Raw genomic sequence first — 72,089 nt, 5'->3', positions numbered from 1 at the left:
CAGCCTGCGCGGGTCATTGTACTGAAGAACAACTCGTTTGTGGGGAACTGTTTTGTTTACTCCGTGGAGCAGAAGCTCACTCTTTGCTTACTGCTCCCAAGAAAGATGCCCAGCCCAGGGCCCCCGGAGGAGGATGTTAAAGAAAACAAAAACTCAATGACACTTGTTAAAAACGATAAGCCAGACTTTATTCAGGATGACCACAAGTGGGACTTTATAGCCAAGGAAGGATGTGGGGTTAGTGGATGGAAAATTACCAAGAGGAAACATCAGGGGTAAGAGGGCATCTGGCTAAACCTACCTCACAGGATTCTTGCTGAAGGCAGGCCAGGGTGATAAGACATCACCTGGGGCTGTGGAAGAGGAGGAACCTGACTGAGGGAGAGCAGATATTGAGCATGGGGTGTTGGAGGGGTGGGTCTGGTTAAGCTGACTTGGCAGGGGTTTTGCTAAAACTGGGTTTTATGAGGAAGTGGACAGATGGGCCTAGGAGAAGTTTCAGGAGTCTGACTGAAGTTTGCTCCAGCAAAGAATCTTTGCCAGGGTTGTAGGTCTGACTTTCCCCAGTGCCAGCCAACTGGTGGGGCTTCCTCAATGCCTCTAACCTTCGTCTATGAAGGAAATCATTACTGCAGAAAGAATTCAGACAGGTTTACAAACACCCAGATTTGGGTGGGGGAGGAGAAGCATCTCATGCAGTAAGGAGTCCTTATCTTGCTGAGAGAATTTGTAGTTAAGGAATAAAGGAAACCCAATGAAAAAAGAAATCCATCTTGGCTAAAGGAGGCAACTTGCATCTGACCACAACATCAATTGGATTTCCTCAAGGAGTCTAAAGGCACATTCTATTATCTCCTTTGTTAAGAGACCATCTAGGGGAAGAGGTGGGGTGTGTGTGTGTGTGTGTGTGTGTGTGTGTGTGGTTTAGTTATTTTTTTTAATTTTTTTTTTTTCAACATTTTTTTATTTATTTTTGGGACAGAGAGAGACAGAGCATGAACGGGGGAGGGGCAGAGAGAGGGGGAGACACAGAATCGGAAACAGGCTCCAGGCTCCGAGCCATCGGCCCAGAGCCCGACGCGGGGCTCGAACTCACGGACCGCGAGATCGTGACCTGGCTGAAGTCGGACGCTTAACTGACTGCGCCACCCAGGCGCCCCTAGTTATTTTTTAAGAGAAGGAGAGAAAGCAGGGTAGGGACAGAGAGAGGGGGTGACAGGGGACCTGAAGCAATCTCCGCACTGACAGCAGAGAGCCCGACATGGGGCTCGAACTCACAAACCGTGAGATCATGACCTGAGCCAAAGTTGAACACTTACCCGACTGAGCCACTTATGCAACCCAAGAGGTGAGGTTTTTAATCAGCCCCCACAGTCTTTCCAGAGATGGGTCTCTGCCCGGAGAGATCAAATGCCAAGGCTCAGGTATGCTGAGGATACAGGCTCAGGGAGGGAGGCCACCTTGGATTTCCACCTGCTGGGGCTTGCCTCTGAACAGACAGAACCCCACCTGGTTCCTATTAATCATATCTTTACGACAGAGGAGGTGAGTGGAGAGCTCTCGTTCTACGCTGACTTGGGAGAGAACCTGGGATGAAGGCTCCCAGCTTCACTCTTTACTGATGAGCACAAGTTTAGCACGACTGATACAAAGATCCTACCCTCTCCTCCTCCTCCTCTTTTCCTGTGGACTAGTCAGAAGAAGTCTATAAAACCGCAGTATTTTTAGCCTTTGAGTTGAGGCTGATCCACCCCTCCCCTCGCTCATTCCTTTGAAATGCAGAATCCTTTTTGTCCCCTGCCTGGCCTGGGCGCCTGGTTCGCCTGCCTGGTTCAGGCTCCTGGAGGGAAACAGGCTCAGAGCTGCCTCATCAGCAGGGTGTCCACACCACCTTGGTGGGAGTGCGGACTGGCAGACCTGCCAGTGGGAAGGGTTTAAAGGAACCAAAGTCCTGGGGTGCTTAGCTGTCATGATTTAAGTAGTCCGGCCGTGTGTTCATCCAAGCGGGTTGGCGGGTTCCAGTAGAGCAGTCACAGGGGAGATAGAGAGAGAGAGCGGGTCGGCAGGAGGGTGCTATTTCCAAGGAAGGACTGATTACTCAGGTTAAGTACAGAAATACCCTTTCTGTGATTAAAAAATGCCTTACAACACATTTCTAGTTACTGAGGAAGGAAGTGTATCTTTAAAAAAAATTATCCAGAAATATTTCGACATGAAAAAATGCACAGTACATTATAACTCACAAGTATGAACTCCTCTAACACACCGATTTAACATTAAGCCCTACTGAATTTTTTTTAATTTTAAGGAATAGAACCTTACAGGCATCAGTTGAAGCCCTCTTGTGTTCACTCTCCATTTCTCTGCCCCATGGGAGGGGCTATGCATCTTTCATTCTATCATAAATAGTTTCAAAGCTGTCAGAGAAATAGAAGCTTGTAAATTAGCGACTAGCATTAAAGCATTCCCTTTAACTTCTTCCTCTTCTTCAGGTCAGCAATGTCGTTATCTTCAACAGGACAATCACCATCAGTTGCAATAAAAATGTCTCCACTACCATAAATTGCAATACAACCTCCTAGATTGTTCTGGAAGGGGTCTGAAATGGCCTTAACAGTTACAACTGAGAAAACTAAGACCCCAACAGGCGACGTGTCTGTATAGTGACACCGCATACTCAGGTGCAGAAGCTGAGAAGGAATAGCGTGTCTCTCCCCAGAATCCCAGCACCCCTGGCACGGATCCTAACATAGGAGAGGCACTCCACAGCTACCTGTTGCATGACTCCCTCTGTTAGTGAACAAATGAGCAGCTAAATCCTGCCCACCGTGCATATATGGTTTGTGCCCTGAACTTCCGCCTAATCAATGAAAATCTGCTAGGGATTCATCTTGTTACTTAATATAATGAATGGAATGTTTCACAAAACTTCCTAAGTCTAGAAAAGCCTGCTTGGGTTCTTTAAAACACTTCAATTAGGCGGTAGGTTTTCATTTATTTGCAAGAGAAAGTGTTAGCTTTTTTGGTGAGAATCACTCACACACACACACACACACACACACACACACACACACATAACCCTAAAGAAAGAAAAAAAAAATTAGGGTTGCCTTGGTGGCTCCGTTGGTTAAATCACCAATTTTGGCTCAGGTCATGATCTCGCGGTGCTGCCAGCTCAAGAGCCTGGTGCCTGCTTCGGATTCTGTGTCTTCCTCTATCTCTGCCCCTCCCCCACTCACACTGTTTGTCTCTTTCTCTTTCTCTCTCAAAAATAATAAAAAGTAAACATTAAAAATTTTTTAGAAAAGAAAAAAAATTAGAACCTGCAATCAATGTTTAGCATAGTCCAATAAAATGCCCAGCTGCTAGTTGCCCTGGGGTAGTACATCCTATGTATTTATCTATTGTCTACTATGTGCCAGGAAATAAGAATGGATAAATCACAGCTTTACAGGAACATGGAAGAGTGAGTGCACATCTTTCGCCTAGTGTGGCATTTATGAGCTTACTGGCTAGGCTGAGAGGCATAGCTTCGGGCTGCAGGAGAGAGACTTAAAAAGCCCTATAGAGATGCCGGTTTATTGGTTGGGATTCAAAGCCAGGTTTCAGTAACACCCAGCTCTAACCCAGCCCAGGTTGCTTCCCAGAGTTCTCAAGGGACAGCATCAATTTCTCCCCAGGAATCCAGGCTGGGCAGAGAGATAACAAGACCACCTGGGGAGGCACCCTTTGCTGTGGCTCTTCGCTGGATGGTCATAATAAGATCCAATGCTGAGTGGGTGTCAGGCACTGTGTTACTCATTGACTCTTTGTAACAAACCTGCGAGGTAGGTACAGATGAGGAAACCAAGGTGCAGAAAGGTTAAATAACTTGCCTAAGCTCACACAGAAGGCAGTAGTGGAGCTGAGGTTCTTTCCCAGGCCAGGGACTCCACAGCTCATCTCTCTTGTTTTTTTGTTTTTTTTAATGAGTTATAACTTACAGTAAAATTCACTCTTGTTAGTAGTGTACAATTCTTTTTTTTTTGTAATTAAAAAAATTTTTTTTTAAGTTTTTTTCATTTTTTGAGAGAGAGAGAGAGAGAGAGAGAGAGACCGAGCATGAGTAGGGGAGGGGCACACAAAGAGGGAGACACAGAACCCAAAGCAGGCTCCAGGCTCTGAGCTGTCAGCACAGAGCCCGATGCAAGGGTCGAACTCATAAACCGTGAGATCATGACCTGAGCTGAAGTCAGATGCTCAACCGACTGAGCCACCCAGGCTCCCCAGTGGTGTACAACTCCATGAGCGCTGACAAATGCATACAGTTGCATGACCACCACCACATTAACAGATACAGCGGTTTCATTATCCTCAAAAATATTCTGAGCACCCGGGTGGCACAGTTGGTTAAGTGTCCGACTCCTGATTTTGGCTCAGGTCATGACGCCATGGTTTGTGAGTTCAAGCCCCGCATCAGGCTCTGTGCTGACAGTGCAGAGCCCACCTGGGATTCTCTCTCTCTCTCTCTCTCTCTCTCTCTCTTTGACCCTCCTCTGCCTGCACTCTAGCTCTCTCACTCTCTCAAAATAAATAAATAAACATTTTTTTAAAATTCCCTTGTGTCCTTTGGTAGTCAATCTCCTCCCTCCACCCACCTGTAGCCCTGGGCATCCAGGGATCCTTTTTCTGTCTGTTTTGCCTTTTCCAGAATGTCATATAAATGGAATCATGCAGCCTTTTGAGACTCGCTCCTTTCACTTAGCAAAATGCATTTGAGATCTATTCTTCTGTGGTTGCAGACATCTGTTGTTTATTCCTTTGTATTGATGAACACTGTTACATTGTATGGCTGTACCACTGTTTGTTTCCATTCACTAGTTGAAGGGCATTTGGGTGGTGCCCAGTTTGGGGGGATTATGGATAAGTGTGTGTAAACATCTTTGTACAGGTTCTCTGTGAACTAAAGTTTTTCTTTCTCTTTGGTCAATGCCTACGAATGGGCTCACGTAGGCCCGTTCTAACCAGGCTCCAAGGTGCTAAGGACCCTAGATGTGTTCACAGCCCCTCCGTTGGGGGTGAGGGCATAAAGTAAAAAAAATTTTTTTTAGTCTCAACCTTTCAGAAAACTTGGAAGAAATTGTTTTTGTTCTAGTCTTCACATTTTTTAATATAGAAGAAAATGATTTTATAATCATAACAATTAACGTCTCAAGCTAAAAACGTGACGTTTGATCTGTGACAAGTGCTAATACTCTTTTTACTATTTGTAATCTTAGTTCTCACACCCCAGCAAAACTCACCCTTCCCCTCTGACGATGCATACATTACTAGGTGTTTCCTACGTCACTCTGAAAGCAATGCTGGTCAGACTGGCGTGCAAATGGGAGATGTAAGTGAGGTTTTTCTTTCCCTCCTCTCTAGAAGTTTCCTCTTTCCTCTCAGGTTTATTTTTAACTCTGATCCATTAACTCTCCTCCACTTCCCTAGTCCCCTTCCTTCTTCTTACCCATCATTTCCTTTGGAAGAGGGATCTGAGTTCTCAAATGGAAGCCTCCTTGCTATATTTGGTTAAAATCCCTATATCGAGTCGAGGGCATCAGCTAAGCCATGTCACCTGACTTTGTGTCCTGATGTGTGGATGTAAGCGGTGTGGCAAGCTTCCCATTTCCAATGGCCCTGCTCTTCCCACTGTTACATGGTGAATCGCTGGCTCTTGCACAAGATGGGTTTTAGTGAATCCACAAAATGAAATGGAACTTAGCGAAAAGAATTTATCTGCCACACCTCTCTTACATAGGTAGAGGATCATTTTCTCCTTCTTTGGGCTGGATGTATTGAGAACTTCTCTCAGTTAATGCTGGACTGCTTACACATTCAACACAAGCATAAGCAAGGATAGAGAAAAGCCTCGTTGCTGTGGTCTGTTGGGCTCATTTTCAGAAGCCAAGTGTGATATCTTTTGAGGTTTCTGAGTGCCTGAGCCTGTGTTCTCCTGAAAGCAGCACCTGACAAGAATGCTTCTATGTGAGTTACCTATCTGAGAGTGAGATGGGGAAGGAGGAAGAGCCAATAAGAGGATGTGTTATTGAATTGGCCACCTTCTGAGAAGCTTTCTGAAATGCATCTCAGGAACATCCTGAGGTGAGGAAGAGAAAATGGGGAAACGTTTATGCTTCTGCTCTCAGCCCCCAGTGGGCAAGGGCAGTCCCACAGGCAGCAGAGTGTACCCCTACACTCGCCTGGCCTTTGTGGCAGTGTGGGGAAAGCCACTGATACCATCCCCACGTGGGCCAATTGGCTACACAATGTCATTTCAACAACTGCTGGCGTTAGTTGGGCTTCAGGCTCTTGCAGAGTGAACAGCAAAGCTCTCTGGAACCTCCTAGGACTTGGATCCAGCCTTTGTCTTCCTATAGCCATGGCTGTAAAACTCTAGCTGCCCCAGGTGAGCTGGCAAGAATGGTGGCTGTGGAATTTCTGTTTGGAAGAGGCCTGGGGGCAGCCACTGGTTGGGACTTGGTGGCAGATCTTGAAGCTGTGTTTGCATAGCAGACATTGAGTCTACTTAGACTGTATGTTAATTTGGGGGTGGTTGAAGGATAGTAGAGGCTCTTAGTTCCACCAAGGGTGAGGTCCTTTCAGCAAGTTCTGCCCATGGTAACCCAGAGTCCTCAATGCTTTCCATGCCTGATCTCTACCAAATTGTGCAGAGTCCTTGGCTGGGCGCTTTCCATTTCTCACCCCATGTGCCAATGTGGCCTGCCCACCCCCTCACTGGGGAGAAGGTGAAAGTGAGCAAAGAATCAATCCTCTCCCAGAACAGGAGCTGTAAATGAGGTCTTGGCTGCCAAGCCTTCAGGGAAATACCTTCAATCCCCAAAGTTTGTGACTCCCAGATTCCAGGCAGTGTGATCCAAGCACAACAGTGAGAGCGGGTGGATACGCAATGTCCTCTGGTGCCAAGTTTTCGGAGCAGGAGTCGTGGAGGTCACACTCAATCAGCCTTTAGACCTGAAGGAAAGGTGACCTCTTTAGTATGTGGTTTGTATTCCCTTATGCATGTCTTAGCTTGAAAAGCACTTGCAAGTGACCATGTATTCATAATCCTCGGCAATTAAACCTTGGTTTTGCTCCTGGGAAACATCACTATTTCCTCCCCAATTAGCTTTGACTTGGGGGAGGGGGCAGGGCAGAATGATGAAGCAAATTGTCTGGAATCCCCTTGCTTTGTGGCTTTGCTCACATGTCTTTGCCATGTCACTCTCCCTCCCTGTCCCTACTTCTGGCCATCCAGTACCTTGAAGCCCCCCTTCCTCCCAGTTGTCTGTCTGCTCCAGTTCCATCCATCTTTTGGTTAAAAGATGATCCAGCTCATCTTTGAAAACATAGCACTTTTTTGTTCAACTCACTTGGCCAAGCATCGCTTCTGCCTAATGCCAGCTCTAGTCTTGTAATTTATTTTTTCAGGTATTTATTTTTTTCTGCCTTATCTGTGTCTCCCTCACTCCCTGCAAGATTATGAGCTCCATGAATTTGCTTGCTTGCTTGCTTGCTTGCTTTATTTATTTATTTATTTGCTTATTTTTGATTTAATAAAGTTTTGTCTTTCAAAGTGTACAGTTGGGGGGACGTGTGTATGCGTCTTCACCAGCAGCTGGTGCATCTCTGTCCTTGGTATTTCTGGTGTAAATGACATGAGCTCTGTGCTTTGAAACCCATTCGGTAAGTCCTTTACTAAGGAGCTCCTAAAGGGCTGCCCTGGTCCCGGGAACCCTGAATCTCCAGTCTCTCCAAGACAACAGCTGGGGTTATAAGCTTATAGTTGGGAACTTCCTTAAGGAGTTGGTCATATGTCGTTTTGTCAGACAAGACCGGGTCATTGAGCTTGTCCCGAACTTTGCCTCTGGACCACTTCTTCCTTTTGGCCTTGCCCCCAGATTTGTTCACTGGGTCTTTGTCTTTCTTGGGCAACTTTCCAGCCTCTTTCTTCGTGTTGTCCCTGTAGCATAGTGAAGCTCGGAGAACAGCTGCCCTCACTGCAGGCTCACTAAGATGTCGGACAAAAAAGCCCCTTGAATTTGCTTTGCATTTCTCTGTAACCTGCACAGGGCCTCATCCAGTGCCTTGGACAGAGAGTAATCAATAAATGCTCCTTGAGTCAATAAGTGAATAGAAAAAAGACTCATGGAAATTTGGAGAAGGACACTCTGATGTCCTCTATCTCCACTTGAGAAATTAGCTGGTCCTGAGCCCTTTGGACCAATGCTTGCAGAGATTGCCTGCTAGCATCTTTGTTTCTTCCACAGACATTTATCATTAATGGTGTAGGCGCCAAAGAGAGACCCCCTTAATTCAAATCCCAGCTCCTTCCTCTAGGCTGTGTGACCTTGGACAAGTGACTCAAGCTCCCTGAGCTTCATTTTCCTAATTTGTAAAATGGGATAATGTTAGTGCTGGACTCTAAGGGTTGTTGTGCAGTTGAGATGAGGTAATGCATATTAAACCTTTGGCAGGGACCAAATGGTGAGTGCTCAGAAGAATAACATTTGGTGCCTGTCTGTAGGGAGCTCATTACCCGACAGAGAAATAAATGCATGCTAATGCCACTGTGTATCTTGAGTTGAGTGCCCAGAAGCCAACCTGGAGACACGAATTTGAGTGCAAGTAGTTTGTTTGGAAGAGATGCTACGAAGCCCAGGGAAGGGCCTGGGGAGGGGAGAGAGAGATAATCTATGGTACTTTAATGAACAGGTTGCCACTGTGGGCAACTGGGGCTCAGCTCTGCTGAGACCTCTGGGAGACAGACAACTCAGAGTTGCCCTTCCTCCTCCCAAGGGCAGGAAAGTTGGGGCGTTTTTCACCATCTCCTGTTACTCATTGCTTGAGGGTTGTTCCCAAAGGCCGACCTCTCCTGCACTTTCATCCTGCTCTCCACTAGCAGTCAAAACCCTCAGGCCAAGAATGAAAGGTGCCTACAGAAGACAGGCTGGAGACAGGGTCAGAGTCTCCACTGGACACCGTGTGGGGACTGTAGGTGGGGTATGGACCATGAACACACTTGCTGTGAGTTACTCCTGTCATCTGTGAGAGCTGGTGGAGACACATAATAATTACCCTTAAAGTTGTCTAAGGAGAGGATTGAGCTTTGGGGCAAATGCCTCTGAAGAGAACCCTGTGGCCTCTACAAGGGATGTGCTGTGGTGAATGGCTCTCAAATCCCAGCCGTGCCCTATCCTGGCTGCCCTGAAGGTCAGCTCCGGAAATGCAGAGATTGCTTGCTGCCTGAGGTCTTGGCGAGAAAGGCTTGGGCCTAATTGTCTCACCAGGAGTCTGCGGCCCTGCTGTCTTAGCAGTAAGCAGCCAGGGCAGGAGAGAGCTAGTTCAGGGATTCAAAGAGGCTAGTGCTGCTTCGGGCCCCTCCTCCTACTTCTTAAACCTAGGAGGAAAAGGGAACAAATGTAGAAAAAGCACAGTAAATTTGGGAAAGATTTGCAGTTTTGCCTTTCTATCTACATTCTTCATTACAGTCTGTCTTCTCCCTGCCACAACTGTCTCCAGAACCTATGGTCAGAAAAAAATGGGCTTGGGGGCACCTGGGTGGCTCAGTCAGGTGAGCTTCCGACTTCAGCTCAGGTCATGATCTCGCAGTTTGTGAGTTCCAGCCCTGCGTCAGGCTCTGTGCTGACAGCTCAGAGCCTGGAGCCTGCTTCGGATTGTATGCCTCCCTCTCTCTCTGTCCCTCCCCTGCTTGCACTCTGTCTCTCTCTCTCTCTCAAAAATAAATGAACATTAAAAGAAACAAAAAAGAGAAAAAAAACAGGCTTTTGAACAGAGCTGGAGAGAATTCAAGAAGTATTCCTTATTCCACAGGTACTTTGAGAGGGTCCCTTGGAGACTTGCTGCAAGTCTGGCTCATAGGCATAGCCAGACTAGGAGGTACAAGACAGGGTGACTTGGGGGTGTAGGACACCCCATACCCCCATATTTTAGCCCTCTTGGTCCATTTAAAGCTGTAATCATAATTCTATGCCTGCAATTTTGATTTTTTTATTTTTATTTTTATTTTTCAACGTTTTTTATTTATTTTTGGGACAGAGAGAGACAGAGCATGAACGGGGGAGGGGCAGAGAGAGAGGGAGACACAGAATCGGAAACAGGCTCCAGGCTCTGAGCCATCAGCCCAGAGCCTGACGCGGGGCTCGAACTCACGGACCGCGAGATCGTGACCTGGCTGAAGTCGGACGCTTAACCGACTGCGCCACCCAGGCGCCCCAATTTTGATTTTTTTAAATATTCATTGTTGTCTCTATCAGAGCATGAACTGGGGGGGGGCATGAGTAGAGTTCCCCCCAGAACCCATGTCCACTCAGAACCTGAGAATGTGACCATATTTGGAACTCGGTCTCTGCAGATGTAATTGGTCAAGATGAGGTCATGCGGAATGAGGGTAGGCCTTAAATCCAGTATGACTGGTGTCCTGTAAGAAGAAGGCCATTTGGACACAGAGGCACAGATATGCAGGGAAGGGGGCCACGGGTGGGTAGAGGCAGAGATTGCAGGGTGCGGCTGCAAGCCAAGGAATACCAAAGATGACTGACAACTGTCTGACACGGGAATAGGCAAGGAATGTATCTCTTCTAGCACCTTCGGAGGGAGCACAACACTGCTGTCACCTTGATTTCTGACTGGTGGCCTCCAGAACCGTGAGACAATCCCTTCCTGTTGTTTCGAGCCCCCCAGTCTGTGTCACTTGTTATGGCAGTGTTTAGTTCAAAGCATGTTGGTTGACTCAAGATGTTAAAGGGAGCTTCTTGAAGAGTATACATTACCAGAAGGTGTGGCCTTTCCAGCCTGGCTGCTATCACAGCTGTAGAAATTAGGGTATCAGATGCTGAGAGCAGGACCCAGGGGTTTGGGGTGCTGGGCAGTTGCCTCTTGGGAGGACTGGACAGTACTAGGGAAAGGAAACACTTAAGAGGGAGCTGAAAGGGAGCCAAGACTTCTTTCATCTGCTTCCCAGTTTGGGCTAGCGCTGGCCTGGTTTCAGGGCCCTCACATCTAATTATATGAGTTCAGAAAGGCTCAGACACTCTTTCTGGGTGTGGGGCAAATCCTCAAGAATCTAAGGTCCTGACCGTGGATTCCTCCAGCTGGACTCCCGAGGACAGGGTATCACCAGGGGTGGAGAAAAGGGGATGGTGGTTTGGAGTTGAAGTCAACTTTTGCAAATAGCCCATTGTTCTCTTTCATCCTTCTGTGAAAGAGGATCAGAAGTTCACTGCGTGGCTCTAAGGAAGTTCCTGGCAGCTCTGTTTATAATAGCAAGATTTTGGAAATGACCCAAGTGTCTGACAATGGATGATTGGTTACATAAAGCATGGTTTAGCCAGACGCTGGAATTCTATTCAGTCATTAAAAATGATGTCATGGATGACTGTTTATTGACATGATAAAAGGATATCATGTATGGAGAACATATATGCACATATGTAATATTTTACCCAAATGATATATGTATGACATATGTTTGCAGCATAGAAAAAGATCCACAGGAAATAAGACCAAGGTTTTAACTGGGGCTTTCGCTTGCTGGTAACATTGTGGGTGATTTTCTCCCTGACAATAGACACGTATCTATTTGTAATATAAAACTAAAGTTGTTTTAGTTTTAAAAAATGTTTCTCCAGTGTTGTGTAGATTGACCGTGAGCTTACTCTCCCCTTCTCCTCTATCAGAACTTACTTTTCTGTGTTTTTTGTTTTTTTGGTTTTTTTTGGCACAGGTTTGGGTTCTCTCTCTCACTGAGTCAACAGAGGGCCATGACAGCAGCACAGAGAAAGCCTCATTGCCAGGGCAGATGGACAGTCTTGCCGCAGATTCTGGCATCCCCTTGGGACTCGCCTCTTTGGTACTGAGATCAGCTGAGATCACCTGTGATGGTCCTTCCTCTTTGTTCCAGAGAGCGTGGACTTCCTGACCTCAACTCCTGCAGACCATTCAATGTTGCGGCAGCCTTTCATTCTCTCTGTTCAATCTTGTCTTGCTTGAAGTCCCCAATTTCAGTGTGTCTCTAAATATTGCTTTGAAAAAGGTTTAATGTTCTACTCTTGTTCAACTCACCCAGCACTTATTTTACTGATGACTTTGTGCCAGGCTTGATCACTAAGACAAGGGTCTACCCTTGAGAAGGGACTGTGGCTGATGGGGGCTCCTATGAGGTGCCAGACACTTTGCTGAGGACTTTATACGCATTCTCTCAATTTAATTGGTTAGCAACCCTTTGAGGAAGTACTAGCATTTTTGTGGCTACTACTTTATTCTAACTACTAATACTATTACGACTATAACCACTGTTACTACTGCCACAGCTTTTGCGGCTGCTCCTGTGACTTTACTCCAGTCCTACTTACTCTAAATACTACTACTACTTTATTCTTACTACAACTGCTACTATAGCTATGACTGCTGTTACCAATACCTGTTACCGCTACCATTCCTCCTCCTCCTCCTCCTCCTCCTCCTCCTCCTCCTCCTCCTCCTCCTCCTCTAAATACCTTCAAGTCCACAGCAGTTTCCATCAGACAGTGCCCAGCTAACCATATGTCATAGTTTACTTAACTATTCCTTATCTTGAACAAGCAGGTACTTTGAAGTATTTCCACGATTATAACAAGACACTGTTATTGTATACACATAGCTTGTGCTGACCTTTAAAAAAGCTCTCGCATGGGGCGCCTGGGTGGCGCAGTCGGTTAAGCGTCCGACTTCAGCCAGGTCACGATCTCGCGGTCCGTGAGTTCGAGCCCCGCGTCAGGCTCTGGGCTGATGGCTCGGAGCCTGGAGCCTGTTTCCGATTCTGTGTCTCCCTCTCTCTCTGCCCCTCCCCCGTTCATGCTCTGTCTCTCTCTGTCCCAAAAATAAATTTAAAATGTTGAAAAAAAAAAAAATTTAAAAAAGCTCTCGCATATACATACACAAACACGTTATGTGTGTGTAAGAAAAAAAGACTGGAAGAAAATACACTAAACGCTTGACAATTACACACAGGGAGTGGGACAGGGCATGGCAAGCTGAGTGACTTTTAAAAATAGACTGATTTTTAGAGCACTCTTAGTTTAACAGCAAAACTGCAGGGAAGGTGCAGGGATTCCCCATACACCCCCTGCCTCACCCCTCCGCAGCCTCTTCTACTACCAGCATCCTCCCCCAGAGTGGTACATTTGTTACAGTCGATGAACCCACGTTGGAAGGGTATCGTGGTTGCTTCCAAGTTTTGGCAAGGACGTCTTGGTTTGCTTCCAAGTTTTGAATTAAGCTGCTATAAACATCCGTGTGCAGGTTTTTGTGTGGACACGTTTTCAACTCATTTGGGTAAATACCAAAGGGCACAATTGCTGGGTTGTATGGTAAGAGTATAGTATAGTTTTGTAGGAAGCTGCCAAATTGTCTTCCAAAGTGGCTGTACCATTTGCATTCCCACCAGCAACAAATGAGTTCCCATTGCTCCAGGTCCCTGCCAGCATTTAGTGCAGTTAGCATTTTGGATCTGACCATTTTAATAGGTGTATAGTAAGTGGTATCTCATTATTGTTTTAATTTGTAATCCCCTAATGACATATGTTGTTGAACATCTTTTTATATGCGTATTTTCTACCTGTATATTGTCTTTGGTGACATATCTGTTCAGGTCTTTTGCCCATTTTTAAATCAGGTCGTTCATTTTCTTATTGTTGAGTTGTAAGAGTTCTTTGTGTATTTTGGACAACAGTCCTTTGTTAGATATGTCTTTTGCAAAAATTGTCTCCTAGTATGTGGCTTGTATTTTCATTTCCTTGAACATTTTCACTTTTTACTTTACATACTTCATTTTGCTTGATTTTTTTTCCCCAAAGGGTGTGCAGTGTTTTTTATGATACACAATTTTTTAAACATTGCCTTCCAATGCATTCAGAAGCATACAGATAAGCTAGGATTGGTCAGTAATACAACTGTTTTTAGAAGGATTCCTAGGCAAAATAAAACATTTCCCCTAACTGGGGAGCTAACGTTCTGTCCTGGCCCTGTGAGGAGAGAGTCATAGCATGGGGAGTATCTTACACTAAAGGTAATGAGCTTTTTAATAGCTTGTGTGCGGTTATGACTGTGCCATGTATTTCAGAGTTTAATGACTATATTATGCATTTATATGTCTGATAGGGACTTGGATAAACAGGAGAGTATCTGCCTCCCTGAAAAGAAATCCTAACAAATTGGATTCCCTTTAGCTAAAGGAAGAATCTGGAACCAGCAGTATCAGCTAGAGAGAGCAGAGAAAGGTTTAGAAAGATGGTACCCTGGAGGCCAGAAAAAGACATTCAGCAGAGGATAGACTTTTCTAGCTTACGGGCTTCTGTGGCCCTTATGGGAGGAGGCTCTGTATTTATGGTCAAAGGCCATGGGTCCCAGACCAACCCTACTGTAAACTGACTGTGGGACTCAATCAAGCTACTAAGCTTTTTGAGCCACACTTGCCTTATTTTGGAAAGTCCAGATGATACCAATAGTAACTATCTTACTGGGTTGTTATGGCGATTAAATGGTGCTTCACTTTCAAAGTGCTTTGTAAAGAACAAGGTGCTTGTTCTAACATGTGGTCCAAGCATTCCTTGGGTATTTAGACAGACTGTGTTTGAATGTCTATTGTGTGCCAAGCCCTGGGCATGCAAGAGGCATTAATGCCTGGTGCTTACAATCAAGAACCTGTCAGGCAACATGAAAAGTCAGGTATGTGAAAGAACCATTCCAATACTATTGCACTGGAATTTACACCATGTAACTTGCTCCTCAAAAATACAGGGTCACCTGTGTTGTTCATTATGACGACAATGTTCTCTTCATCTTCCAGTGTAGATGGCAGAGGGTGGGACCATGGTTTCTTTTACCTCCACAGCAACTTATATATTATAGTATATATATATATATATATATATATATATATATAGAGAGAGAGAGAGAGAGAGAGAGAGAGAGAGAGATTGAGAGAGCGCAAAAAATATCCATGTATGGAGGGCTCTCCCTGGACTAGGCTCTATTTTAAGACCTCTGAGGTATATATTTAGATATATCTTATGTATCTTTAAAACAACCCTAAGAGGTAAGTAATATTATAATTTCAATTTTACAGCGAGGAAACAGAGGCACTAGCAGTTAAATAAGGTGGCTCAGCCGTTGAGTGGTAGGCTCAGACTTTGAACCTTAATATATTGGGTTTCACAGTTCATACTCTTACCTACTTTGCTAGGATCTCTGCAAAGCTCTACTTTGCTGACTGGTTTCCAAACTCATCTCAGAGCCTAGCATAGAGAACTTTGCATTGAGTTTAAAAGGAAACATGAAGTGAGGTGTGTGGTGTGTAAGGGAGCTCAGAGGACTGAGCTTTGGGCTCTTGTCAGTCCCTGGGGGAATGTTCCTGTCATTGGGAACCACATGCATATTCCTGGTCCTGTTCTGTGAGAACTGAGAATGTTTTCTGGCTCCCATTAAGCAGCAGCCAGTTAAAGATCTTGTGGGTTCCCCACACAAGGACAGATCAGTCAGGAAGAAGACCCAGTGTGCTCAAAGTGTAGCACACACAGTAGAGTCCAGGAGCCAGGCAGATCAGGGTGGGGGTCATCTGGGATGCTGCTTGCACAGGGACCGAGTGACAGAGAGGAGATGAAAGTAGAAGCTGGGAAAGAGTGATGCTGGGAGGAATGATGAGGCAAATTAGTGGACAAATGTAGCCATGCATCAAAAGTTTGGGTCTTCATGGTTCTTGCTCTTTTAAATGAATGTAGTTAGCTAAATCAGTTAGAGTACAGAAAACATCACCTACAGAGGGATTGTCAACAGCAGGGAGAGATGCTACCACCCTTGGGCCTGAAGCAGCAAGGGGTAATAGCAGATACTGGAACCCCCTGGGAACTTTAGCTGTGGGGCATCCCCTGGAGGAGCTGTGGCCTTGGTAGAGGAACACAGCCCCTGCCGACCTGCAGTGTGGCAGGAAACGAACCAGGGGAATAACACTCCAACTTCTCTCTCTTACATTCTCTGATTTCCTGCTACTCACAGACATTTCACCCAACCAGATGCCAGAGAGCAAGAGGGCCAGTTCATGCTGTTTATAGTGATCAGCAATCCGAACACAGAGCAGAGAAAGATGGATCTGGAGGGACGACTGGAGACTATCCAGTGCATTCATCCATGGAAGTGCTTAGAAGATACTTTAAAAACAACCAAGAGGCTATCAATAGGGAAGTATCTAAATAAGCTGTGATATGTTTACACTAGGGAACACCATGCAGCAGTTGCAAAAATAGAATAGATCAATAAATATTGACATGGATGGATCACTGAGACATATCGTTGAATGGTGAAGCAAATTGCAGAAAGATGCCTGGAGGAGGATAGCAAGTTTATCACACACACACACACACACACACACACACACACACACACACGTCTATGAAATACCCCGAGCCTATTGTCTAATGTGTGTTGTGTGTATATGTATGTATATTCACATGAAGTCTGGAATGCTAATAGTGGTTTGCACTGGGGGGAGGGTGGGAGGAGGTTCAAATTGAGGGAGACAGTCAAAGGGGACTTCGGTAGTGGTAGACACTGTTTGTTGCCTAATAGTAGCCATCTCCCATCCCCCACCTCCCAACTCTTCCGTGCTAACAATTCAGGTTATGTTCAGGTATCAAAGGGCAGCATTTGCTTAGGGAAAGTAGGTCCGGGCATCGAATCATGATCTAAACCAAGTATAGTCATGTCACTCCTCTTGCCTGTGATTGGCCTACAGGTAGGCATGTGACTTAGTCGGCTGGTGACTTATAGGAAGTATTTGTTTGCTCTAATACCAGAGAGTGTAGTGGACAGAGTTCTGCCTCTCCCCTTCCTGTCTGTCTTGGGGTGATATTGTTTGAAAATGTGATGCTTGGAGCTGTGACAACCATCTTATGACCACGAGAGAAAGGCCAGGAGAACTGTGGAGACATCAGTCCAGCATCCTGACATCATCTTGCTGTTCCAAGGCAGATTACTATTTTACTTCAAACTTCTGGTTACTTGAGATATTAAAATGTCTTTATTGCTTACACCTGTGTTAGGGCATTCTGTTACAATTCAATACATCCTAACTAATTCAGTAGCTTCATCTGAAATAGTTTCAGTATTTTCTCAGGAGAATTTATTCCTTTGCTACTTGTGTACTTAAACCTTCTTTTATAAAGCTACCTCAGACCTTTTCACTTCATCTCCAGAAGTGGCCTGGTTCACCTCCTGCTGCAGGCTACCTAAGGCTCTCTCTACCCTTCAGGATCCTTGTTTCCCTCTGCCTCAGCACTGTGCTGAGCTGCTTTGATTGATGAGTCAGGTGGACAAGGCTTTGGGAATATATCTCCCCATCCCTCCTGGGGCTGCTGTATTTCCTCCCCACCTCAGGCTGGGGGATCCACTATCTGGGGCTGTCCTTCTCCAGGCATTCTCTGTAGGGCGGCTGCCCTTGCGTACCAAAGAGGTCTGGGGAGACTGGAGAGATGCAGAGTTGGACAGGCCAGGAGGTCCAGGCCTAAAGCAAACAGCACCAGCATCTGGGTGGGATTCCTGTGTCCTGCCCCTAGGCATGGCCTCTGAATATTGTAAAGAAGCTCCTTCTAGGTTCATCCAAGGGAGTCATGCAGCTCCTGAGATTTGTGAGGATGCTTTTAAATCATTAGTACTCATTGCTTCTACTGGAGGTCCTGTACACTGGATTTTATCTCCACAGCAAGAAGGGCTTGTGAAAATATCTTAAAGAGGAGGCTCAGTGGGTGGGGCAGGTTTGCTTTCCAGAAGGCCACCCTGGAGGCCAAAGACTGTTGGGAGGCCCAAGACTGTTGGGAGGCCCTTATGACAGGCTGAAGGAGAGAAGCTGAGGTTTTAGTTGGGGCCCAGGATGGAGTACAGGGGAGGGGAACTGGTGTGAGTTCCCCCCTTCCCTTCACCATGGACCATGCTCTACAAATGGTGACAAGGAAAGTTTTCTGCATTCTTCAAAGCAAGGCCAGAGAGATCTTTGGGATGCTGTTTCCAAGGGTATTTCAGGGAGGTCTCTCTAATAAGGGTTTCCTTTGTGGCATTGCGCCATTAGTCTCATGTGAATCATTTCATTGCAGCAGGGCCGGGCGGGGAAGGTTGGCCGGGATGGGAGGCCAGGACTTCCTTTGTTCCTTTGCCCCTCTGAGCTCCTCCGCCCCTCTCCACCTGCCCTCTTCCTGTTTGCTCTACCTCTCCAAACCTACAGAGGGCTTCACTCAGGTTTGCGGGGGCGGGGAGCCTAGACCTGTGGTTAAAGACTTGGAAAGGAGGAGGGAGAGGATAAGGAAAAGCAAACTTCTGCCTCAGATGCCGGCTGCTTTCTTATGCATGCTTCCCTCTTTCTCACTGTTTTCTGGAAAGGCTGAAAATAAACACTTTTGTAATACAGACTTGTAATTCACACTTCCCTGACAAGTTACTCAAACTGCAGCCACAGCTGCTTAAAGAGAGGGGGTTTGACGCAAGCCTTGTTAAGGAGGCACTTTCTAACTTAGAAGGTTCCACCTTTCAACGCAGTTCATCTGGCTCCTTCTAAGCTAGTCAGGGGACCCAGGAGGGAATCTGGGAATCCGGGGCCAGAGCTCATCACCAGCGTCTTCACCACGCATTCAGACTTTTGAAATTGCTGAGTCCTTGGGGCTGTTACTCAATTCACTTTTGCAAGTCCTGGAGTCATCGACAGCCTCACCTGGAAGAGATCGTAGAAATCTGTTAACCCACGAACTTCATCCTACAAACCAGAGAAGTGACTTCCCTGCTTAAAACGACCAGATTGGTTAGCGGAGCAGCTGGGAACAAAACCCCGAACTCTGGACTCCCAGTCCAAGTGCTTCCCAGTAGGCCATACTTTATCCATTTCTTGGGTTTTATTCCTTCCATTTAAGTTTTTATTATGGAAAATTTCAAACATACACAAAGTAGAGAGCAAGTAGACTAGCGCCCCCACCCAGCTGTGGTTTGGCTTTGGCAGCTTCAGTTATCCACGGTCAACTGCAGTGGGAAGCGGACGCTCCTCCCGATGAATCATCAGAAGGTCAATAGTAGTAGCCTAAGCTACCTCACCTGCCTCACTATGCCTATTTTATTAATTAAACTTTATCATAGGTATGTATGACTAGGGCTCAGTACTATCCACGGTTTTTGGCATCCACTGGGGGATGTGAAACATCTTCCCTGTGGATAAGGGGGGGATGACTGTACATGAATACCCACATACCCACTGCTCAGTTTCAATAATTGTCCTTGTTCTGATGTTCTTGCTTTATCTATCCCCCACCTTCTTTCTTTGCAACCAGACTTCACACCACTCTATTAATACAGCAATATGTATCTTTAACAGAAAGCTTTAAGAAGTAATGTAAACACAGAACTGTTATCACACTCACAAAACTAACAATATTTCTTGGTGTCATAATACCTAACTCGTCCATAATTTTCTCCAGTTGTGTCAAAAATATCCTTTTTGCAATTTATATCAGGATCCAAACAAATCCACATGTTGCATTTGTTGATTTTTTAAAAAGGGCTTTGAAACTGTAATAGTCCTTCTTCTCATACATCCCCTGTACCTTGTGTTTATTGAAAAAGCTGGGTCATCTGTCCTTTAGAATTTCCCACATTCTAAATTTGGCTGGTTGTGTCCTGCTGGTACCCTTTAACATATTACTTTATCCCACGTCCTGTAAATTGGTACTTAGAGGTAGAGCAGTGGTTCTCAATGAGGGGGGAGATCCCCAACTCCATTCACCTCAAGGACATTTGGCAATAGGTGGAAAATGTTTTGGTTGTCACAGCAGGGTGGTGCTATTATCATCTAGAGGGGAGAGGCCAGGGATGTTGCTAAACATCCTATACACATGAGAAAGAAGCATGTGTTCCAAAATGTGCGTTTTGAGAAACCCAGGTGAGAGACTTGATGAGATTTAAGTTCTTTTTTGTTCTTGTTTTTTTGGCAAGGATATTTCATAGGTGGTACTGTGTATTTCCTTTTGGATCACAGGAGGAAGATACCATGTCTCATGCTAAGGTGATGTTAAGGTTGATCAGTGGGTTCAGGAGGCATCAGCCTGACACAAAGTTAGCCAAATGGAGACATTTGGTGAGTGAACAAGCACTGTGGATAGATGAAAACCGGGAATATCTCTGGCAAACAGGGACATGTGTCATCCTATTCATTGACTTTTCAAGAGCTTTATTCATCTCCAATTGATTGGCTTTCACTCCCCACTTCCCACAATTTTTACAAAAGTTACATAGGCACATAAATTCAAGAGTCACATAATTCTCGTTGCTACAGCTATTCCCTCGTCCCTCCCAACTTTTCCTTCCCAAGAGGCAACTACTTTTAATATTTATCTTTGCATATCCTAATAATGGGCTTAAATTGTTACTTCTTGAGCAATTTAAGTTTTTGGCATTTTCTAGTGACTTCTCTCTAAAGAATACGATAATTTCTCTATTTTCTTTTTTTTTATTAATTTTTTTTCTTAATGTTTATTTATTATTGAGACACAGAGAGAGACAGAGCATGAGCAGGGGAGGGGCTGAGAGAGAGAGAGAGACACAAAATCTGAAGCAGGTTCCAGGCTCTGACATGGCGGCACAGAGCCCGAAGCAGGGCTCGAACTCACGAACCGCAAGGTCATGACCTGAGCCGAAGTAGGACGCTTAACTGACTGAGCCACCCAGGTGCCCCTAATTTCTCTATTTTATGATAATGCTTCCTAGTGGCCTGTTCAAGCACCTTTTCTAACCCTTCATGTTTGCAGAACAAATTCTAATTTTAGTTGTCTGCTTATGTGTGAAGGTGGGATGTTAAAACGCCAACCAGAAGCTCTGATGTCACAGGTGGGGCTTGTTACGAGCTTCACTATAGGTTATCTGGCTATGCTGTTTTTTAGGGAACGCCTAGTGTCAAAATGTTTGTCTTTCTTGAGCCTGCCCAGAAAAGAGTTTTCCAGTCTTCCGCCTGGAAGAGATAAGCCTGGTTGCCAGTGTTCCAGGAGCCAAGTGGGGCTAGAGCAGGGAAAGTCTCAGCCTTTAGTATGTAGACTTTCCTGTTTGTTTGTTTTTAAAATTCCCTTGCCATCTTTTGTGCCTGCTGTCCTCTAGTCCCCAGACTGTTAACTTCCTCCAGAGAATAAACCTAAGTCTAATGACAGGGTTATGGAGAACCAGTTACCTAGATGCATAGACTTGGGGAGGGAACCTAAGGATCAGATTGTTTTATTAAGATATAATTGTCACGAAATAAATAGCACTTATTTACAGTGTACAATTTTATAAGTATGTATACACCCATGAAATCATCATAGCCAAGATAATGGACATGTTAAGTACCCCTACTCTTTCCTCTTCATCCCCAGACAACTACTGATTTGCTCTCTGTTACTATAGATCACTTTGCATTTTCTATTCAAATTTTGTATAAATTCAATCCAACATGTGCTCTGTTTGTGTGTGTGGGGGGGAGAGATTCTGACTTTTTTCACTCGGTATAATTATTTTGAGATTCATCCATGTTGTTGAGTGTGTCAATAGCTCATTTCTTTTTATTGCTAAGTATCTCACTGTATTGATAGGCCACAATTTGTTTATTCATTCACTTGTTGATGAGCATTTGGATTGTGTCCAGTTTGGGTTTATTACAAATAAGGCTGCTATGCATGTTCATATGCAAGTTGTTGGTGTGGACATAGTTTTTCATTTTTCTTGGGTGGGCCACATGGTAGGTATATATATAATTTTTAATGAAACTGCTATGCTATTTTCCAAAGTGGCTGCACCATTTTACATTCCCAACAGCAATGAATGAGAACATTCTAATTGTTCAACATCCTTGCTCACACATGATTTGGTCAGTCATTTAAATTTCAGACATTCTAGGGGTGCCTGGGTGGCTCAGTCAGTTGAGCGTCTGACTTCAGCTCAGGTCATGATCTCACAGCTTGTGAGTTCAAGCCCCACATTGGGCCCCATGCTGAAAGCTCAGAGCCTGGAGCCTGCTTTGGATTCTGTGTCTCCCTCTCTCTCTGCCCCTCCCCCACTCACACTGTCTCTCTCTCTCTCTCTCTCTCTCTCTCAAAAATAAACATTAAAAAATTAAAAAAAAATAAATTTTAGATGTTCTAGTAAGTGTGTAGTGGTATGTTATTGTGGTTTAATTTGCATTTTTTAATGGCTAACGATGTTGAGTATCTTTGAATGTGCTCATTTGCCATCTGTATATCCTCTTTGGCGAATTGTCTATTCAAGTCTCTTGCCCATCTAAAATATTTGATTACCTTGTTTTCTTACTGAGTTTTAAGATTTCTTCACATATTTTAGATACAAATCCTTTTTGAAATGTGTGATTTGCATATATTTACTCCCAGTCTATTTAACAATGTCTTTCAAAGAGCAAATGTTCTTAATTTTGATGAAGTCCAATTTATCAATTTTTTTCTTTTATTATTTTGCTTTTGGTGTTATACCTAAGAAAGCTTTGCTTAACCCAAGGTAACAAAGACTTCTCCTGTTTTCTTCTAAAAGTTTTATATTTTGGGGTTTTATTTAGATTTAGGTCTGTGATACATTAAAATTTTTTTTAATGCTTACTTATTTTTGAGAGAGAGAGAGAGAGAGAGACAGAGTGTGAGCAGGGGCAGGAAGAGGGGTAGAGAGAGAGGGAGACACAGAACTTGGAGCAGGCTCCAGACTCTATGCTGTTAGCACAGAGCCTGCCTTAGGGCTGGAACTCACAAATTGTGAGATCATGACCTGAGCTGGAGTTGGACGCTTAACCGACTGAGCCACCCAGGTGCCTCTGTGATACATTTTTAGTTAATTTTTTCTATATGGTATGAGGAGTGGGTCCAAGTTCTGTTTTTTGTAGGTGGATATCTAACTGTTCGAGGGTCATTTGTGAAAAAGACTTTCTTTGATTTCCCCATCATATTGCCTTTGTACTTTTGCAAGTTTTTGTTTTTTGTATACTCTTTTCTATTTTATTGGTTTGCTTGTCTATCTTGAATTTAATACCACACAGTCTTGATTATTATAACTGTATACTAAGTTTTGAAGTTAGATAGTGTAAGTCCTCCACATTTCAAAGTAGAATTGGCTGTTCTAGGTCTTTTTGCATTTCCAAATGAATTATAGAATCGGCTTGTTAATTTAAAAAATATTTATATTGTTAACCTAAAGGTTAACAATATAATATAAAATGGAAAGGTGTAATGTATACATATATATGTATAACATAATGCATAATGTAAAAATCCTGCTGAAATTTTGACAGGATTTTATTGTATCTATAGATCGTGGAAAAAATGTACATCTTAGCAATACTGATTATTCCAATGCAAGAAAACAGTATATCTCTATTTAAGTATTCTTTCAATTTTCCCCATGATGTTTTTTAGTTTTCATTGCACATATTTTGTCTTATTTATCCCTAAGAATTTCATATTTTTAGATGGCATTGTAGATTGGTATTATATTTTAAATTCTATTTCTCTCTTTTTAAAATTTATTTATTTATTTTGTGAGAGAGAAAGAGTGAGAGCAAGTTGGGGAGGGGCAGAGAGAGAGAGGGAGAGAGAGAATACTAAGCAGGATTCTGCGCTGAGAGCACACAGCCCAATGCGGGGCTCCGTCTCAAAAACTGCGAGGTCGTGACCAGAGCTGAAATCAAGAGTCGGATATTAACTGACTGAACCACCCAAGTGCCCCATCAAACTCATTAATTATTAATTATAGTAGGTTTTCTTGTAGATTGCATAGGATTTTCTGCATAGACAATCTATGTCATCTGTAGAGATAGTTTTACTTCTTTCTTTCCAGTATGGATACCTTTGTTTCTTTTTCTTGCCTATTGCACTGGCTAGAACCTCCAGTTCAATGTTGAATATAAGTGGTGAAAGCAATCATCCTTTCCTTGTTCTGATGTTAGGGGGAAGGTAATCAGTCTTTCACCACTATCAACTATGTTGGTTTTTCATAGTTTTTTTTTTTTTTTATTTTTTTAATCAGGTTGCAGAAGTTCCCACCTATTCCTACTTTGAAATGAAATGAAAGTTACATTTTGTTAAATGCTTTCTTGTGTGTGTGCCTATTAAGATGGCTACATGGTTTTTCTTTTGTAACGTATTACTATCATGAATTAAATGGATTGATTTACAAATGTTAAATCAATCTTGCAATCCTGGGATAAAGCCTACTTGCTCATAATATATTACTCTTTTTATATATTGTTGGAATCAATTTGCTAAAATTTCATTTTAAGAAATTTGCATTCGTGTTCATAAGGAATGCTGGTGCATAGTTTTCTTTCCTTACAATGCCTTTGGCTGGCTTCATGTGTTTCCTTTCCTCCTCGTCAATTTGCTGGAAGAGTGTGTAGAATTAGTGATGTTTTTTATATTTTTGGTATTATGATTTCCTTCTGTTTACTTTGGGTTTAATTTGCTCTTCTTTTTCTGTTTTTTTTTTAAGTTGGAAGGAAGCTGAGGTTGTTGATTTGAGACTTCTTTTTATTTTCTCTAATTAAGTGTTTGGTGCTATAGATTTCCCTCTAAGTTCTGCTTCAGTTGTATCGCACAAATTCTGATGTATTGTATTTTCATTTCCCTTCAGTCCAAAATGCTTTTTCTCTTTTGATTTCTTCTTTGACACATGGTAAAGAAGCATATTGTTTAGTTTTCAAATATTTGGGATTTTTAAGCTATGTTTTCCTTATAGATTTCTATTTTAATTTCATTTTGGTCTCAGGACATACTTTGACTTAAGTCCTTTTAGAGTTGTTTTATGGCCCAGAATATGGACTGTTTTGGTATATGACCTGTATGCATTAAAGAAGAATGCATGTTCTGCCAATCTTGGGTGGAAATAGAAACTATCTCAAAACAGTAAGCTGGGATAGTCATAGAGCACATCCTCTTTATTTCCTGTCTCTCAGTGATGGCTTTACTTTGTTGCCTAATAGCCAACATCTTGAGAACAATTGTTTCATCTATCCTGTCTGTTTTATGAATTGTGTCAGGTGTGAGGGTAAATCTGGTCTTTGCTATTCCATTTTAGCCTAAGTGGACGTCTCTGTGGGCTGCTTTAGTCTGGCTTTCAACCAATATTAGGCCTACCTTAACCTTCACTTTGGAAGTACCTGGTTCTTACAGTTTCTAAACCTTTGGGGGAGTTCTAAGATGTCACTGTGCCATTTCCTGGCTGGCTCTGGAATCTCATAAATATCCTAGGAGATCTATTAAAGCAGAAAGCTGGGGCTTTCATAATCATGGCTGAGCTGGTCATTTTCTCATGAGGTTGCATTACCTGGAACAGAGCCTCAAACTCATACACCAACAAGGGCCCTGAAAGGAAGGGAAATGAAGGAAACAAATGTCATGCAAGACGCGGGGAGGTTGAGACACTGGCATAACCCACCTTGTTTAGAGGTCTCTGCTCTGGTCTCTTGTAGCCAAACAAGAAAGAAGGCCTAGCATCTTCAGCTCTTCCTCTAATTCAGAGAAGCTGGAAATTCAGAATTTTATGCAAAACTTTCTCTTTTGAAGATCTTGACAACTAATACAAATTTTTTAAAATGTTGCGAGCCAACTAAGGGCTAGATCTGCCTTGTCAGGCTGCTTGTTTGGTACCTTTGGATTTTCATGTCTGCTCTTCCTTTGCAGATTCCTGCTTCGTTATGCAGGCAACTTTCCCTGCGTCCTCATGTGCCTCTGCTCCCCAAACATCGGCTCACACATGATTCTGGTTTGCCATGCCATCTACTCTAACCCCATTCCACATGACCTTGACTTACTATCGAAATCTTCCCATTTCAGATTTCAGAAGGGAAAATTGTCCAGCTTTGGGCTTATTAACTGTGGTTGGAGGGGGTCGATTAGGATCGTATTTACTGACCTCTGGGACTGAGGGTAAGATAGGTTTCTATGGATAGTGAGAAAATGATTGACTTTCTGTGGAAACTAACTGAATCATACAATGGGAGAGCTGGAAATGACCTTAGAAAAGCTTGGTCAAACTCCATCATATTGCATATGAAGACACTGAAGCTTAGAGAAATGAAGTGACTTCTCCAAGTTCAAGGACTTTATTAGTCACCAGTGAAACTGAGTCTGGGATTTAATCACCTAGCCAACTTTTCTTTCTTCTATGTTTCATGAGAGCAGGAAATATATCAGTGTTCTTAGTGTAATGCATGATGCATGGTGGGTATTCAGTGAATATTTGTTATATAAAAAGATGTACTGAGTTGTTTTCTATAATGTCAGCATACTTAATTTATAAATTAGGATTAGATTTAGCTACGTATAACAGAAGTGTAGGATATCAACAATGTCTCCATGCCCTGATTTCCATTTCATCATCCTAAGTGCATAGCTTCCATCTTTAAATTTGTCTTACGGGGTTGCCTGGGTGCCTCAGTGGGTTGAGTGTCCAACTTTGGCCCAGGTCATTATCTCGTGGTTCATGAGTTTGAGCCCCACATCAGGCTCATTGCTGTCAACCTGTCAGTGCAGAGCCTGCTTTGGATCCTCTGTTCCCCTCTCTCTGCCCCTCCCCGCTTGTGCTTCCTCCCCCAAAATAAATAAATCTTAAAAAAATAATAATAAATTTGTCTTATGATTGGAGCTCTGGCTATGTACTTGAAATCTGGATGAAAGAATGTAGAATGGGTCCATGGCAACAAAGTTTCCTGGGAGTGCCACCTAACATCTGCTTAAATCTCATAGTTTGAAATAGAGACATGTGATCACACTAGGTTGCAAGGGAGGCTAGGAAAAGGAAGTTGGATAGATTGTCTTCTTGACTAAATCTGGGTTTTGTTAAAGAAATGGGAGGAATGGGTATTTGGTTGAGAACTAGAAGTGTCTGCCAGAATTGGAAGGAGTTCATAACTGATTGAAATGTGTTTCCTGTAGTTCTGATATGCACAGTAACCAGGACAAAAGTATGATGGCCTTTAAAGATACTTACCCAAGGAAGGGTGCCTGGGTGGCTCAGTCGGTTAAGCATCTGACTTCAGCTCAGGTCATGATCTCATGGTTCGTGAGTTCGAGCTGACATCAGGCTCTGTGCATACAGCTCAGAGCCTGGAGCCTGCTTCAGTTTCTGTGTCTCCCTCTCTCTCTGCCCTCCCCTGCTTGTTCTCTGTCTCTGTCTCTCTCTCTCAAAAATAAAAAAAAATAAATTAAATTAACAAATTAATTTAACAAATTTAAAAAAAAAAGATATTTACCCAAGGAGATGCAAACAGACAAAATACTGGTTTGGTTGAGATAATATTCTGGTTTTACTGTTTTAGAAAACATTGGTTCAGTTATAGTTCATATTAGTTTAATTGCATTTTATTGACTTTCATAGAAATATTTTTGAGTGACTCCACAGTTTAGAAAAAAAAATGTTTGGTTTCAGTTCATTTCAGTACTGGGTTTCACAAATTAGTGTGATCCCTTCCAATTTTTGGTTCGTAGTTTGGGTCACCTCCAGTTCCTGGCTATGATGTATCCACACTAGGAATTTTGCAATTATGGTGTAGAATAGCAGACATAGGCCAATGAACTTATTTCTACTTAGGCAGGAGTCTATTAATCCTGCTTTTCTTATGTAGGAACTAGTAATCCTAATGGTTTTGAATGATTCTAAATTTAGTCTAATTTCTAAATTCTAAATTTAATTCTAAATTCTGTGATTTGGCATGGCTAAAAGCCCCATTTGTGGTAGATGTACCAAAATGAACACATTAGCCTGTTTTATCCTTGGTCTGTAATATAAATGCACCCAATTTGAAACTTTTCTTTTCTTGCTCACAAGTTCTACATTACATGGTTTGAATTTTTTTTTTCTTTACCATGTTAGTTCTAGAATACTATTCTGGATTTTACTTTGTGCAGGGTCTCAGAAAATACTCTTAAAATTAGAGATTGTAAGTTCCATTTTTAAAATGGAGTATTAAGGAAATATGGTAAATTGCAGAAACAGAAGATGTGTTGGGAGTGTTAGAAATCCTGCTAATGGAAATACAGCTGATCAGGGCCTTGATCAGCTCAACATTGTCACATAGTTTAGTATTTTAATGAGAAAGAGATCTGACTTCATATGAAATAGCCCTACTTTTACATGTCAGCCCACTAATTAAAAAAATTAAAGTCAATGAATGGGCCACTGCTGTGCCAGCCAAACAAGATCTATCTATCTATCTATATCTATATAGATCTAGAGCATTCTTGAGCAAATGGTTTTTAGGGTCTGATTTAAAATTTTTTTTTTATAACGTTTATTTATTTTTGAGACAGAGAGAGACACAGCATGAACGGGGGAGGGGCAGAGAGAGAGGGAGACACAGAATCAGAAGCAGGCTCCAGGCTCTGAGCAGTCAGCACAGAGCCCGACGCGGGGCTCGAACTCATGGACCGCGAGATCGTGACCTGAGCTGAAGTTGGACGCTTAACCAACTGAGCCACCCAGGCGACCCGGGTCTGATTTAAATGTTCTGCATTTTTCCATGTCCTTATTCTCTTCTATGCGTCACTTGATGATTCCGTCTTTATTCTTTTGAATAAAAATGTTGATAAAATATTTGAAAGTGTCTTCCTACTTTCATTGGTATCATACCATTGCCTGAGATTCAAAATATATTCCCTAAGATACAAACTATATTATAGTCTTCTCATTGTCTAGGAAAGAATAATTCAGTGACAAGATGATTTTAATGAGGCCAGGAATCCAGTTTTCTGGCTATGACTATATGCTTCTCAGAGCAATTGGCCATTCCTATGAAATTAATCTGGTAAATTTGCACATATGACCGTTGGTTGTAAAGTGCTTGGAAAAAGCAAGAGGATCCAAATGGTGCATTACAATCCATCCCGCAAAACCAATCAAGTAGCAGATCTGTGTGTTTTGTGTTACTTATTTATTTTCCAAAATGCATTCAGTGAAGGCCAACTGTGTGCTAGACCTGTGGTAGGGTGGCAAGTGGAAGGTAGAGTGGGTGCATGCATTCTCTAGGTTTTACTTTTTTTTTTTTATTAAGGGAATTGAGAATTAAATGGAAGGAGGCCTTTGTCCTCTGGTCATATTCTGTGAGGGGTGGAAGCCTGAAGCCACAGCAGACACAGTTTCTTCATCAGAGAAAGCAGGTCTGAGAGAACAAAGCCAACATGCTGACAGGTGCATTATTTCTCACCTGGACACTGAACAGCTCCTTGACTTGTCTCCCTGCTTCTACCCTTGCTCTCTGAATACAGGAACTGGGGTGACCTTTAAAATAAAAGTTAAATGCCACTCCTTTGCCCAAAACCCTGCTTTGGGTCCCCATCTCATACCGAGTAAAAAAAACCAAGTAAATAAGGCTCCCACATGACCCGGCCCTTTTGCTTCTCTGCCCTCATCTCCCACAAATATCCACTTCATTCACTCTAATCCAACTCTTCCTTGAAAACGACTGGTAAGGCCTTTGCACTAGCTGTTCTCTGTCCCCAGGAAACCCTTTCTGAAAGACTAATGCTCTCCACTCCTCCAAACCATGCTCAAATCTTACCTTCTCACTGAAGTTTTACTTTGTTAGTCAAATATGATGCCTAACTTGACCCTGAGTTCTGAATCTTATCCATACAGATATCATCAGGGTCTTGACAAGATTCTGTCTTTCATTAAGATATATCCTAAATGCCTCTATGGCATGACCTTGCTGTAGCAGTTTGATCAGTCTAGTAAAAAAGATAATAAGGCTAATTGGGACTTAGGATGAGCTGGATAAAATTCAAGACTCCTTCCTTCTGTGAGCATTAGCCAGGATAATTCTCTCTCTCTCTCTCTCTCTCTCTCTCTCTCTCTCTCTCTCCCTCTTTAAGTAATCTCTATACCCAACATGGGGCTTGAACTCATAATCCTGAGATCAAGAGTTGCACATTCACTCCACTGACTGAGCCAGCCAGGCACCCCAACCAGGACAATTCTTAATTTCACTCAAACTCATTGGCCATATTACCCCAAACCCTATAAATCTATGAGATAAAAATAAAAATAATAATAGTAATAGTCATTACGATATAATAGCAATAATGGTAATTGTTATAATAATAAAATAGTATATTTTTAATGTGCCAGGTACTGTTATAAATCCCTTTTATATAGTCATTCATTTTATCCTCACAATAACTTTTGATGTTGATGTTTTAATATTCCATTTATTAGTGAGGAAATTGAGGCACAGAGATAGTAAGTAAACAACCCAAATTCCCACAGCTAATGAGTCACAGAGAAAAAAAAAACACAATTTCAAGTCAGGCGTTAGGATTCTGAGTCTATGGTGTTTTGGTTTTTAGATAATAAGGGACCCACTGGTTTGAGCCAAACATAGAATTTATTCCCTCCAGTCCCTGGGTAGGCCTTGCTTCAGGCCCAGCTCTACTCAAGTACTCAAGCTATCAGAATTTGGTGCTTTTCTTTCTTGCTTTGGCTCATTCTTAGGCAGCCTCTTTCCACAAGGTGACCCCAGAACCACTAGGCCCACATCATTATCAGCTTCAAGTTCATAAAAGATAGAGAATGTAGGTCCAATGGTTCCAACATAAGTCTCAGGACTGAGTCTCAGTAATGAATTCCTAACGCAACAGTTCACTGTAGTACCAGGATAGAATATGTTGATTGGCCAGATCTTGACATTGTGACAGTCAATTCACTTGTGGTGGATTTATGAAAACCACGTGGGCCAAGAGTGGTAAGGAGCTGTTCTGGTAAAGATTAATGGATGTTGTTAAGGCAGGGGGATGGGTAATGGGCAAGGAAATATATTGAGTGGCCACTGTAGATAGGTAGGTACTGGGCTTTGTTTGTTTATTATTTATTTGTTTGTTTTTTTTGTTTTGTTTTTTCACACATGAGGAACATAGAGGAACGTGAGGAACACGTGAGGTTCATAGAGGCAATTATTTGCCCAAGACCTTAGACCTAGAGAGTGTAGGTCACAACTTGGAAGTCCAAAGTTTGTGCCATGCTGCCATAAAAAGATAAACTAGAAGTGATCAGAAGGGCAGGTGGCAGGTTGGTACTTGGGGTCAGAAGCCTGGCTCTCTGTCTAGTCACACCATCACTTCTTCTTGCCTTTGAGTTCAGCCCCCTATGGCTCTAATTCCATGGACACTAGAACTGCTCTTGTAGAAGAAAGGACTTGGGGTGTGACTGGGATGTGTGGGGGAATGGAGCTTCCTTGAAATGGCAAACTCAGTGACCTGGAAGAGCCTTGCTTCTGCAGGCTAATCTGACTAAATTTAGGCTGTTAATCAGTCTCTGGCAATTATTTTTCACTCCAGAAATTCCCCAGTTTTATTTACATTGATAACTTAGCCTTTTCACAGACCACAGACCTTACTTTTGGATATTTAAAAACCCACCAGCCCCAAAAGCTTCTCAAAAAGCTACACTAGAAACTGAGGCATAGCCCAGGGCTGAGTGTCTACACCTTCAAAGACAAGGAGATGCTGGAGGCCAGAAGACTTCCTTCCTTCCCTCCTTCACCTCTTCCTTCCTTTCTTCCTGCCTTCCTGCCTTTCTGCCTTCCTACTTAAAAACGCTTCATTCTTAATTTGCTTGGCTTATAGTCATTAGCAGTTACTAAGCATCTATTAGAAGTCAAATATTTTATGAAAAGTTTAAAGGAAGAGAGGATGTTTTGGGAAAGATGGCTATAATTTACTTCCAAAGAGCTCAGCATAGACAGAGAATCTTGTTTGTGCTATTTGTTTTAAGTTCCAATTCCAAGGGTAGCAGTTCTTGCCAAGAACACGCAGTCCAGGGGAGGACTTAAGATGGTGGAGTAGGGGGACCCTGGACTTGCCTCCTCCCTCCAACACAGCTAGATCAACGTCAAATCATTTTGAACACCTAGGAAATCCATCTGAGGATTAAGAGAACAATCTGCATAATTTGAGAGACAACCTAGCAGGTACAAAGTGTGGAGAAGTGAATTGGGGGAGAGAAAAGCCAAGGTGCCACAGAGGGTAGGGAGCCCTTTTCAGGGAGAGGAGGAGAAAGGGGGAGAGAGAGCACTGTGTTGGGTTCACGCAAGAAAAACACTTCCCCAAAACCATTGACTGGGGAATCAGGAGGAATGGACTATCTCAAGTTTTTGTAAACAGCAAGCTCAAATTCTGAGGTTTTGGAAGTTAGTGCCATTTGCCAGAGTCGATCAGGGCTAGCGGTGGTGCTCCTGGGGAGAAGAGGGGTGGAGGCCCAGACAGTGGACAGTGTGGTGTGGGGATCCCCTGGGTCACGCTGAGAGAGATGTTCCCTTCCTGGAGTGCATTTGGAAGAGGGTATACTGCATCTCCAAGGACAAAAGACCCAGCTGGTGCCTTTGAGCAGCGGTTCAACAGCAAAGGACAAAGACATGTGCAGAGGGTGGATAACCTGGTTGCAGCTTCTCACAGTGCTTCACCATAAACTCCGGGCACTGGGCAGCCATATGACTGATTTTCTGGGACAGAATGGCAGCAGGCTCAGTGTTGCAAGCCTTTTTTGCATAGTGGGGAGTGGGTCAGTGCATTGCCCAGTTTTTCAAGATTTGGAGTTTTGAATCCCAGCTGCCCATCAGAGATAAAACACAGGAGAGCTGTGGTGCCTTGCTTGTCCAAAGCCCGGTCACAGACAGGTTGAGGGCAGGGATCTGATGGAAACCTGGGAGGTAGGAAGGGAGATTGTTCACTTGTCTGTGAAGGTTTCCTGACCAGCAGGTGGCCCGATCTTCCCACCCCAGGGAGGAGAGAGCTGGGTGAGGCCATCTTCCTGTGGCCCCCAAGAGAATGGTGGGACTTAATTGAACAACACAATGCCCCTAGTGGAGTCTGGAGCCACTAACACCAAACCCCACCCCCTGTACCCTACAGAAGCATCTTTACTTGGGCAGGTCTGACTGTGAGCCAATGCAGGGGGCCTCTCCCCCAGAGGACCAACACAGGTACCCTGCATACACCAAATCTACTGATCATAGAGTGCTCCAAAGCATCAGCTTCAGTTCTGGTGGAAATAGGACCAGGATTTAAATTTTTTTTCTTTTTTCTTTTCTTTCTTTCTTTCTTTCTTTCTTTCTTTCTTTCTTTCTTTCTTTTGTGGAATCAGGTTTATAGTTTTTGTTCTTTTGTTTGTCTTGTTTTTTGTTTGTTTGTTCCTTTTCCTTTTCTCTTTTTGGGATCAGGATTTTTTTTTAATCATGCTTATTTTAACAAACAAATGAAAGCACACCTAGTTAAAGGTCCAAACCCTCCCCACTGTAAGCAAGGAGGAGCTCTGCAGAGGACTGATATGGAGGAAACAGCAGCCAAATCATAATAGCAGAGTGCACACAGTATACACCAGGAGCACTTCCTGAAACAACATCAGGACAGTGTATGACTCCTTCTTAATATAGCATTACTCTTAGGAGCAGGAAACATAACAAGCTTTCATAACATGCAAAAGACAGAAACTTAGACAAAATGACAAGATGGAGGAATTTACCCCAAAAGAAAGATTGAGAAGAAACCACAACCAGGAATTTGCTCAAAACAGATATAAGCAATATATTTGAACAAGAATTTAGAGCAACAGTCATAATACTACTAGCTGGGAATGAAAAAAAGCATAGAAAACACCAGAGAAACCTTTGATGCAAAGATAAAAGACCTAAAAACTGGTCAGGCCAAAATAAAAAATGCTATAACTGAGATGCAAAACTGACTGATATAATCACAACAAGGATGGAAGAAGCAGAGGAACAAATAGGAGATATAGAAGACAAAATTATGGGGGCACCTGGGTGGCTCCGTTGGTTGAGCTTCCGACTTCAGCTCAGGTCATGATCTAATGGTTCATGGGTTCGAGCCCCGCGTTGGGCTCTGTGCTGACAGCTCAGATTCTGTGTCTCCCTCTCTCTCTGCCCCTCCCCTACTCACGCTCTGCCTCTCTGTCTCTCAAAAATGAATAAATGTTAAAAAAAACGAAGATAAAATTATGGAAACTAATGAAAAGAAGAGGGAAAGAAAACTATTAGATCACAAATATAAACTTAGGGAACTCAGTGGTTCTATAAAGTGCAATAATATCCATATCATTGGCATCTCAGAAGAAGAAGACTGGGAAAAAGGGGCAGCAGGTTTATTTGAACAAATTATAGCTAAGAACTTTCCTACTCTAGGGAAGGAAACAGGCATTCATGTCCAAGAGGCACAGAGAATTCCCTTCAAAATCAATGAAACTTGCAAAATACAAAAAGAATTCTGAAAGCAGCATAGGGACAAAAGATCCTTAACCTATAAGGGTAGACACATAATGTTGGCAGCAGACCTGTCCACAGAGACTTGGTAGGTCAGAGGGAATGGCATGATATATTCAATGTGCTAAATGGGAAAAATACACAGCCAAGAATACCTTATCCAGCAAGGCTGTCATTCATAATAGAAGGAGAGATAAAGAGTTTCCAAGACAAAAACTAAAGGAGTTTGTGAACACTAAACAAACTCTGCAATAATTATAAAAGGGGACCCTTTGAACAGGAAAGAGAGGCCAAAAGAAACAAAGACTGGAAAGGAACAGAGACAATCTACAGGGACAGCAACTTTACAGGTAATATAATGGCACTAAATTCATACCTATCAATAATTACTCTGAATGTAAATGGACTAAATGCTCCAATCAAAAGACATAGAGTATCATAATGGATTAAAAAAAAAACAAGACTTATTAATATGCTGTTAACAAGAAACTCAGATCCAAAGACACCTCCAGATTGATTAAAGAACCATTTAACAGGCTAATGTAAATCAAAAGAAAGCTGGAATAGCCATACTTATATCAGACAAACAAGACTTTAAACCCAAGAGTGTAATAAGACATGAAGAAGGGCACTATATCACAATAAAAGATCCTATCCGACAAGAAGATCTAACAATTGTAAATATTTATGCCTCCAACTTGAAAGCACCCAAATATATAGATCAATTCATCACAAACATAAAGAAACTCATTGATAATAAAACCATAATAGTAGGGACTTCAATACCCAACTTACAGCAATGGACAGATCATCTAAACAGAAAATCAACAAGGAAACAATGGCTTTGAATGACACACTGGACCAGATGGACTTACCAGGTATATTCAGAGCACTTCACCCTTAAAAACAGAATACACATTCTTTCTGAGTGCACATAGAATATTATCCAGAAGAGATCACATATTGGGTCACAAATCAGGCCTCAACCAGCACAAAAAGACTGAGATCATACCATGCATATTTTCAGACCACAGCATATAAAACTTGAAGTCAACCACAAGAAAAAATTTGGAAAGCCCCCAAATACATGGAGGCTAAAGAACACCCTACTAATGAATGAATGGGTCAACCAGGAAACTAAAGAAGGAATGAAAAAAATACATAGAAGCCAATAAAATGAAAACACAACAGTCCAAAACCATTGGGATGCAGAAAACACAGTCATAAGAGAGAAGTACATAGCAATACAGGGCCTCCTCAATAAGCAAGAAAAGTCTCAAATACACAACCTAAACTTACACCTAAAGGAGCTAGAAAAAGAGCAGCAAATAAAGCCCCAAACCAGCAGAAGAAGGGAAATAATAAAGATTAGAGCAGAAATAAATGATACAGAAAACAAAAAAACCCAGTAGAACAGATCAATGGCACTAGGAGCTGGTTCTTTGAAAGAATGAACACAGTTCATAAACCCCTAGCCAGACTTCTCAAAAAGAAAAGAAAAAGGACCTACATAAATAAAATCATGAATGAAAGAGGAGAGATCACAACCAACACTGTAGAAATACAAATAATAATAAGAGAATATTATGAGCAGTCATATACCTACAATTTGGGCAATCTGGAAGAAGTGGATGAATTCCTAGAAACATATAAAGTATGAAAATTGAAATAGGAAGAAATAGAAAATTTGAACAGACCCATAACCAGCAAAGAAATTGAAACAGTAATCAAAGATCTCCCAACAAACAAAAGTCCAGGGCTGGATGCCTTGCCAGAGGAATTCTACCAAACACTTAAAGAAGAATTAATACCTATTCTTCTGGAACTGTTTCAAAAAATAGAAATGGAAGGAAAACTTCCAAATTCATTCTATCAGGCCAGCATTACCTTGATTCCCAAGCCAGACAAAAACCCCCACTAAAAAGGAGAATTACAGACCAATATCCCTCACGATCATGGATGCAAAAATTCTCAAGATACTAGCAAATAGAATCCAAGAATACATTAAAAGAATTAATTATTCACCACGAACAAGTGGGACTTATCCCTGGGCTTCAGGCATGGTTCAATTATCTCCAAATCAATCAACGTGATATACCACATTAATAACAGAAAGGATAAAAAATATAGGATACTCTCAATAGATGCAGAAAAAACATTTGACAAAACACATCATCCTTTCTTGATAAAAAGCCATCAAGAAAGCAGGGAAAGAAGGAACATACCTCAACATCATAAAAACCACATACAAAAGACCCGCAGCTAATATCAGACATAACAGATAAAGGGTGAGTATCCAAAAGATACTATAGATCTTAAAAGAACTTATCAAACTCAGCACCCCCAAAGTAAATAATCCGGTTAAGAAATGGGCAGAAGACATGAACAGACATTTATCCAAAGAAGACATCCAGGTGGCTAACAGACACATGAAAAAATTCTCAACATCATTCATCAACAGGGAAATACAAAGCAAAACCACAATGAGATACCACCACATACCCGTCAGAATGGCTAAAATTAACAACTCAGGAAATGAGATGTTGGCAAAGATGTGGAGAAAGGGGAGCCCTCTTACACTGCTGGTGGGAATTTAAATTGGTGCAGCTACCTGGAAAACAGTATGGAGTTTCCTCAGAGAGTTAAAGATAGAACTACCCTACAACCCAGCAATTGCACTACTAGGTATTTATCCAAAGGATACAAAAATACTGATTTGAAGGGGGCATATGTACCCCAATGTTTATAGCAGCACTATCTACAATAGCCAAATTATGGAAAGAGCCCAAATGTCCATGGACTGATGAATGGATAAAGAAGAGGTGGTTTATATATACAATGGAGTATTACTCAGCAATCAAAAAGAATGAAATCGTGCCATTTGCAATGATGTTGGTGGAACTAAAATGTACTATGCTAAGTGAAATAAGTCAGTCAGAGAAAGACAAATACCATGTGTGGCATTTAAGAAATAAGACATGAACATAGTGGAAGGGGAGGAAAAATAAGATTAAAAAAGAAAGGGAGGTAAACCATAAGAGACTCTTAACTATAGAGAACAAACTAAGGGTTGCTGGAGGGGATGTGGGGTGGGGGGATGAGCCAAATGAGTGGTGGGTACTAAGGAGGCACTTGTGATGAGCACTGGGTGTTGTATGTAAGTGATGAAACACTAAATTCTACTCCTGAAACCAATACTACACTGTATATTAACTAACTTGAATTTAGATAAAATCCTAGAAGAAGAAAGAAAGAAAGAAAGAAAGAAAGAAAGAAAGAAAGAAAGAAAGAAAGAAAGAAAGAAAGAAAAGAAAAGAAAGACGAGCACACAGTCCAGGACGCAGCCAGGTTCATAACAATCAGGAAGTTCAGGCAGCTACTAAAGCATTAATAGTGAATGTCAAAAAGGGGTTATATTGGTGAAAGTACTAGCTAGTAGCCTGCATAATAAAAGTGGGCCTCAGTTTGATGAATTGAGTATATTTGAGATGTGTGTGTAGATGGGCTAAAATGTTTCAGAGCCATTTGCATAAATGGGAGAAGAATCGACTACAGCGTGCAGCCCGCATCCTTAGAGCAGGCAACAGGCACTTGATCCTTAAATGGTCTTATATCCAGCCACTGTTTTAGGAAGATGTCTGGTTACCATTAATGCCACCTGTGCAGGTAGCAGAATCTTGTTTCTGGAATGCTGTCTTGTCTTTCTCAGATGAATCTTTCATGTGAGGTGGTGGTCAAAGCACTTCAAAGGGTAGCAAGCTAACTTCACAGGGCTTATTGAACAGGGTTTATGAATGGCTTTGTGTTTACTTGTTATTAAGTTGTTTTTTAGTAAATGTGTGTATGTGTGGCAGAGTTTGGTTTGAGGTCTCCCATCAATGTAACGGGACGGGGAGGGTGTGGGGAAGCAGTGAATCCTCACCCACCTCTAACTTCTTCAGTGGCTACTGTTTCCACAAAAAAACAAGCAATGTTGTGTGTAACCAAATTGGCTTAGGTCAGTTTTCAATAATTCCCTCCCCTCAGAGAATTTGCATTTTAGCTGGAAAGATTAAGGACTGGAATAACAATTGGAAAAAACCACAACCAACCACAACGAAGGATACCTTATACTGTACACACAGCACAGGCAAGAACAGGATGACTTCGGAAAGGTCAGGAAAAGGAGAGCAGTTTTTTTTGTTTTTCTTTGTTTTTGTCAGCTTTCTTGAAGTATAATTTATATAACACCAGGGCGCCTGGGTGGCTCAGTCGGCTGAGCTTCGGACTTTGGCTCACGTTGCGATCTTGAGGTTTTTGAGTTTGAGCTCCACATCAGGCTCCTCGCTGTCGGCTGCCCGCTTCAGATCCTGCGTCCCTCTCTCTTTCTGCCCCTCCCTGTGTTTGCACTCTCTCAAAACAATAAAACATTTAAAAAAGTATCATTTACATAACATAAAATTTGCCCATCTCAGGTGCACAATTTAATGAGTTTTGATACACGTATACATACCTGCATAGCTACCATCAAAATCAAGGTATAGAACGTGTCCGTCACTCCCTAAAGTTCCTTCTTTCCCATTTGTAGTCCATCCCTTTCCCTCACCTCTCGGCCCCTGACCACCGCCGTCACCATAGTTCTGCCTGTTAAAAAGAATCCCTTATAATAGAGATGCAGTTTGTAGCCTTTTGAGACTGGCTTCTTTCACTGGCATAATGCATTTAGGATTCATCCATGTTGCAGTGTGTATCAGTAGTTCATTCCTTTTCATTGCTGAGTAGTGCTCCATGGTATGGACATACCACCATTTGTTTATCAGTTCACCAGATGGTGGCCATCTGGACTCGTTCCAGTTATGATTATCATGAGTGAAGCTGCTATCTATGCATATTCACATATATGTTTTTGTATGGACATATGCTTTCATTTCTCTTAGGGGTGGAATTGTTAGGCCGCATGGTGAGTGTATATTTAAGTTTATGAGAAATAGTCATACTGTTTTACATTTAAAAAAAATTTAAAAAAAAAATTTTTTTTAACGTTTATTTTTGAGACAGAGAGAGACAGAGCATGAACGGGGGAGGGTCAGAGAGAGAGGGAGACACAGAATCGGAAGCAGGCTCCAGGCTCTGAGCCATCAGCCCAGAGCCCGACGCGGGGCTCGAACTCACGGACTCACGGACCGTGAGATCGTGACCTGAGCTGAAGTCGGACGCTTAACCGACTGAGCCACCCAGGCGCCCCTGCATTTAAAAAATTTTTTAAAAACGCTTTCATTTCTCTTAGGGGTGGAATTGTTAGGCTGCATGGTGAGTGTATATTTAAGTTTATGAGAAATAGTCATACTGTTTTACATTTTTAAAAATTTTTAAAAACTTATTTTAATGGAAGTGTAGTTGGCCGACAATATTATATTAGTTTTAGGTGTGTAACAGTGATTTGACATTTATACACACATTGTGAAATGCTCACCATGATAAGTGTAGTTACCATCTGTCATCACACAACAGTTATTGCAATATTATTGACTATATTCCCAATGCAGTCCTTTTCATCCCTGTGACTTAGTTTATAACTGGGAGTTTGTACAGCATATTATTTTTTAAAGTATCTGTACTCCCACCAGCAAAGTATGATAGTTTGTTATTCCGCATCCTCACCAATATTTGGCTGTTTGATCTTAGTCATTTTAATGGGTGTGTAGTGATGTCTTCTTGTGGCTTTAATTTGAATCTCCCTAATGACTAATGATTATTAGCTCCTTTGCATGTATTTATTTTTCATTTGTGCTCTACTCCCCAGTGTTCGCCTTTAATTGGGAGATTCATATTTGTTGACACCCAGTTGACTGAAATATTTTTGAATTTGAATCCGTCAACAATCCCTTATATAGTATTCAACTAATCTTGTGATTACTTATTATTCTGAATGACCTCAAACCTCTGTTTTTCAGACTGCTGTCCCTCATACATCTCCCACCCTCTAACCCCCTTTATATACTACATACATGGTCTCCTCAGAAGCAGCCATGTTCTTCCATGGCCCTATGACTGTCTCAGAGGGGCACTTGATGGTTTGGGCCAATGATCTGTTTCCTGGGATTTTTAGACTAGAATGGAAATAGCCTAGTCTTTCTTCGGTGGTTGACGCTATAAGCTGTATAATTTGTGGCCTTTTTTTTTTTTTTTTTTTTTGCCTTGTGGGTTATAATGGACATCTATCATGTGTGGCTGCCCAAATCTTGTGAATATTTCCATATTTTGATGTGCCGTATTTTATGAATCTTGCCACCTCAAGGTAGGTTCCAAAAACCATGATCAAACAAACCAAATTGCACTTCCCAGCTTCCTCTGCAGAAAGGGCATACTTACAATGGTGGTGTAGATCATCCCGACCGGATAAACCTGTGTGGGACTTTAGGAATTATGTGAGTAAGTGGTTTGGCTAAGTGGGCTCCATCCTGATGGCACTGATGGATGGGGGAGCCAGAGTGGCTCTGGGGTTGGTAGCAGTTCCTATATCAGGTCAGGTCTTTTGCTGGGTTCTGGGAGTTGCTCTAGGAAGCTCAGTCTAAAGCCTGTTACTCCACACTCACAATGATTTTGTGAGCTCACCCTTACCTAGTACGTGGCACAGCTGGGCACTGACTCCACCTGAGTGGATGCTGTGACCAGTCAGAATAGAAGTGGCTGTGAGCAGCCAGTAAGATGTGGGTGCATGCCAGCTGAATGTCTGAGGGCAACTAGGCACTTTCAAACATCCATCCCTTTCTCCTGAAAGCATATAGATTTTGTTGCTTATAACAATGTGGAGAAAACTTGGAGAAAAACAGTCTTTAATGAGAGAGAAGCTTTAAGTCGGTTTACAGAAAGCAGCAGAGAAAAGGAGCAGAGACCATTGGGAGCGGTTTCTAACTCCCAAGGCCCCATCACTCTTCTCCAGCTCGGCTAATTCGTGAGATTCCCCTGCATCCTTCCTAAATCCCCTCCTCTGATTTAAACTGATTGAACTGTTTCCGACTCTTGCTAAGTTGGACATCCTAAAATCAACAACGGAGTGGAGGGCTTTGGTGGCTTCTTGGTGTATGCAAACAACAGAAATGTCATTAGATCTTGTGAATTCCAAACAGGAATGGAGAATGCTGATGCCTCATGGCCTTGGTGAAAAGTAGTTTGTTCCTGTGTCACTCCAAAATGCTATTTTTGGACTGATTTGTCCCTTTCCTATTGTAGAGAGGGCACTCCAATGGCCTATTCCACCCCAATCCCATCTTCTCCCCCTTCTAGGCCTCTGTTCACCAGGGCACAGAACAACAGGAAATAGGTGTCAGGGCAGAGAGAAGAGATTTTGTGTGGCTATGATGGCAAACTTCATGACATGGTGGCTCAGAGGAACAAGTGCCCTTGACTCGAAAGACTCCCCAAGAAAGGAGACCCTCCCACCTTTCTTTCCTTAAAGAGACTGAAAATTAGTAAATTCACCAAGAACCATGAAGCAGTTGGGGCTCAGTAGCTGCTGTGAAGTGACGACTCATTTAATAAAGGAACATGCTGCAGGCCGGCTCTTTGCTGCCTCTTAAGGACGGACCCTGAAGCAAGGATTTGAGTGCAAGTACATTATTGAGGAGATGGTTCCTGGAAAGGACTATAGGAGAGTGAGGGAGTGAGATGGGGGGCGGAAGGCAGCCAGCAAGTGTGCTTTATCAAGCAAGTTACCTGAATGTGTAAAGGGAGCTAGACCTTCTTCAGGAACAGTGGAGGCCAGTGCAGAACATGTACCTTCTACAGAAGCTCCCCAAGAGGCAAGGCTGCTGGGGCATTTATACACCAACTCCTGTCAGTCACTGCTTGAGGGCGCCGCTGGTGGCAGCGGCGGATATTACTGATCCGGTAGAGCAAGCTGCGGCAGGCAGAGGAAGCCTCGAGGCACAGAGACGTCAGTTGGCCGCTGCAGCTGGGCGGCTGCCCCGAAACGACGGGGCGGGCGGAGGGAAATGGGTGTGGCTTGCGGTTGTGCGCGAGCGCACTTGTTACACACCTTCGCCTGTCTGCGCGCCTGGGGGAGGTGCCGCCTCCCTAAGAGAGGTCTCCAGTGGCAGTGACGTGTTCGTAGCAGCTTCAGAGTGATTTGGGATTTGAGATCAGTGGCAGAAACGCCTGAATTCTTCGTACAATGATTGCTTAAAGCCTGTCTCTTCTGTTTGACTGTAAGTTTTATGAGGGCAGACCCCCGTGTTATCCTCACACTCTGGCATGGTACCTGGCACGTTGCTGGACCTCAGTACATTTTTATTGAATGGATGTTGCAAAACTGGAAACAATGTGAGGTATTGCTAGATGTGTAAAATTTAGGAAAATCTGAATGTGCACAACATAAAAAAAAAAAAAAAACAACTTCTAGTTTACAGCTCCAACATGTCATTGTTAGTTTAAGAATATATTACTGGGTGACAAGCAAGTTGATTTGCTCCTAAAATTATGAATTGGTATGTTTAGAGGTCTAACGATCTTGCAAAACATTGGATGATTTTTTTTTAACTCAAAAAAGTCTGAAGAGGGGGAAAGAAAAAGCCGATTTTTCAGCTGTTTGTTTTCTTTTCCCTCCCAACACTCTGAGGTTTCTATGTGCTATTAAAAAGGGGCCAAGAATCCCTGGCTTGGATTCCATCTTTCCTTGGGGCAGAAGTACCCCCTTTAGGCCTCCAGGGTCTTTCCAGTCTGCAGATTCTTCAAATATGGGCTGGCCAACCCAGAAATGATCTATTTTGTTGACCAACTCCAAGCACATGTGTTATTTGTGGAGGAATAGTTTTTGAAAGAAAGGCTGCACAGTTTGCATTTGAAAGAGAGATGGATATTTTCAGAAGCTACTATGGGAGGGAAGGGTGATATTTGTACTCACGGGGAGAGCCTTCAAGCTTGGTTTTTATGGGGAACCTCATCTATTCCTTCCTCCCTCCCTCCCTCCCTCCTTCCTTTCTCTCTCCCTTTCTTTCTTTAAAAAAAATGTTTTTAAATGTTTATTTATTTTTGAGAGAGAGAGAGAGAGAGAGAACATGAGCAGGGGAAGGGCAGAGAGAGAAGGGGAGACAGAAGATCCTAAGGGGGCTCTGCGCTGACAGCAGAGATCCTAACCTGGGGCTTGAACTCACAAACTGTGAGATCTTGATCTGAGCTGAAGTTGGACGCTTAATGGACTGAGCCACCCAGGCACCTCTCTGTCTCTCTCTCTCTGTCTCTGTCTCTCTCTCTCCCTCTCTCTCTCCCTCTCTCTCCCTCCCTCTCTCTCCCTCCCTCTCTCTCTCCCTCCCTCCCTCCCTCCCTCCCTCTCTCCCTCTCTCTCTCTCTCTCTCTCTCTCTCTCTCTCTCTCTCTCTCTCTCTCCTCTCTCTCTCTCTACCGGAGCTCGTTTTCTCTATTCTTTGGTTAAACGTTTTTATTAGATAGATTTTGCAATGGGGAGGGACAATTTTTGTTGTTGAAAGAACACCTGTGGCTAATGGAACCCAATAGGGCCCAGAGAATAAAATTTGGGAATTCAGTTTCCTCAAACTGCGTAGACATTTTACTACTCTTGTTTCATGTACTTTGAAATGTGGCATGTTTATATATGAAGCCACAGAGAACTGAGCTAATTATTAAGTGAGGTGTTCTAGGCAAGAAAAATGAGCTGGAACTAATATTAAAGCACCTGACCATAAATGCCCCTCTTCCGTAACAGAAGGCAACAATATGTTAATTAAACCCCTCCCTTCTATCCAGATGCTGCAACGCGCGCACACACGCACACACGCGCGCACACACACACACACACACACCCCTTGTCCATTGGGAACAATGGTTTGAATGATTATGTAGTCAATAGAGGTGAGAAGTGTTTGAAATTTAAAAAATGTTTCATGTGGTGGATCAGAAGCTGACCAGTAAAATATTGCAACATTTATACCGACCAACCCTGTGGTTATAGTTGCAACCATACATAATTATATCTCATTTTCATTTCATTTATTTTTCAAGAGCTCAGAGATTGCCTTTTCAGCTAAAAACAGGACAGGACATTTCACCGATAATAGGGGGAGGATGGAGGGAGCATGGTAATGGAGCTGGCCTGTAATAGGCAGTCAGGTTATAGGCTTTAGGCCCCGACAGCTGAGCGTAGAGCTGACCCTCGTTCAGGAACAAATATGATCCGTAGATTCTGTCTATGAGAACCCAGTGCTGTGTACCCTCAGTTGCTTACAGAGAAACACAATTAATTAAGCTCTGTAAACCTGAACACGTGCACAAAGATGAGAATCCAGCATGAAGACAGAAAGAAGTCTCCTTAGTCTGTCCGTGCAGGGCCCTTCCCAGTGGAACTCCAGTCTCCTTTTCCTGCTCACTACTCTTCCCCTCACATGAAACCATGTCTCAAGCAAACGTGCTCCCCACACCCAAGTATTAGTTGAAGAAAGCCCCTAGTCTCGAACTTTAGAATGATACTGTACAGATGCTGAATTTTGATTTATTAAAATAATGTATGAACCCATGTGACTTTTTTGCTCTCAATAAGTCAGCTTATTTCTAATTTAATTTTATATGGTAGGTTATACCAATTCTCATTAAGGAGTTGTGGGACTTTAAATGGAAAGCAATGGGGATGGGGAAAGGAGAAAGAATAGTAGCTGGGCAGAGACAATATCAATTGTCTCATTTTTACATAAAGGCTATGGTAAGACTAGTCTGTCCTGCAGCTGGGATGTATGTGCGGCCATGATGTGTGTGACTTCCAGGTCATGCCTTTAAAGGGAGGAAGCTTACCTTGAATTCCCACCACCCTCTGTCCCGCCACTAGTGACAGAGGTGTGGACCTACCAGGAGACATCCTAGATGGTGCACATAGGACTATGCCTATGACTGGAATAGCAACAAAATAAAAAGCCCTCATCCCAAAGGGTGCCATGGGGTCAGCCCTAGATTGTGTATATTCAGACTGTTACCTAAAAGAGAAATGACATTCTGTCTTGTTTAAACCATGATTGTTTTGGTTTTTTTCCTGAAGTAGCCAAACCTGCAGCTTAATTAATGTAGCACTGAAGCGTTTCATTCAAGACACCTCCTAGCCAAGGTGGTAAACTACAGGAGCTTTGCTGTGATAATCCGGACGGATCAAGTCCCAAATGCATTTTTCAAAAGTTGCTTCAGATTCTCCTTCTGTGTGAGAATACTCTTATCAGTACCTGGGGGGCTAATCTGAACCCTGAATTTAGGAAGTTAAATGAGCTCTGTGGGAACCATAGGTGTTGGGTGAGAGTGGGATAAACAAGCTATTAGAAAGAGGGAGACAAGAGGGCACCCAGGCCCGTGGGACTTGACTGTAGCCAGAACAAATGACCACGTATCTGGGGAAAGAGTAGTTCTCAAAGCAGGATTATTCAGCCATAGAGGAAGACAAATGCCAGTGGAATGGTCCTTGCTTTGCACAGGGGAGAGGAATTTCACTAAGCTCTCTTAGACTGTTTCTGGCCTCAGTAGAGCTGCAGGAGTGGGATGGAAAGGGGTTGTTCTCCTTGGCAAAACACCTCTGAGTGTTCGACCTGCACCAGGCTCTTCCCAGTGGTTAAGTGAGGCCACTTAACTTTTAATTCATCGAATCACCTTTGCTCTGATGCCCTGTTCGCCAGGTCATCTTCTGCCGCAATTCGGTTTCACACCTGGAGTTCCTACAGTGAAAATGCTGATCAAAGAGATTTTGAGTGTTTCTGGTCTTTGTGACGTGGATGGCTCACGGCAAATAAAAAAGTCGCTGCAGGTTAAGGTTTGACTTCCCAAGTAGCTAGCATGGAGAGTGAATAAGGTAGATGGCACCAACACAGGAGACTGGGGTGCACATGGAGTTGAGTTTCTCTCTACAACTTAATATACTTGCATTCTGGTGTCTGCCTCAAGCTTGGGTGCTTTTCAGTGGAATGAGAGAATTCAGCCCTGCTAACCTTTCAGTGAGTCTCTGGGATCACTGAGTAGGTGAAAACTCCACTGGGTGGTCCTGCCCTTATCCATTAGGAATCTTTTGGGTCAATGGTTGTTAGCTTTTTATTTATTTATTTTTTTAACGTTTATTTATTTTTTTTTTTTTGAGACAGAGAGAGACAGAGCATGAACAGGGGAGAGTCAGAGAGAGGGAGACACAGAATCTGAAACAGGCTCCAGGCTCTGAGCTGTCAGCACAGAGCCTGACGCAGGGCTCGAACTCACAGACTGAGAGATCATGACCTGAGCCGAAGTCGGATGCTTAACCGACTGAGCCACCCAGGCGCCCCAGCTTTTTATTTTTGATGAGCAAGACATTTGCTGGATGGGTCCACCCCATGCATATTCCCCGTGTTATATTCGACTCCAGAACTTTTGCCCTTACCCTGTGCCTTTTTTCTCTCCCACTCAGAACAGCACATCGGAGTGTAAGAATGCTTTCCCTACAAAGGAAATCTTGAATCCACTCTAGTTTGTAATGAGCGGCTTTGTCAGTTTCTCCTATTCCTTCTGCCATGCTTTGCCTGATTAAGTCGCAGCCTGGTTCGGGGAGGCTGTTGTTATAAACCACGAAGGACTTAATGCCACACTAGCCTGCTTTCTCCCTGCTGAGAACCAGGGATACTGCAGGATTTGATTAAGCATAACATTCTGGCTCTTCCTGAGAGTATGTGGAAGTGCCGGGTCTGCTGTCCACGTGGCTCCACTTTACACTGAGATTAAAGTCTCAGCATTTGCCCTTGAACTTTTCACCTTAATTTGCAATTTTAATATTATTTGTGACTAATTTTTTAAAGCTTTCATTATCCGGCCTAAAGTAAATATAGTCCATTTTATTTTGGAGAATGAAGAGCTATGTGTGTTCAGCTTGAAATAAATTAGAATGATGAGTTGGGAGTTTGGTTTAATGAAACGAGCAGTAGTTTCAGAGACAGATTTTTAGTTGTATTCTCAATAATTGTCTTTCTGAGCCTTGATTTCCTCATCTGTTAAAAAGGGATTTTTGCAGGCTTGTTGGACAGATTGAATGTAGTTTGTAAAGCACCAGTTAGGGCCTGGGACAGATGACATCAACAGAGGATGCCTTTCCTCACCTCTCCGTGGGGGTAGGGTGCCCCAGGGCAGCACAGGGCTCAGCCACAGATATCTGGGCTTGTAGTATCCCCAGGGAGCATCTGTAGGTAACTCTCTAGGCCAGGCTTTAGGAATTGCTGGTGGCAGTGGCAAGAATGAGGCCGGGGGAGCAAAGTGCATGGGCGTTTGTGTGTGACTGCCTGATTTTAGGAATTTTGAGGGAAGACACAGAATTTAGTTCTGTTTTTAGCTTGTTCTTGTGCAGCATCCTTGTGATATCTGAGACTTGGGTTCTGTGATGATAAATCAGCATAATCCTTGGTGCTTTTAAAGGAGATGGAGTGGGATCAATTGACAAGAAGTCATAGCTGGAAGGGGGGAAGGCAGGGGAATGATCATTGGTGCCAGTAGTGGGAGAGGCTCTAGGATGGTCCCCTTGTCCCTAAATGTCCTTAAATGCTTCTTCTCTCACATACTAATATGAAATGCTTGAAACACCACAGGATGTATTTTTTTCCCTCCCTCCTTCCTTCCCTCCTTTCCTTCCTTCCCTCCTTCTCTCTCTGCCCCTTCCTTCCTTCCTTCCTTCCTTCCTTCCTTCCTTCCTTCCTTCTTTCCTTCCTCCCTCCCTCCCTCCCTCCCTCCCACTCTCTCTCTCTTCCTTCCTTCCTTCCTTCCTTCCTTCCTTCCTTCCTTCCTTCCTTCCTTCCTTCTGTTTTCCCTTTAACTACACATTCAAGTAGTTTACCTAGGTCAATTTGCTTGTGACCTTGTTTGAGTCACTTTGTCCCTCTGGGCCTCTTAAAGTTCAGTATTATCTAATTAAGCTCCTCTAGTGCCAACCAGCAACACTATTTTGAATGTAGAAGATTATCATTCTGGGTGTCAGCTCCTGGATGGGCATCTTTAGCATTCACAGGGTGCTAAGTGCCCATCTGTGTGGGTGAGGTAAGGGTTGCAGGGGATGCTGAAGACAAAAGTGAGTCACTTCTCAGGCCTTGGGCTCACTGTGAGGTGCCTTTACGAGAATGGTGCAAAGAAATATCCCCTCAGTTTGAGGAGTGTCTTGCTGATTTTAGACCCAAGCTGATGAAAGCAAAGCCACCAGCCCTGGGATTGTCCTGTGAGTCCTGCCAATCTGTAGGACCCAAGGGCATGAGAGAAGTCAGTGATAAAGACAATTTTTATGTCTTTTTCATTTTAGGCGGTGTGGGAATTGGGGCCAGGAGTTCTGATTTAAAGGCCCAGGCTTACTGCTGATTAGTTGGGTGAACTTGACATCTCTGTGCTTTTCCTTCTTCTCTGTTAAGCTGGGTGGATTGTATGTGACTTGTTTTAGTTGAGGAGAGACTGCATATGCTGGCTCCCCTGCCCATTTGCTCACTCACTGTTCAGATGCCTTCTGGGTGCTGCTTATTATGTGCTGGGCGTCATTCTCAGAAGTGAGGTTACATTGCTGAGCAAAATAGACAAGGCTCTCATGTCCCTGTAATCCAGTGGGGAAGACAGACAGAAAACTAAGTAAATACATGAGAGAATTTTGGATTGTGATAAATGCCTTGAAGGCACTGTGCACATGATGGTATGTGAAAACAGTTTGCAATCTGTGAGTATTTGTGGCACTCCCGCCAATGGTTGCTTCTGATCACCATCCTGGCCATGATGCCTGCTTTGGAAATGTCTTCTTCACCCTTGGACCCATACACTGGAGCCACATGGGGATGCCTTGGGGATGGCATTTCTTCATTTCTGGGATAATTCATTTGTTTTTGTGGCCTCATCACTGCACTTCCCGATTTGTCTCGTGCTTCCTGTCAGGTGGTGCATCTCTCCAACACTCTTGGCTTGGGGAGGTGGAACCTGTATTCTGGGGTCTTCTTTGGCATGGTGAGCTGCTGTCATAGCAACTGTCTCCTGGACTTAACCGTCAGTTTCAGTGGGGTTTTTCCTTGGCTTTTCAGACTGTAGTTATTTCTTTCTTTTCTAATACCAGAGTTGATCTAACTTCCCTACTTCTAATCTTCAAGCTGGAGAAATTCCTGGCTTTTAAGGAAGTCTGACCTATACAGGTTTCAAGGCCTTATAAGAAAACGAGAGCAAAAGCAAACACAAAAGGGTACCCCTTGCCAGGGATAATGGAAAGTGCTACTCAGGGCCTGTGTGAGAAGCTCTTCTTTACTCTTGTCCTCACTGATCTTTCCAGACCTCCTGGAGGGTGTGCTGCAGGGGGCTCTGGTGGCCAGCTCCCCGTCCGCATGTGGTTGTATTAGTTTCCAAGTTCTACTACTCTTTGGGTTCTGACGCTGGATACAAAGGCCAGGTTTATAAGGTCAGGAGAATCAAAGACAGCCAGTGACTCACACACCTTCATGTGTCTCAGCCCTTGCCTGTTGGCCATTTCTGGACCAACTTGTAACCACTTTCCTGGAGCCAGTGCAGGTAAAGGAAAGGAACTTAGCAAACAGGGAAGGGGTGGGCGGCCTGCCTGAACCTGAACCCAAGCTGGGGCCTGTGATGTGGTCAGGCCACCATGTGCCAGCTTGGCAGGCCCCTCCAACCCTGGGAAGACAGGCCAGGGCACACATCACCGGCGCCTGGGAGAGCTCCTGGGTCTCCTTCAGGGTGGGGCTGCTGAGGAGGGAAAAACAGTAGCGTGTTGGTGAAACTCCTGTAAATATGCACTTGGCTCAATGATTTCATGTGCACCTTTCCTACTGGCAAGGATGGACTGCTGTTCTGGTTTTTGAAGATCTTGAGAAGACAGTTATGTTCATTTTTGTAATCTTCCTGTTCTAAGCTTCAAACTGTAGGTCATGACCCATCCAAGTGGATCATGAAACCAATTTACTGGATTACAAATAACATAGAAAAACGAGAAAAGAAAACAATATTACTGAATTCATGTTCATTTTTTAGGTGTAATATGGTATTGTGGTTGTGTAAGGGAATAGTTTTATTCTTTTTTTTTCAAAGTTTATATATTTTGAGAGAGAGAGGGAGAGAAAGTATGCACAAGCACAGGAGGGTCAGAGAGAGAGGGAGAGAGAGAGAATCCCAAGCAGGCTCTGCACCACCAGCAGAGAGCCTGACTTGGAGCTTGAACTCACAAACCATGAGATCGTGACCCAAGCTGAAATCAAGAGTTGGGTGCTTAACCGCCTGAGCCACCCAGTCACCCTGGGAATGGCTTTATTCTTTTTTTATTTTTTTAATTTTTTTTAATGTTTATTTATTTTTGAGACAGAGAGAGACAGAGCATGAATGGGGGAGGGGCAGAGAGAGAGGGAGACACAGAATCTGAAGCAGGCTCCAGGCTCTGAGCCATCAGCCCAGAGCCCGATGCGGGGCTTGAACTCACGGACCGCGAGATCATGACCTGAGCCGAAGTCAGACGCTTAACCGACTGAGCCACCCAGGCGCCCCAGGAATGGCTTTATTCTTAAGTGATGTGTGTTCAACTGTTTAAGTAAGAAGTGTCATGATATCTGTAATTTACTTTAAAATAGTTCAACCAAAAAATACATCTGAGCATATGTGCATGAGCATATATGTGCATGAGCAAGAGAAAGATAAATTAAAATGGTAAAATTTTAATTATTGGTAGGTCTAGGTCAATGGTTTTCAATGGGGGATGGATTTGCCTCTCAGGGGACATTTGGCAATATCTGGAGACATTTTTGGTTGTCAAAACTGGGGTGGGGGTGCTACTTGGAGCTAGTGGTTAGAGGCCAGAGATACTGTTGAACACCCTGCAATACACAGAACAGCCCCCACAACAAAGAATCATCTGGTCTGAGATGTCAGTGGTGCAGAGACTGGGAAACTTTGTTTTGGGGGAAGAGTGTTTTTGTTTCATTCTTGCAACTTTTCTATAGGTTTGAAAAATTTCACAAATAAATAAATGAAACAAAATAGACTAATAAAGAATCAAGTCTCAGAGCGCCTCCTAGGTCGTGCATAGTAATTATTGTTTGGTAAAACTCGTTTTCAGTCATAGATGGGTCTGTTATGTGTTTTGGGTTACAATAAAAAGTATTTCTTACGGGGATTGTGTTCAAAAGTTTGGAAAACACCACTTAACCCTATCCTTCTGGCTGCACTTGCTGTTGGGGAGATAGAGAAGCTTATCAAACTACCCACTTCCAACTTACCCACAACGATATTTTTCATCTTGTTATACGTCATTTTGTGTTTATAATGTGTCATGTGCATTTTATCTTGTTTAATTTTCACAAGACCCTTGGCGAAGTGGGTATTATTCCTGTCCTCATTTTACAGGCTAGCTGAGGCTCTGAGTTTAAACTGATGACCCATGGGCACACAGCTAGGCAGACCAGAGACGTAGGTCTCTCAGATTCCAAATCCAAACTCTTCACCATGATTCCATTCTGTCTCCAACCCTCTCGAACCTTCCAAACTCACTGGCGTTGGGTTTGGAAGTAAGGGGAGCCCTGTTCTCCTGGAGGATGGACCCTGTGTGTCAGCAAGCTGCTGTGTCCTTTCCTGTCTTCTAGCCCAGCTGCCCAGTCAGAGCACAGGAGTCTGAGCATTCTTCTCTGCCCTGGAGAAAGATGGTGCTCATCTTGAAGTGACGCATTATACAGATTCTGACAAGCAGGTGAAGGTGAGACAGGCAAATTGGCTGACTTCAATCGCACATCAACAAATAACAAGAAAAGTATAGCCAGATTAGCGGGTGACATGAGAAACGGATATTGTAAATGGTCTTCTAGTAACATGTGAAAATGTAAAAATCAATCTAAACATTTTATTGCCTCAAAAGAACTCAGGAGGACCTGAGGTTGGTCATCTGCTCTATTGATAGTAGTTTCTGGGGACAGGAAGTGAAGTGAAAAGTGAAGTGAAGTGAAGTGAAGTGAAGTGAAGTGAAGTAAAAGAAAGTAAAAATCTTTCCCTGGTAAGATTTTCCTTGGAGAAGTACTGGCAGGTGAGCCCGAGGCTGATGCCTGGGATGCTGACTGTTCACAGCTTAGGGGCCAAGGCTAACTGCTGCTTGTGGACCTGGTCACACACTGGGGCCTAACAATACACCTTCCTATCATTTCTTACATTTTGAAAACCAAGCTCAATAAAGTCCCTAGAGAAGAGTTATGACCCATAGATCACTTTGAATAGAGAGTTCTGACCTTTGTTAGCTTATTTGTTTAAAAAGGTTTTATCTTCAGTGTTTAGGGCACTGAGAAATTTGGTCTCCATGGTGAGTGTTGTGCCTTCTCACTGTAGCTCTTGCTTGATTTGGTAGGGAGCTCACGGCAGGTGGATGTGCAGGCTGGATGGAGAAACTCTGCTGTTGTAATACTGGGAATGAGATACCATGTTTGCACTTGACTATAAGGATGGTCCAGAGATGGGCTGTGTGGACCAGCAGAGGAGGGAAAAATGGGGAGTTAGTCCTCTGCTTATGGAAGGAAGACCTGAGACCGGTCCTTCGCAAGCCGGTCTTTGTCACTGTCACACTTGCTGCTCTGATCTTTGAGGCTTTTAGGCTCCGGCGTGCAGCCCCTTCTGCGGTCATTTGAGAGGAGGTAAAAGGGGTCTACTGTGGGCCAGATGCTCTGCCCTTGGCACCTGCTGGGGATACTCTAGCAGGTGATTCTATTGGTCCATGCAACTGTGGTCAACCCAGAATTTTAGGATTTAGCCCCAACAGATAGCTGGCATCCACTTCTACCTCTTTTGTGGCTATCTTGAGAAGTCAGTAATGATTAGCTTTATATTTTATTAATTTCACAATTTCCTATATTTGTTTCACTCTTAAGTCACCTGTAGCTGTGTGACATAGAAACCCTCACACATAGATGCCATTTGCACAGAACTCTTGAGATGAAGGTTGATCAGCAAATAGTTTTGTGCATGGATGTGCGAGAGTTTCATGGTGGGATCTTTCCTCTCACATTTTTTATTGTGATAAAATAGATGTAGCATAAAATCTACCATTTTAACATTTATAAGTGCACAATTCACGGACATTAAGGACATTTATATTGTTGTGCACCCATCACTGCCATCTACCTCCAGAACATTTCTGATCTTCCCCAGTTGTTTTCCCCACTTAAAAAAAAAACAACACCGAGTCATAAGATTCACCCTTTTCCAAGCGTACAATTCAGGGGGTTTGAGTTTACTCACAGGGTTGTGCAACCATCACCACTATCTAATTGCATAACGTTTTTATCTTTCATCACTTTTTTAAAAATTAAGTTTTTAATCTCAGTTCCAATATAGTTAGCATGCAGCGTTACATTAGTCTCAGATGTACAATATAGTGATTCCGCACTTCCATTCACTTCTCCGTGCTCATCACGACCAGTGCCCTCTTATCTGTCGTCACTTTCTAATTCTGGTTTTCCACACAGCATCATCCTCTCTGCCGTCAGGTGCCTTGATGTTGTCACATTTCTTAAGAGTGCTCTACTATCCTCCGTGGGATTTTCTCCTAAGCTACAGACACCTCTTCTGCAGGTTTTGATGCAAACATTTTCCTGATTGTGCCTGATGGTGTCAGATAACAACAACTATGACATGGTTACCCACCTACCTGGCTGCCAGCGATGGTGCGATGCATGCCCTTACGGGGTGGAGAGGGGGCGTGTGTGGAATCATTTGTGCCATTCTGAACTCCATGCTTTGGACAAAACCACATTATTCTTCCTACAATATCCATGTTATCTATACCTGTTTACATATTGTCTGCCTCTCTGAACCAGGAACCCCCTACTTCTGAAATGAGTATTTTATTGGTATTTGGATCCGTTGTACGTAGGGTCGCTTAAAGAATAAAATAAGTGCTCAATAAATATTTATTAACCAAACGATGATAGTAAGAGCCCACAAATTACAGCTGAGAGGGGGATATGCTTACAGCAACCTTCCTGAATGTTAATCTCCTTCCAGTGCTTATTTTTGGTGAAATTAAAGAGCGCTTAATTAGGAGTCATCTAGCTCAAGATGTAACCAAAGAAAGACAATCGGGGAAGTTGGAAACACATGATATGCTGTGAAAACATGGGGGGAAATAAAAAAGAATTGGGTTGTTAACGGCAATGGAAACAGAGGGCTTGTGGTTGTGATGAGGGCTAGGAATGACAGGGAAGGTTAGAGTTTTCTAGGTGACCAACCAAGACCCTGAGGCTCATTCCTGGCTTAGGTGTGAGTTCTGGGGCTTGGCAGGTGTAGGGACAACCATGGCTAGGACAATGCAGATCCTTAGGACTTGGTCCATCCAACAACCTCTGCATCCTAGCTCAGCTTTCTCCACCAGGAAGAGGATGTGCTGAAGTCTTGCCTGTCACAATGGGCAATGACATTTCTCATGATAAACTGGCTTTCACATTTTATGCAGTAATCTGGAGATGGGGTAGCAGGATTCAACTCAGCACTACCTGATGGTTTCTGTATCAGTGCTCGGCAATCATAGCTCCAGCAGCCATCAGTAGTCATTACCTATGGCAAGCTCCATCAAGGCCAGGCTGGAATCCAGGAGCCTCAGGGGTGGTGGCATGTTAGCTCCTTTCCCACTAATGTGTGCATCTGCAAATTGTCTTCTGGGTCTGTGCTGAGTGTCCCAGAGGCCGTGGGTGCTTATCCTTATCAGGGACAGCTTCCAATGTACAGCTAGTCTGCTGGCCAGCCCTATGCCTGAGTCTCTGCTTTTTGGATCACTTCTGGTTCTCTGCGACCTGCACCTAGAGTCTCTCTCAACAACTCTGGGGCCTCCCTGAGTTCTGAATTATGCATGCACCTGACCCAAAGAGCCTTGGTTTTCTAGACCAGGAGGCTTGTGTCCCTGTACTCCTACCAAATAGAACCCCGGGGTAGCAATGCTGGGCCTCATCTTCCAGAGTTTGCTCTGCCCCTTCACATTTGGTCACTTGAAATGCTGGGCTCTCTTCTGAGTGAAAGAATAGGAAAGAATAGTCTTATGTGTCCTGGCTGATTTCCTCAGTTCTTGCCTCAGTTCAAGCCTCAATGCTTGCCCCAATAGCCTACTTTTTCTTTCTCAGTAGAAGCCACTGGCATGTTTTCTGGTCAGGACAGTCTAGTTATGCCAGAAAGATGGATAAAATTCAGTTTCTAGATCGGTAAAACTGAGGACATAATCCTGGACCATGAAGGACTGTACAGATGGAGTTCCTCGTGAGGCCCATCTTGACATAGGCTTCTTTTCTTACCTAGCATAACTAAGCTTCTCAAGGAACAGTGGCCACATAACCTAGGCTTTTGGGGAAGCATGTAGCTTCTCCAGTTCCTCAGTGCTCAGTCATTACCTCTGCCTTGAACCTCCTATAATCTTGCCATTTGGGCCAGTCGCATTGGCACCCCCTGAGAAGTTGTTAGAGATGCAGAGTCTCAGGCCTTACCCCAAAACCAGCGAATCAAAATCCGCATGTTAATGCAAAGCCCAAGTGATTCAAGTTCACAAAGGACTTTGAGGAACACTTGTCCAAAGCACCCGTGACTTTGGTACTAGTAGTTGCTGCTATAGAAATTGTTATGTACAAATGCTAAGGAGGCTTATGTCTGTTGAGCACCTACTATGTGCTAGCACCTTTTTTCACTATCAGACCATAGTACCTGAGGTTGGATCTATACTTTGCTTGTAGCTCACTCATTTATTCAACTCTAATCAGTGATCCATGTGTGCCGGGCACTGTGCCAAGTGCCAGATACAGAGGTGAACGAGACATGGGCCCTGATCACAATCACAACGAGGCTGCATTAGCAGTGCAGTGCCCTGTACCTAACATGTGATCAGTGAGTGGTACCAAGTGGTAGGTTGGTGTGGGGCCCTTTTCCAGGTGGCCTGGATGCGAGTAGTGGGTAGGGTGGCACTTGAGATGTGGAACCCAGGTGAAAGGTGAATAACTCAGTGTTGCAGATGTTAAAAAGGAAGCAGGACTATGTGGCAACCCAGAAGCACAGGCATTTGAACTGTAGCTGATGTTAACATGAAATAGGAACCAAATAAGTTGTATTCTTTGGCCAGTAAATTCAGTAAGTTGGCATTTTTGGTTTGTTTATTTGTTCACCTGAGTCCAAGAGCCCGAAAACCATGGCCCATAGGCCAAGCCTGCCCCACTGCTTGTTTTGGTAAGTAAAGTTTTATTGGAAAATAACCAAGCTCGTTCATTTACCTATTATTCACGGCTGCTTTCGCACTACAATGGCAGAGTTGAGTAGTTGCAACAGACCATCCACAAAGCTGAAAATATTCACTATCCAAATCTTTACAGAAAAAGTTTGCTGAACCCTCCTCTTCTCCTTTAGCTAAAATAAAAATATTTTTAGTTACTTTTAAAAGTATACATATATTTAGACAAAAAAATGTTTACAATAATATAACAAAGTTATTTGTGATTCCTTATGGGGGAATTTGATTTGGAGGAATTTGGGATGCGGAATACTTAATTTTTCCTTAATATGCTTTAATACTCTGCATTTTTAATGGTCAGATGTTATTACTTTTATACTTAAAAAGAGTATTTTGTTATATTAGATTATTTTGTTACTTATTATATTTCATTGTTTTTAACTACAAAAGCTACACATATTTATTATAAGTATTTTAGAAAATACACAGAAGCAGCAAGTAAGTTAAAACCACCCATAGTTATACCAACCAGAAATTTGCTACTGTTTCTATTTTGGTACATATTTCTATATTCTCATAGCATTTCATTTAAATGTGTTACTATTTGGGGGCTTATTCTTCTAGTCTTTTGGCTAAGTATATATGAGTACATGCACACATATACACTTAGTGTACTCATTATTTTTGTGAACTATTTTTAAAACTTTAATAATACATTGTGAACATTTTTCTGGGTTGTTAAATAGTTAATTATCCAAAATTTTAAATGGTTGCATATTATTGTATCCTATAGTGATGTATGATGATATATTTAACTGATTCCCTATTGTTGGAAATTTATATTGTTTCCAGATTTTTACTCCTATAAACAAAGTTGTGGTGAACTTTCTTGTTTTTTTCCTATCTTTTGAAAGTTTCTTCTTTATTTTTATTTTATTTTTTTATTTTTATTTTTATTTTTTATTATTTTATTTTATTTTTTAAATTTACATCCAACTTAGCATATAGTACAACAATAAGGGGGTAGATTCCTTAATGCCCTTTACCCATTTAGCCCCTCCCCCCTCCCACAACCCCTCCAGTAACCCTCTGTTTGTTCTCCATATTTAAGAGTCTCTTAATGTTTTGTCCCCCTCCCTGCTTTTATATTCTTTTTGCTTCCCTTCCCTTGTGTTCATCTGTTCTGTATCTTAAAGTCCTCATAGGAGTGAAGTCATATGATACTTGTCTTTCTCTGACTGACTAATTTCGCTCAGCATAATACCCTCTAGTTCCATCCACATAGTTGCAAATGGCAGGATTTCATTCTTTTTGATTGCCAAGTAATACTCCATTGTGTGTGTGTGTGTGTGTGTGTGTGTGTGTGTGTGTGTGTATGTATGTATATATATATATCTCACCTCTTCTTTATCCATTCATCTAGGACATTTGGGCTCTTTATATACTTTGGCTATTGTTGATAGTGATGCTATAAACATTAGGGTGCATGTGGCCCTTCGAAACAGCATCCCTGTATCCCTTGGATAAATACCTAGTAGTGCAATTGCTGGGTCGTAGGGTAGTTCTATTTTTAATTTTTTGAGGAACCGCCATACTGTTTTTCCAGAGTAGCTGCACCAGCTTGCATTCCCACCACCAGGGCAAAAGAGATCCTCTTTCTCTGCATCCTTGCCAACATCTGTTGTTGCCTGAGTTGTTGATGTTAGCCATTCTGACAGGTGTGAGGTGGTATCTCAATGTGGTTTTGATTTGTATTTCCCTGATGATGAGTGATGTGGAGCATTTTTTTCATGTGTTGGTTGGCCATCTGGATGTCTTCTTTGGAGAAGTGTCTATTCATGTCTTTTGCCCATTTGTTCACTGGGTTATTTGTTTTTTGGGTATTGAGTTTGATAAGTTCTTTATAGATTGGGGGTACTAACCCTTTATCTGATGTGTCATTTGCAAATATCTTCTCCCATTGCGTTAGTTGCCTTTTAGATTGCTGGTTTTTTCCTTCACTGTGCAGAAGCTTTTTGTTTTGATGAGGTCCCAATAGTTTATTTTTGCTTTTGTTTCTCTTGCCTCTGGAGACATGTTGAGTAAGAAGTTGCTGCAGCCAAGGTCAAAGAGGTTTTTGCCTGCTTTCTCCTCGAGGATTTTGATGGTTTCCTGTCTTACATTTAGGTCTTTCATCCATTTTAAGTTTATTTTTATGTATGGGGTAAGAAAGTGGTCCAGGTTCATTTTTCTGCATGTCGCTGTCCAGTTTTCCCAGCACCATTTGCTGAAGAGACTGTGTTTATTCCACTGAATATTCATTCCTGCTTTGTCAAAGATTAGTTGGCCATACATTTTTGTGGGTCCATTTCTGAGTTCTCTATTCTGTTCCATTGATCTGAGTGTCTGTTTTTGTGCCAGAACCATACTGTCCTGATGGTTACAGCTTTGTAATACAGCTTAAAATTGGGGATTGTGATGCCTCCAGCTTTGGTTTTCTTTTTCAAGATTGCTTTGGCTATTTGGGGTCTTTTCTGGTTCCATACAAATTTTAGGATTGTTTATTCTAGCTCTGTAAAGAATGCTGGTGTTATTTTGATAGGGATTGCATTGAATATGTAGATTGCTTTGGGCAGTATTGACATTTTAACAATATTTTTCTTCCTATCCAGGAGCATAGAATCTTTTCTTTTTGTGTGTGTGTCTTCTTCAATTTCTTTCATAAGCTTTCTATAGTTTTCAGTATATAGATTTTTCACCTTTTTGGTTAGATTTATTCCCAGGTATTTTATGGTTTTTGGTGCAATTGTAAATGGGATCGGTTCTTTGATTTCTCTTTCTGTTGCTTCATTTTGAGTGTATAGGAATGCAACTGATTTCTGTGCATTGATTTTATATCCCGCAACTTTGCTGAATTCATGAATCAGTCCTGGCAGTTTTTTGCTGGAGTTTTTTGGGTTTTCCATATAGAATATCATGTCATCTGCAAAGAGTGAAAGTTTACCTCCTCCTGGCCAATTTGGATGCCTTTTATTTCCTTGTGTTGTCTGATTGCTGAGGCTAAGATTTCCAATACTATGTTGAATAACAGTGGCGAGAGTGGACATCCCTGTCTTGTTCCTGACCTTAAGGGGAAAGCTCTCCGTTTTTCCCCATTGAGGATGATATTAGCATTGGGTCTTTTGTATATGGCTTTTATGATCTCAAGGTAGGATCCTTCTATGCCTACTTTCTTGAGGATTTTTATCAAGAAAGGATACTGTATTTTGTCAAATGCTTTCTCTGCATTGAGAGGATCATACAGTTCTTCTCCCTTTTTTTTTTTTTATTGATGTGATGAATCACATTGATTGTTTTGCAGATATTGAACCAGCCCTGCATCCCAGGTATAAATCCCACTTGGTCGTTGTGAATAATTTTTTTAATGTATTGTTGGATCCAGTTGGCTAATATCTTGTTGAGAATTTTTGCATCCACGTTTATCAGGGAAATTGGTCTGTAGTTCTCCTTTTTAGTGGGGTCTTTGTCTGGTTTTGGAATCAAGGTAATGTTGGCTTCATAGAAAGAGTTTGGAAATTTTCCTTCCACTCCTATTTTTTTTGAACAGCTTCAAGAGAATAGGTGTTAACTCTTCCTTAAATGTTTAGTAGAATTCCCCTGGAAAGCCATCTGGCCCTAGACTATTTTTTTTTTTTTTTTGATATTTTTGAAAAATAATTCGATTTCCTTACTGGTTATGGGTTTGTCCAAATTTTCTATTTCTTCCCGTTTCAGTTTTGGTAGTGTATATGTTTCTGGGAACTTGTCCATTTCTTCCAGGTTGTCCATTTTACTGGCGTATAGTTGCTCATAATATTCTCTTATTATTGTTTTTATTTCTGCTGTGTTGGTTGTGATCTCTCCTCTTTCATTCTTGATTTTATTTATTTGGGTCCTTTCCATTTTCGTTTTGATCAAACTGGCTAGTGGTTTATCAATTTCGTTAATTCTTTCAAAGAACCATCTTCTAGTTTCATTGATATGTTCTACTGCTTTTTTTGGTTTTGATAACATTAATTTCTGCTCTAATCTTTATTATTTCCTGTCTTCTGCTGTTTTGGGGTTTTATTTGATGTTCTTTTTTCAGCTTTTTAAGGTGTAAGCTTAGGTTGTATACCTGAGACCTTTCTTCCTTCCTTAGGAAGCCCTAGATTGCTACATACTTTCCTCTTATGACCGCCTTTGTTGTGTCCCAGAGATTTTGGGTTGTCGTGTTATCATTTTCATTGGCTTCCATATACTTTTTAATTTCCTCTTTAATTTCTTGGTTAGCCCATTTACTCTTTAGTAGGGTGTTCTGTAGTCTCCAAGTATTTGTTACCTTTCCAAATTTTTTCTTGTGGTTGATTTCAAGTTTCATAGCATTGTGGTCTGAAAATATATACGGTACGATCTCGATCTTTTTGTTCTTGTTGAGGGCTGATTTGTGTCCCAGTATGTGGTCTATTCTGAATAACATTCCATGTGCACTGGAGAAGAATGTATATTCCACTGCTTTAGGATGAAAAGTTCTGAATATATGTTAGGTCCATCTGGTCCAGTGTGTCATTCAAAGACATTATTTCCTTGTTGATTTTCTGTTTAGATGATCTGTCCATTGTAAGTGGGGTGTTGAAGTCCCCTACTATTATGGTATTATTATCAATGAGTTTCTTTATGTTTGTGATGAATTGATTTACAGATTTGGGTGCTCCACATTTGGAACATAAATGTTTACAATTGTGAGGTCTTCTTGGTGGATAGACCCCTTAATTATGATATAATTCCCTTCTTCATCTCTTGTTACAGTCTTTATTTTATAGTCTAGGTTGTCTGATATAAGTATGACTACTCTAGCTTTCTTTTGTTTACCATTAGCATAATAGATGGTTCTCCATCCCCTTACTTTCAATCTGAAGGTGTCTTTAGGTCTAAAGTGGGTCTCTTATAAACATCATTTAGATGGATCTTGTTTTCTTATCCATTCTGTTATCCTATATCTTTTGATTGGAGCATTTAGTCTATTGATGTTTAGTGTGAGTACTGAAAGATATGAATTTATTGCCATTATGTTTCTTGTAGAGTTGGAGTTTCTGGTGGTGTTCTCTGGTCCTTTCTAGTCTTTGTTGCTTTTGGTATGTATGTATGTATGTATGTATGTATGTATGTGTGTATGTATGTATGTTTTTATTACTTATTTCATCTTTTCTCCCTTCAGAGTCCCCCTTAAAATTTCTCACAGGGCTGGTTTAGTGGTCATGAACTCCTTTAATTTTTGTTTGTCTGAGAAACTTTTAATCTCTCCTATTTTGAGTGACAGCGTTGCTGGATAAAGAATTCTGGGCTGCATATTTTTCCAATTCAGCACATTGAATGTATCCTCCCACTCCTTTCTGGCCTACCACGTTTCTGTGGATAGGTCTGTTGCAAACCTGAACTGTCTTCCCTTGTAGGTTAAGGACTGTTTTACCCTTTCTGCTTTCATGATTCTTTCCTTGCCTGAGTATTTTGTAAATTTGACTATGATATGCCTTGTTGATGGATGGTTTTTGTTGAATCTTATGGGAGTCCTCTGTGCTTCCTGGATGTTGATGTCTGTGTCTTTCCCCAGGTTAGGAAAGTTTTCTGCTATGATTTGCTCACATAACCCTTCTACCCTTTTTTCTCTCTCTTCATCTTCTGGGACCCCTATGATTCTGATGTTGTTCCTTTTTAATGAGTCACCGATTTCTCTAATTCTTGAAATGTGCTCTTTTGCCTTAGTCTCACTCTTTTTTCCTGCTTCATTATTCTTCCTAATTTGTCCTGTATATTAGTGATTCTCTGCTCTGCCTCATCCATCCTTGCTGCTGTGGCATCCATTGGACAATGCAGCTCAGTTATAGCCTTTTTTAATTTCGTCCTGAGTAACTTTTACTTCTTTTATCTTCACAGAAAGGGATTCTAATCTATTTTCGACTCCAGCTAGTATTCTTATTATTGTGATTCTACGTTTTGGTTCAGACATCTTGCTTGTATCTGTGTTAGTTAACTCCCTGGCTGTCATTTATTCCTGCTCTTTCTTTTGGGGTGAATTCCTTCGTTTTGTCATTTTGAGGGGAGAAAAGGAATTAGTGAGGTAAAAAATTTAAAAAAATTAAAATAAAAAAATATTAAAATTAAAAAATGAAAAACCACACACACACACACACACGCAAAAATCAAATAAATGATGCTAGATCCTAGGTGTGTTTGGGTCTGGGTGTTGAAAGGGGCTTGATAGATTAAAGAAAAAAGGAGAAAGAAAAAAAAAGAAGGAAATCATTTGAAAATTTGAAAAAAATGAATACACTGAAATAGAATAAAATGAAATAATGGAAGTAAAATAGAATTTGAAAAAATTTACACAAAAGTAAAAAATATAGAGAAAAAAATTAAGGAAAATATTTTTAATAAAAATTGAAAATGAAAATATATTTTTTCTCTTTATTCAAGAAAAAGAAAAGAAACGAAGAAGAGAAAACAAAAAAAGAGAAAAAAAGATAATTGAATAGATGGACCAGTGAACAGACTGAAATACAATTGAAATTACTTCGTTTTCCCATAGAAGTCAAACTATGAAGCGTTGTATAATCGGTAAAGTAAGCAGGTGGAGAGACTTGTGTTCCTGAAGCGCAATGTTGGCCCAGTTAGGTGGGGCTTAGTGTAATGGCTCCATTCTCCACTAGATGGCGTTGCTTAGCTTACTGGGATGGATTTTTGTGGTGTTTGTAGGTGTGTATGCACATGGGTGGGAGCCTTGAAAATGGCGTTACCCAGCTGCCCAGTCTCTAATAGCAGAACTCTGTTCCCCCCCCCCCCCGCCCAACAGCAATTGCGCACCCATCCTTTGTCTTCTGTTTCCATCGACTCCCCACTTTTACACTGTCCGTGACCAAGCTCCAGGCAGCACCTCCCTCCTGTTTTATCTCAGATGCAGCTGTGTTTCCTGACCGCTTACTTCGGAGGAACTGCGGCTTTGACTCGTTCTGCCCCTCTGTGGGAGGGTCTTAGCGAGCAATGGCTGGGTGCTGGCCGCACCCAGGAACGTTCGCGGGACCATGCTGCTGCTGACCCAGATATTGTGCCAGCCCGCCCCAGAAAAAGTTCACGCGATTGTGTAGCAGCAGCATTTCAGGGATTATGGAAAATCACAACACACATCTGGCACTAGGCTTCACCCCCAACAACCTTGTTCCAGCACCAGAGAATGTGGTTGTTCTCCTGGGTCCACTGGGGCTTTTGCCTTTTGGGGGGGTGCTGCATAACCTCTACAGATGTCCTCCCAGCAGGGGAACCGCCTCTACCTGTGTGGCCCAAAGACCCCTGGACTTCACTCTTCCCCTGGGGATTCATCCTTCTCACCAGAGCACCACCAGGTATTGAGCTGCAGAGTTTCAGACTCTCTGCTCCCCCTGTTTATAGCATATTAATGGAATTTAAACCCTCTCCTTTCTCCTTTCTCCCTTTTTAGTTCAGTCCCTGCAGCTATTTCTACTTTTCCACTTTCTCTCCAGCTGCTTTTGGGGGGGGGGTGCTTTTCCTGTAATCTCTCCCTTCTCCATCCTCTTTCTGGAAGCAAAAACAGCTCCCTGCCCTCTGCAGCTTCTCTTTCCTCCACTTCACTTCTCCATGCTGTGTACCGGCTGAGTTCTGTGGTTCAGGTTGTGCAGATTGTTGTGTTAATCCTCAAATCAGTTTTCTAGGTGTGCAGGATGGTTTAGTGTTGATCTGGCTGTATTTCATGGACCCCAGACACAAAAGTAACTTCTATGCTGTTCTGCCATCTTGGCTCCTCCCCCCTATGGTGAACTTTCTTGTAGATAAATCTTCACAGATATCCATTATGACTTAAAAAATTTTTTTTAATCTTTATTTTTGAGTGCGAGAGAGAGAGAGGGAGGAGGGGAGAGACAGAGAGAGAGGGAGACACAGAATCCGAAGCAGGCTCCGGGCTCTGTGCTATCAGCACAGAGCCCGATGCAGGGCTCGAACTCACAAACTGCGAGATCGTGACCCGAGCTGAAGTTGGACGCCCAACCAACAGAGCTACCCAGTCGCCCCTATCCATTATGATTTTTAAAGGGTGAGTTTGCAAAAGTTGAACCACTGGACTAAAGTATAGGCAGTCACCATGATTCTGATTCCAATTCCTCTTTCGATGTGTGGGATTTTCCCCCCACCACCAAGCAATTTTCTGACACCAGCTGTGTACCCTACCATTCATCTCAATTCTGACACTGTCTACCTAGAGATAGCATCATCAGATCTTAACTGAGTTAAGACCTCTGTCCTATAACTGCCCTGCCCCTACCTCAGATGCCTGTGGCAAGTCCAGATTTTCGCCTGAGCTTCTGACCAACCAGCTATAAATCAGAGGTTCCCATGACCCCCTCCTTGGGCTTGAATAATTTGCTAGAGGGGTTCACAGAACCCAGAGAAACATTTTACTTTTGATATTGCCAGTTGATCATAAAAGGATATAAGTCAGGAACAGCCAGATGGAAACGATGCATGGGCATGATAAAGGAACTTCCGTGTTTTCCTAGCACCCCCACTAACCTGGAAACTCTCTGAACCCTTCCTTTCGGGTGTTTATGGGGGCTTCATTACATCTCCATGATTAATGAAATCATTGGCCATTAGTGACTGAACTCAATCTCCAGTCCCTCTCCTCCAACCATCTAATCCATGGGTCTTTCTCCCTGGCAACCAGCCCGTATCCTTAGGTGACCTAGGGGCTTTCTAAAAGTCACATCGTGAACATAACCAACGATACCTTTACTCATCACTTAGGAAATTCCAAGGGCTTTCAACAGCTCCCTGTAAGGAAAGGACAAAGACCAAATATACGTTTCTTTCTATTGTATCTTTTAAGTTTGTTTGTTTGTTTGGTTACTTGTTGATACGGTGCCAATTTAAAAACTCACCAGTGGTGTCTGAGAATGTCTGTTTCCCAGATGCGTCATCTAGGTATTCTCAAAACCAACCACAGTACCTTTGCCACTTTCACTCTTGGTTTTGTGTTTTCTTAGCGGATGCCCCTCCTCCTCCTATTGACCACTGAAACCTCAACTCCTCACTCCAGTTTTGAGCAGTCATTTTCACCCCACATTTCAGGGCCATGTAAATCCTTAACTGGTAATATTTGGCACTCCTAGCACTCAGTATCAACATCAGCCACTCTGGACATCAGCCTCAGCGTGTACTTACCCTGTTCTGTGGCTTCACCCAAACATGAGTGGTGAGTGGTAAGTCTGGTGGGGTCGTGTGGCCTGGCCTGTACTAAACCAGTCACTACAGGAAAGCACAAGCTTTACTGGAAGGGTGGGGGGCGTCTCTCCTTCCCTCCATGGCCAACATTCTCTAAAGAGTAGTATCCATGTTCTGCCTCCACCCCCGATCCTAGGAGATTCTGCTGAATTGAAAAGTCAGACAGGAATATCTAACTGCCTGACCTAAGGACTTCCTTTCAGGTCTTATTCTCCCCCTTGCTGCAGCTTTTAATATTTGCTCCTTTTAAGAAGATGTCTTGTCCACACCCTGTGTTCAGTTCATCATCCTCAGTTTCCTTTGCTAGCTCTTCTTTCTTTGAACTCCCTTTAAAGGTTAATGCTCCCAAGGTCTCTGTGTTTTTTGTTCATTCTTTATGCTTCCAACCCTCTGACACTATCATCTGCGGACGATTTGCCTGCTGTCCTTTGGCTACCTCAAAACCAGCCTGTCTAAAACCCAATTCATTATCTCTGTCTCCTTATCCTTGAACCAGTTCTTCTTTGTGTTTCCTTCCTCTCTGGAAAGAGTCTTCATCCACCAACTGCTCTGAGTTAGAAACCTCAGAGGCATTTCATTTTTTTCTTTCTGCCTTGCCTGTCAACATCCAACATGTCATCAGACCCTGCTGGTTTTCTGTATGAATGTTTATCTGTGAGGACCTTCTAGAACTGAAATGCTACCTTCCTCCTTGTCGACTGAAATTTTTTGTCCTATTTCCTGCTTCCTGCTTCCGCCAAGTGGAGTCCTGTTGCTGCCACAGCCGTCTTCCTACAAAGCAAATGTGATTGAATCCTTTCTCCATGAAAAGAATTTCTAAGTGCCTTCTCACAGATGACAAAGACCTTCATAATCTGGCCACCACCTTCCTTTTCTGCCTCATATCCTGTATGTCTTCCTGCCCAGCAGTCAGCCTTAACTCCCATCATGTCACTCGGTGGGTCTCAGCGCACCCCGTGCCTTTTGCCCACAAGGCCCTGACCCAGCCCCTTCTGAACCCCTTGAGACCTTGCCTCTCCTTTCCCCAGAATTACTCACTTCCTGCTTTCTGTCCCTTGATACCTTGGTCATATCACTGGTAAAGCAGTTATCATATTGTTATTCCAGTTAATCATATGCCTTCCCCTCCTCCCTGCCAGATGATGAGCTCATTATGGGTGGGGCTTGCCTTTTTCACCTCCCTCTCTTTGGGGCTTAGCACAGTGCCAGGCACAGAGGAGTCACTCTGTGAATGCTTGTTCCTCTATTGAGCTCGCTAAGCTTGTTCAGTAACTGATAGTTTAAAGCACAGATGCTAAACTGCTAGTTTTCTTAGTTTTATACGGCTAGAGCCAGGATAGTATCATATCAGTGACCGGTTTCCATATTGATCTAAGCTGTTGTTGTTATTTACCAGACATACATCTTGTCTATATCAGGAGATAGAGGCTCGTTCCTTGAAGTTAGTGTTTTTGGGAGTTCTGTTACAGATTCAGAAGGACTGGGCCTCCAGGAACTTACAGCTTGTTTTCTACTCCAAACAGGAAGTCAAAGGCAAATGAACACAAAGACCATCCCAGTTAGCAAACAAAGTGAATCCACATTTGTAATGACTCTCTTACCAAGTGCTTGGGGATTTTAGCGTGGTCCTGCTAGTTTAAAGAAAGGCAGTGGTTCCGGCTAGCTGTGCCTGGAGCAACCGATGGGCCTCAGGGGCTTTACCAGTCATACCTGGCAACCGATCCCCCCTGCTAGGAAGGGTGCTGCACCTCTCCAAGCCTGCTGGGGGCCTGGCATAGAGCAGCTGTCCACATGCAGCTGCCTAGAGGTGTTACCCTTTTAGGCATCTAGAATGCAGCCTTAACATTTGGCCAGTCTAGATAGTATTGCTGCTTTACCCCAATGCAAGACATGGCTTAATTTAATTACCCGGAGTAGGACAGGTGCGAGGTGCTTAGTGGGGAGCAGGGAATGGTCTTGCACTTCAATAACCAGGGAAGTGGGTTTTTGTGGTTCAGGGACGATTTTCAGAGGTTCTCAGAAGCCCCTGAAACTGTATAGACAATTTTGTGAGGAAGTGCACTTTTCTGAGGAAAGAAGCATTGGTTTTTATCAGCTTCTCAGAACAGCTCATGACCTTAACCATGTTAAGAACCCTGGGCCTAGAGTCCTACAAACTGGAGACCTCAATGTATCTTGCTAGGGTGTATCCTAAGATATGATGGAGTCTGCCCTCACCTCAGTCCCCTGTCAGCCCTGTGCAGCGTTGGACATGTAGGTGGGGAAATGAGCGAGCCTTACGTAAGAGTGACAGGTGCAGTGATTGGCTTTGTGCCCCTGTTACAGGCTCTGTTCTACCAGACACTGTCAGTCCTCACCCTCGGATGGGAGCTGCATTGCCTCGATGAGGCTATGCCAGGCTCTGGAATGAGGCTTCTCGTGTGTGTGTGTGTGTGTGTGTGTGTGTGTGTGGTCTGCCTGGATTCTGGGTGGCAGATGTTTGCACCAGCTGCTGGGGGTGGGAGGTTCTGTCTGTAATCCAGGAAATTTATGAAAGAGAAATACTCAGTGATCCTCATGTAAATGGAAGACAAGCCTTGGTCTTATTGAGCCAGGGCTCTACCCAACTCCCAGCAAAGCTAGCAGGTAGCTATAGGAGGTGTGCTGGCTCTCACAGCAGAGGCAGAGAGAACAAAGACAACCCATCTTAGAGGAACATCCTCCAGGCATGATGTCAGGCTTGTAGATGGCAGTGCTACAGAAGACAGCTTTTCCTCCCCTCATGTGCTGGGAGAAGGTTCTGTAGAGGGTGTCCCCTGTGGGCCTCACAGGGGCTTTCAGAATGCAGAAACATCCCAGCCCTGAGGTCTCCTCGCAGACTAAAGGAGAATATGGACTGGAAATCCAATGTGTTCAGGTGGCCAGACTCCCTATTTCATTTTATTTTATTCTGTATTTTAAAATATTTTTTAATGTTTATTCTTGAGAGAGAGAGTGCACGTGCACGATTGAGGGAGGGGCATAGAGAGAGGAAGACACAGAATCTGAAGCAGGCTCCAGGCTCTGAGCTGTCAGCATGGTGCTCGAATTCACAAACTGTGAGATCATGACCTGAGCTGAATTCGGATACTGAACTGACTGAGCCACCCAGGTGCCCCTCCCTGTTTATTTTAATATACTGGATTTAGTGGGGTGGGACATTGTCTGAGGGTATTCCTTGGCTGAACAAGGTTCCTGATGGAAATATGCTTATTGAGAAGTAGATAGATGCTTTTTTTGACAGGGTCTGACTGCTCCTTATACTCAGAGACAGTTCTACTCTAAATTACCCAGCTTTCCTTGCAAGCAAATGGAAGTCCTTTGTGTTCCTTGCTGAAGGAGGAAAAGATTATGCTGTGAGATTCCAGCTCGAGCTGGTCTTCATGCATATTACATTCAAGTTTTTACAATGAGTGTTTGATTTGCTGTGGAGGAATATTTATTTCCAAATCCACCAAATGCTTCTCAAGGCAGCCTCCACACGGATTTTAATTGCTAAACCCACTTATTCTGACTCAGTGTCTGTTTGGTAAAATGTCTAGATACAAAAAGATACAAAAAGTGGGGAGGCAAGTGAACTGGGCCCAGATGCTTCTCTATGACTAACAGAATGTCCATCCAAAGTTGGGAGACGAGCAGCCCACTGGCATGTCATAGGTGGGAGGGTTTCTCATAATCTTATTTAAAGCTGGGCCCTATTGTACTAAAATTATAATTTGTGAATAAGCATTAAATTAGAGCATTGGGCTGAGCTGACTCACTGCAGATAACTGGGACAGGGTCTGAGGGATGTCTTTGTGTCACATTCATCTCAGGCAATCAGAGAACAGCAGAGGACATCTGATGGGGAGACTGTACATGGCTTTCCTGAGTGTGGTTTCTGTAGCTAACCACGGTTACTGGGCCATAGGGTTTTCTCTCTACTCATTCTCTCTATACCTTTGGAAGAAGAATAGGGTTATGCTACAGTGATTCTCACTGGGTCATCCTGTGAATCTCAATGGAAGATGTTTGAAAATTAGAGTTTGGGGCTTTGGGTAATATACCCAAATCTCTAGGATCCTTAGGATGGCCCTTGCAGCAGAAGGTGGTGGGGGGGGGGGGGGCGAGGAGGGGAGACATACAGAAACTTGGAAGGTGGCTTCGGGGCTAGATTTGGATGTATCCTAAAATCCTCAGCACTTTAAGTCCTGGCTTTAGGGCCTTGGAAGAAGTAGATGATCTTCCCACGGTGGCCGAGCTCCGCATCTGGGGAGTGGGATGACTTATAGGCTATAACCAGTGATTCCCAATGGGGGTGACATTGCCCTTGGGAACATTTCACAATGGCTAGAGAAAATTTCAATTATCATAGCTGATATTATGATACCATATCACTACTGGCATCTAGTGTGTAGAGGCCAAGGATGCTGCTGAAGATCGTATGATATGCAGGACAGCCACAATAAGGAATTATCTGGCCCAAAAGGTCAGTAGTGTCACTCTTGAGAAACCCTGATGTAAATAGACCCCAAAGTACAGCAATTGCCATGTGGACGCTCTCTTTCTCCTATGACTGCCTCTTGCATTTTATGAGCAATAATCAGCAAATATTTTGGGAGTATCATCTGTGTGCCAGACTAAGTGGGAGGCTAAAAGATGACTAAGGCCAGTTAGGGAGAGACAAGAGGGACACTGGGGCTCTCTTCCTCTCCTAGATTGAAAGCTCCTGGGGAGAGTGTTGCATTTCTTAGACTCTCACAGCATCAACTGTAGTGCCTAATGGTAGCTTTTGTTCTTAACAAAAGGCCTGTATGCATTGGGAGTGGGGGTGGGTGAGCCCACCTCCCATGTGGGCCTATGCTGATTCCATCCTGGTGAGTTCAGCTGGCCTGCTGTGCTGTTCCCAAGGCCTCTTGGTTTCTCACCGTGTGGCCTCCCACTCTAGCGGGCAGAATTGTGTTAGTAACTGAGATGGACTCAGATGTGACCGAGAGTCCAGAGCTCATTCTCTTACTCAACAGTGATTATTCACAGCTGACTGCAGATTTCTTCAGAAAAGCCTCCACATCTGGCCTGAGGAAGCCCTGCTCAGTGAGGATGTCCTGGCAAGGGAGCTTTGGAGAAGGAGGAGAATCATCTGGGTGGCTCATAATTCTGTCATTCTAAGCTCCCTTGATTTCACGTTGAGCCACAGAGCTCAGTGGACTGTGAAGCTGTGTTTCACAAGGAGGAATTCAGGCTTGAGGAAGATGGAAAAGCCGAGGGTGGAAAAACCAAAGCTTAGGATTCGAAGGCTGCCTGGACCTGGCCCAGCCCTAACCCCAGCCCATCTAGGGAGGGATCTCCTTTCCTACTCCAAGGGAACAGGAGTGCGAGGACAATTCTTCTGCTCATGGACTGAGAACATGACATGTCTCTTTTACTGCCACACTTTATATTCTTCATATTCTGTGCCAAGGAGTCCAGGGTGGGGTGGGGTGGGGTGGAACCAGGTCTTGGAAATTGCTCCTTCATAAATTTCATGTTTGTGTCCTTTCTTCCCCACCTCTGTCGCCCAGGTGTGGGCCTTATCATCCTAGCACTCCCACATGACCAGAGCTGCCCACCTGGTCTGCCTTGGAGGCCCATTCCAGACCATTCACTACACTGTCACTAAGTAACTCCTTCTACTGGTCCATATAACTCCTTGGTTTAAAAATAGTTTGAACTTACAGTCTCCTTAACCTGGGATTCAAAATGCTTCACGGACTAGCATTAAGAAACATCTCATTACCATTCCCTCAAACAAAGTAATTTGATTACCCCCCTCCCCCACAAAAGACATCTTTTGAATGCAAAATGAGTCACCTTATCATTTACATGCTCTAATATTTTTTAAATAACTTAAAAATTAAGGTTTAGGTATCCATTAAGATACCCATCAATTTATAATTACTGCATAGAATTATTTATTATTTTATCATATACTTCAGAATAAAAGTGTTCAATAAACATATATACATGCAATGGTATTATGCACTGCAATGAATAGAGAGCTTTTTTTTTTTTCATTTTCCCCAGATCTCACTGTTTTAAAGAAAAGGAGTTCATTTCTTATTCCCTTTAAATAAGTTGCCCCCAAAGCCTAGTGTTCTACAGAGCGCTATGCACCACAAAGTTTGGAAGCTGTCACTTTGGTTTACGGGCACTAGATGTGTAACATTTCATCATTTCACATTCAGCCCGCTTGGATGTGGGGAAGTGCCGAGCAGAGAACAGCAAGTCCAAACAGGACCTGCTGGCTCCCTCTTGTGGA

The 72,089-nt window shown here is 42.9% G+C and overlaps 1 protein-coding gene and 1 long non-coding RNA gene across 2 annotated transcripts; both read right to left on the bottom strand.

Moving 5' to 3' along the window:
• Positions 1–7,589: 7,589 nt before the first annotated feature.
• On the bottom strand, positions 7,590–8,905 carry LOC131486317 (small ribosomal subunit protein eS25-like). The gene is given in 3 exon segments (XM_058686392.1): positions 7,590–7,745; positions 7,747–7,981; positions 8,844–8,905. Coding segments are annotated over 3 exon segments (453 nt in total).
• An 8,189-nt stretch (positions 8,906–17,094) lies between these two features.
• Positions 17,095–42,285, bottom strand: LOC131485007 (uncharacterized). Its single transcript, XR_009248574.1, has 3 exons — positions 42,092–42,285; positions 38,826–38,956; positions 17,095–18,772 (listed from the first exon to the last, which is right to left on the bottom strand). It is a non-coding gene; the product is annotated as an uncharacterized LOC131485007 (long non-coding RNA).
• Positions 42,286–72,089: the final 29,804 nt, after the last annotated feature.

Source organism: Neofelis nebulosa, chromosome 9 (assembly GCF_028018385.1).
Source record: "Neofelis nebulosa isolate mNeoNeb1 chromosome 9, mNeoNeb1.pri, whole genome shotgun sequence".
In the NCBI taxonomy this organism is placed as follows: Eukaryota; Metazoa; Chordata; class Mammalia; order Carnivora; family Felidae; genus Neofelis; species Neofelis nebulosa.
This window is presented reverse-complemented; position numbering and strand designations above follow the sequence as displayed.